This window comes from Staurois parvus, unplaced genomic scaffold (genome assembly GCF_062004578.1).
Source record: "Staurois parvus isolate SC_StPar_1 unplaced genomic scaffold, SC_StPar_1.0 ptg000261l, whole genome shotgun sequence".
NCBI classification, from domain to species: Eukaryota; Metazoa; Chordata; class Amphibia; order Anura; family Ranidae; genus Staurois; species Staurois parvus.
The window spans coordinates 581,871-642,818 of record NW_028318057.1 but is presented as its reverse complement, the minus strand read 5'-3'; the positions used below and the strand labels follow the sequence as shown (position 1 = coordinate 642,818).

Sequence of the window (60,948 nt, the reverse complement as noted above, 5' to 3'; positions counted from 1 at the left end):
TTCAAGTATAATATATCTACAGCCACTCCATTGTTTTTGCTTACTTCCTCATAAAAAGAAATCAGATTTGTTTGAAAGCGTTTGTCTTTCGTGAATCCATGCTGTCTGTTGCTCAAAATATTTTTTTTTTTATAGCAAAAGCTCATCTATGTGGTTTTTTATTAACTGCTTACCACCTGGTCACTGCACATAAACGGCCAAGTGGGAACTTTCCCATTCTGAGTGGACGTTCCTGTACATCCTGTCAGAATACACATCAATCCTGTGATGGCTGTGTCCCTTGGACACAGTACATCACAGATCAGGACATGGGTGCTGTGATTGGCCCTCCCGATCACCTGATGGCTGTGTTCAATCACAGCCATCATTCAGTGTAAACACAGATACGTGTCTCCACTTCCCGCTGAGCTCAGTGAGAGCACAGTGCAGGGGGGAAGAGGCGGTTGCTGCAGCCTGTGACAGTTCTGTCTAGCTGATGATTTTAGAGTTCAGCTATACAGAGATCACACAGATTGCAGTCCAAGTGACCAATCAACGTCTGTACCAGTGTCCCATCAACATCTGTCACAGTATACCAGTTTCACATCAACATCTGTCACATTGTACCAGTGCACAAAAACATCAGCAATTGTGTTCCATTAAATACAATAAAAAATGTAGCGCTACTCCTTTAGGTACATACACAAACATATATAATACATTAATTAGTGATGTGTAAACTCAAAATCACATCAAATCAAATAAAAACAAAACAAAACATTTTTGTGATAGTGATATCAATTAAAATTAATTGGTGCCCATTACTCATTAAATATACAAAGTTAAATCAGGTAACTTAAAGCATGTGAAAAAACATTTTCATATATATATATATATAATTCTGTGAATATAAAACCACACGTGCCTCTCGTGTAGTGAAAAAACCACAATATAACAGCAAATAGAACAGTGCTCTCAAAGTCCAGTGAATGCTGATAGTGACCAAAGAATAAAAAACACACTCGTGCTTCCAATAACTACTGATGGTGACCATAAATTAACAGGAACTCGTGTAGATATTTGGGTGCATGTGAATATGACAATCCGACCACCATCTGGATAAGCCTCTCACCTCATCACTTCGACCCTTGCGGATCAAAGCGCTTTATCACTGGTATATGATTTAATGTTAGCAGCTTCTCCTGGTGTTTTTTATACAGGTGAAACACTTGAGAGCGCAGGAGGTTCACACCACTATTGTTACAATTGTGTTCCATTGCAACATCAACATATGTTGTTGTCCATCGGTGAACGATCAATATCTGTCACAGTGTACAAGTGCACAAAAACATCTGTCAGTGTACCAGTGTCCCACCAAGAAAAAATAGAAAATTTAAAGTGCCCCTGTGCTTGCATGCAAAGGTGAATGCACACGGTTCCATACACATACATAAAGGCTTATAAAGCGTTGCCTATGGCGATTTTTAAATAACGAAGTTTGGCGCCATTTCACAAGTGTGCGCAATTTTGTGACATGTTTGGTATTTATTTACTCGGCGCACTACTGTGCCATAGTTGCAAGTATGCCTATGCCGTGTGTAAGAAATAACTTGTTAATGTGAAATATTTGTGAAAAAAATTAAAATTTTATTTAATTCCTTCATTTTGCAAAGAATTGGGGAAAAAAATTTCAGCTTTAAAAGACTCGCCATGCCTCTTACTAAATACCTTGGACTGTCACTACTTTCCAAGAAGGGGTAATTTCGGAGGTATTTGTACTGTCCTGGCATGTTAGTGTCTCAAGAAATGAGGTAGGTGGTCAGTATATCAGTTGTGAACAATTTTCAATCAATTTTTTGGTACCATAGCTTGTAGATTATAACTTTGACACAGACCAAATATTATACCCTGATTTGGGTTATTTTTACCAAAGAAATGTAGCAGTATATATTGTGATCAAAATTTATTAAGAAAACTTACTTATTTGGAAAATTTTAGAACAGAAATTAAGAAAAACATGCTTTTTTTCAAAATGTGGTCTTTTTTTGTTTATAGCACAAAAAAACTCCCAAAAACCTAGTGGTGATTAAATACCACAAAAATAAAGCTCTATCTGTCTCAAAAAAAATTATAACAATTTCATATGGGTACAGTGTTGCAAGACTACGTAATTATCATTCAAAGCGCAACAGCACTGAAAGCTGAAAATTGGTTTGGGCAGGAAGGGGGTGAAAGTGCCCAGTATTGTGGTGGTTAAACTCTGCAGTATCTTTCCAACTATAGAAGTTAAACTAACCAGTCAGTAGTTATTTGGTAAAGACTTTGATCCCTTTTTAAATACTGACCTGTTAATGTATTTGAAAACTTTTAGTGGGTTTGCCAAACTCTTTTGAAACCTGTCGTTCGTTTTGAATTTTTGCGGCCTTGATTTATTTTTTACATATTGTTGTTATATTCTTTGTAACTTTAAAATGATGATAGTGTTCCTTCATTTTTATATTTTTTAAATGCTCTTTTCTTATTATTTATAGCTTTCTTAACTTTGGCCTTGAGCCACATGGGTTTTTTTGTTAGCCTTTTAAACGTATTGTCCATGTAAATGTATTTTGCAGTGTTTTTATACAGTTAGTTTGAAGCTTTCCCATTTTCATACTGTGTTCTTTGTTGACAATATTCCCTCCCAGTCAAAGTCTTGAAGAGCAACCCCCTGCCTTGGAAAATTTGCTCCCTTAAAGTTGTGTTTTTATCTTTCCAGTATGTGCTTGTTGCTTACAGCTAACATTAACATGATGTTACAGTCACTGCTACCCAGTAGTGGCTCTAGGAGCAATATATGGGGGGGGGACAAAAGATACCACAGTCAAAACTGGAGGGGTGCACTAATAATTTTCAACACTAAATCATACCACTGAATAAAACTAAATAAGTATACATAAATAAGATTACAAAAGATGAGAGCAATGCAGTATGAAGTGATACCGTTTTATCGTACTAATCTAACACTTAAAAGACAAGCTTTTAAGAGTTTTCCTTTCTTCCTGAGGTATTGCTTCAAACTTGAAAAAGAGAGGAAACCTCTCAAGAGTCTGCAGACATACTACAGGATATGGTCAGAGACTGCATACATACTACAAGATATGGTCAGAGACTGCAGACAAACAGTGGGTATAGAAAAGAATCACCCCTCCCTTAAAATATTCACATTTTGCTGAAATGAAGAAAGACACAGTTTTTGTTTTATCCAGGTGTATTTACTCAATGCAACTTATAACATCCAAGTGATATAAACACCAATATGTCAGAAAAACAATATTCAAAAACAGAATTACTGAGTTGGAAAAAGCATCACCCCCTTGTGTCAGTATTTTGTTGACCTTTTGCTTTAATTACAGCCTGTAGTCTGCTGGGATATGTCTCTATTACCTTTTCACATTTAGACTTTGCCATATATGCCCACTCTTCTTTGTAGAACTGCTCAAGTTCAGTTAAATGTGACGGTGACTGTTTGTGGTCTTCAAGTCATTCCACAGATTTTCAATGGGGTTTAAGTCTGGGCTCTGACTAGGCCATACAAGGACATTCATTTTTTGTTCCTTCAACCACAATATGATAATTTTTGCTGTGTGCTTTGGGTCGTTGTCATGTTGCCCCATCCATTTTTCCTTCTATCCTGACAAGTGTTCCACTCCCTGTTGCAGAGAAACACCCCCATAACAGAATATTACCACCTCCATGCTTTACTGTAGGAATGGTGTTATTTGGATGGTGAGCTGTAGTGGATTTCCACCAGACATATTGTATAGTGCTGAGGCCAAATAATTCGATTTTAGTTTCAACTGACCATAACACCTTTTTCCATGTGGCTTCAGAATCTTCACGGTGCGTTTTGGCAAAGCTCAGTCATGACTGCATATGGCCTTTCTTAAGGAGTGCCTTTTTTTCTTGCAACCCTCCCATAAAAGCCACATATGTGGAGAATTTGTGATATTGTTGTCACATGCACACTTTGACCACTCTTTGTCATAAATTCCTGCAACTACTTCAGAGATGCTGTAAGCCTCTAGGTAGCCTCTCTGACTAGTTTCCTCCTGGCTCTTTCATCCAGTTTGGAGCAATGTCCTGATCCAGGGAGGGTCGGTGTTGTACCAAATACCTTCCACTTCTTAATAATAGACTTCACTGTGCTTCTAGGCATTGATAAAGCCTTTGAATTGTTTTTGTATCCATCTCCTGACTTGTGCCTGTCCTCAGCTTTATCCTGAAGATCTTTTGATAGCGCCTTGCCACCCATAGTTTTTTTCTTGAGTTGCACTACCAGGGACTGAAATGCTCCTGGAAAGCTCTTTTCATGTTAAGCTAATCAAACTGGCCACATCTGATCACCCTTAAAAGTCAAATGGCTTTCTGTGCCATTGAGAAGGTGATTAGCTACACCTGATTTAGTTTACAAGTAATTTTTAGGAGGGGGGGGAGGTGCTCCTTTTTCCAACTCAGTGATTCTGTTTTTGAAATTTTTATATTTTTTTGTGACGTGTTTCATGTTGGTGTTATACAGTCATGGCCGAAATTGTTGGCACCCTTGATATTTCTCCAGGAAATCATGTATTTCTCACGAAACGTATTGCATTAACACATGTTTTGCTATACACATGTTTATTCCCTTTGTGTGTATTGGGACAAAACAAAAAAAGGGAGGAAAGAAAGCAAATTCGACATAATGTCACACAAACCTCCAAAAATGGGCTGGACAAAAGTATTGGCACCCTTTCACAACTGCGGATAAATAAGAATGTTACAAGCATGTGATGCTCCTGTAAACTCACCTGGGGCAAGTAACAGGTGTGGGCAATATAGAAATCACACCTGAAAGCAGATAAAAAGGAGAGACGTTCACTTAACCTTTGCATTGTGTGTCTGTCTGTGCCACACTAAGCATGGACAACAGAAAGAGGAGACGAGAACTGTCTGAGGACCTGAGAACCAAAATTGTGGCAAAATATCAACAATCTCAAGGTTACAAGTCCATCTCCAGAGAACTAGATTTGCCTTTGTCCACAGTGCGCAACATTATCAAGAAGTTTGCAACCCATGGCACTGTAGCTAATCTCCCTGGTCGTGGACGGATGAGGAAAATTGATGAAAGATTGCAACGCAGAATAGTCCGGATGGTGGATAAGCAGCCCCAAACATGTTCCAAAGACATTCAAGCTGTCCTGCAGGCTCAGGGAGCATCAGTGTCAGCGCGAACTATCCGTCGACATTTAAATGAAATGAAACGCTATGGCAGGAGACCCAGGAGGACCCCACTGCTGACACAGAGACATAAAAAAGCAAGACTACAGTTTGCCAAAATGTACTTGAGTAAGCCAAAAGCCTTCTGGGAAAACGTCTTGTGGACAGATGAGACCAAGATAGAGCTTTTCGGTAAAGCACATCATTCTACTGTTTACCGAAAACGGAATGAGGCCTACAAAGAACAAAACACAGTACCTACGGTAAAATATGGTGGAGGTTCAATGATGTTTTGGGGTTGTTTTGCTGCCTCTGGCACTGGGTGCCTTGACTGTGTGCAAGGCATCATGAAATCTGAGGATTACCAAAGGATTTTGGGTCGCACTGTAGGGCCCAGTGTCAGAAAGCTGGGTTTGCGTCCAAGATCCTGGGTCTTCCAGCAGGACAATGACCCCAAACATACGTCAAAAAGCACTCAGAAATGGATGGCAAAGAAGCGCTGGAGAGTTCTGAAGTGGCCAGCAATGAGCCCAGATCTAAATCCCATTGAACACCTGTGGAGAGATCTTAAAATTGCTGTTGGGAAAAGGTGTCCTTCCAATAAGAGAGACCTGGAGCTGTTTGCAAAGGAAGAGTGGTCCAAAATTCCGGGTGAGAGGTGTCAGAAGCTTATTGATGGTTATAGGAAGCGACTGATTTCAGTTATGTTTTCCAAAGGGTGTGCAACCAAATATTAAGTTAAGGGTGCCAATACTTTTGTCCAGCCCATTTTTGGGGTTTTGTGTGACATTATGTCATATTTGCTTTTCTGCCTCTGTTTTATATTTGTTCCAATACATACAAAGGGAATAAACATGTGTATAGCAAAACATGTGTTAATGCAATACCTTTTTTGTGTGAAATACTTGATTTTCAGGAAAAATATCAAGGGTGCCAACAATTTCGGCCATGACTGTATCTTTCACTTGGATGTTATAAGTTGCATTGAGTAAATACAGCTGGATAAAACAAAAACTGTGTCTGTCTTTATTTCAGCAACAAAATGTGACTATTTTAAAGGGGGTAATTCTATACCCAGCGTACTACAGGAGATGATCAGAGACTGCAGACATACCACAGGAGATGGTCGGAGACTGCAAAAACACTTCAGGAGAGGATCAGAGACTACAGACATAGTACAGGAGAGGATCAGAGACTACATAGTACAGGAGGGGATCAGAGACTGCAGAAATACTACAGGAGATGGTCAGAGACTGTAGAAATACTACAGGAGGTGGTCATAGACTGCAGACATACTAAAGGAGATGATCAGACACTGCAGACATATTATAGGAGATAATCAGAGACTGCAGACATATTACAGGAGAGGATCAGAGACTGCAGAAACACTACAGGAGATGGTCAGAGACTGCAGACATAGTATAAGTATTGTGGATGGTGTGGTGATGTTGCTGTCGGGAAGCCTGTCCTTCCTCCCTCTAGCGTACACCTGTGTGATCCCCGTCCCCTCTCCACTCCTCTGTGTGCAGCTGCCAGAGCTGGACTCCTCTGCTCACATTTCCCCCCGGGACGCTCACTCACATTAGCATCAGTATCCTGGTCCAGACAGCACACGATTCCCTTTAAACGTCCGGCCAGTCAGCTCAGCAGCAGTGTCCAGGTCCAGATGGCAGATCCCTTTAGACTCCTGGCCTGTTCCGTTGTAAGCAGGAATCCCGGAGCCAGGAAGTACAGCACCTAGAGGTGGAGCAGCTCTGGAGGAGAAAGTTACATCTTCCTCCTCTGAATTCTGGGGTCTCCATGCACCCTTTTGCCTCACGTTATAGACTACCCTGGGTGTCGCCGCTCTGCAAGGTGTCACCCGGGTGCGGTCTGCACCCCCATAGCGACACCACTGGGTGCACAGGTGCCTAGGCATGCAGGAGGGGCCCAGATACTGCCTATGATGTCAATGAGGCTCCATTCCATTTGTCAGGGCTCACTCACTGCGACCCTGGTAGTTCTGCCACTGACCTAATTTAGCAGGGGAGGGTGCACATGGAGGGCAAGGAATAACCTAAGCGGTGCAATTGCAACCCCTTGCCCCCCAGTAGTGACACTACTACTGCTACCTAGATGTTCTTTTATATGAATATTAGTAATAAGCTCTGCATGGTTTGAGATTACAAGGTCCAGCAAAACATAATTTCCTCTTGGGGATTCTATCAACTGTACCATATACAGTAATTGTCTTGTAATAGGTTTAAAATGTCTATCCTTTAGGCAGTGCCATTACTCCAGTCAATTTCAGGGTAACTAAAACCACCCATTATCATCACTATCCCAGCTCTTGCAGCCCCTTTTATCTGCTCAAAGAGCTGAGTCTCCACCTCCTTATTAGTACAAAGCAGTTTTTTCTCTGGAAGGAAAACCTTTGATTGGAATGTGCTGTAGAGCAGATTTTTGTAGTGAGTGTGAGTCCTTCAGGAGAAGGTTGTTAAGATAACCTGTGACGTGGATGCCCTGAGTTCCTAGAAGAGCAAGAAATGATGCTAGGACCTTTGTGAATACTTTGGTAGTAGACAATAGGCCAAAGGGCTGTGTGGAAAACTGGAAGTGATTGTCTCCTACCGCAAAGTGTAAAAAAATGCTGATGAGGTTGATAAATGGGAATATACAGAAAGGCATTTTGGATGTGTATGAATGCGAATTGTTCCCATTTTCTCAGAGAGGCTATAAATGACCTTGCAGATTCCATGCAAAATTTTGGAATTTTAAGGTATTTGTTGAGAAATTTTAGGTCCAGAATATGAAAAACCCCTCTGGGCTTTGGTACCATGAACACGTTTGAACAGAATCTTTCAAACCTTTCTCATGGGGGTATTGGCACAACTACTCCCTGGGACAAGGTTTCCCTCAACTCCCAGGAGTGATGGGGCTCCTTAAGTTGCAAGAGGGTTTTTCAGAAGACTTAGTGGGCTTTGTGGGCCAAATCTTATGCCAAAAGGAGGGGCTGAACCTAGGTTTTGTTTTTAAGTTAAAACCTGTATAGAGCAATGCGGTACTGTGTGTTTTGAAGTAGATAGAGGCTCCTGAGAGAGGGTTTTTTTTTAATTTTCTACTTTGAAAGAAGAATCTTCCTCCCTGTTATATCTTTGGCCTTGCCAAAAAAAGTCCTCCTTCAAAAGGGCATATGCTTGAGGTATCTTTTAGAGGCAGCTTCAGCAGTTGCTTTGAGCCACAAGTTTCTGCACCTGTGAATGGAGATTAGAGCCATTCTGGAAATTTGTGTCTTTACTTGTTCTAGGGCAGATCTTTGAATGAAGGAATATCTTCAATTGGCACAGCGAGTTGTTTGGTTTAAAACTACTAGAACTCCTTTTGAAAAGGGTAGAGTTCGGCAAGGATTTTCAGAGGAGTTAAATTTTTTTCTGGATAAACCCAATTTTCATAAATTGCTCATTCTATTTGCTCATGAAGATGAAATATTGTTTTAGATTTAGCAGGCCTCTGTTTACCCAAAGGGGAATGGCAAGACAGAGGAGATTTAAGTGTGACAATCCTGAGACTTTTCCACACCACAGAAGTGAGCATATCAACATTAGCAAGAATATTGCCTGAAGCTGTAATTTCAGGTGTATAGGAGTTTAAGAGTGAGAAATCTTCCATAGCATTCCTCTAACATCACCTCTAGGTCCTCATGATTTCCGTCTATGACCACCTCTTCCAGGTCGGGCATATTGGAATTGAGACAATGAAGCTGGGGAAGGGGCCTGGTGTTTTGGAGCCCTGGACAGAGATGGCTGTAATAAAGCTATTAGCTGCCCTAGGAATTGTGACATAGTTGCAGAAATATATTTCTTTGTCAGGTAGGCTGCATATTGTGTGTCTGAAACAGAACTAGAGTTGGATACAAAGATGAGTGTTAAATCAAGTCCTGTTCCAGTGAAAGAAAAGCATTCTCACTCTGAGGTTGAGTGTTGTGTGAGCCCTTGTCAGAGCAAAAGTTTATTTATCCAGGTTTATCCAGGCTTCCTTTCATCTGATTTCCACCAAAGCTTCAAGTGAGGGTAAATCCCATAAGGGATGGGGTAGGGTACAGAATATAGGGTAAGCATTCCAGAAGGAATACACAGCAACCCAGGTGCTGATCATCTTGTAGCAAAGTCCTCATGGCAAAAGGGTGGGAGAAAGCACCTGAGTACCTTATAAGGGCTCTAGGCAGAAGGGACAGTAAAGTGTGTGGCCTGTGGTGTAGCACCTGGTCATCCATCTGGAACTAAGCTAGAGTGGTTGAGTTTTAGCACCAAGTTTGAAAGGTTTGCATTGTAAAGTGACCTCGTTTTTACAGCAATGTTCAAAGAAATAGGGTGACCCTGTCTTACCTGTCCATGACCTTGGTTCATATAGGGTCTAGGCTTTGCCCATCACTTTGGGCATACTCCTGAAGAGGTCTTCAGGGTCCGGGTTCCATAGGAATGGACCACGGCCCTGGACCTGTATAGCATTACACGCATTGCACAGAGTGCTGAAGTGAGCAACTGTGCAAAATACAGCAGGATACAGTGCCCGAATAAAGCTACAGGGCATCCCCATAGCACAGGGTCCAGGTACAGTTCCTAAGGTTTTACTGAGATTGCAGCACCCTGGATGTACTGCTTCTATTGTATTAGAAGACAGTGATGAGTTATTTGAAGAATCCTAATATAATATATTAAACTAGTTAAGCTTAAAGTGATTTCTCTCTAAGGAAGAAGAGGCCTGTAAACTTAGGGCATTAACAATAAACTGAGGACTTATGGAGTAGGGCAGGGTTGGAGGGGAGGCACCCAGGAGACATGTCCTCAATAGCTTTGCCAGTGTCCAATCATCTGAAGGTACGAGCCTATAATCCACGGTCTGGGCACAAGTGCTCTTTAAATTTGTTACATATCACCTAATGTATATGTGAACCCTCACCCTGTAAAATAACCCATTCAGTTTAAAATAGAAATGGAAGGTAAAAAATTTGAGTACACGTTATAAATTGTGTACACATTTGTGTAAAAACATTATAAATACCTTTTTTTTTCCCCTTAATTTATAAGTGATCACATAACCTCTGTTCTTAGCTGCATAAGGATCTTAGAGAGCTAGGGAGGAGAAACAGCAGGACACTGATCTTACTAGTGAATGGCTGTGCAGGTGTGTGTGTGTATGTGGGGGGGGGGGGGTGTCAGCACAAGTCTAATCATTGGATAACCGGCTGAATTCTCAGAACAGCTAGAAAACTGACCACATTGTGCTTTCATGCCTAGTGTGGTCAATGTTTAATAGGAAAGCATAGGGACTTGCATGAATCCCAGGGATTTCACACAAAGGAAGCAACACAAAAGGAACAGGATACTTTTTCATACATGTAACACCCTCCTAGATAGCTAGGGGGAGGTAGCTCAGGGGTTTTTCTTAAACTAGGAAGGGGTTATTTTAGGTCAGGGCTGAGTAACTCTGCAGTTCAGTTCCATGATACCTCCCCCTGCTCTAGAGTCTTGGAGAAAGATTCTAGAAGCAGTGGGCAGGGGTGAGGAGGGGCTGGCCTGCACACTTAGGGGACCCTGGCCAATCCCCAAGCAGAAAGCTTGGCATGGGGCCAGAGCAGCCTTTAAATGTGTTTGCGCCTGCACAGCAGCAGGAGAGTTTGGGTGGAAGATGGAGTGAGAAGGCTGAGGTGCGGGAGCCTGGGAGGGGGCCCAGTTGTAAAGGGGCTCACCTCCAGGCTGTGATGCTGGAAAGGAGGAAAGCTCAGACCTCATCAGCCCCCAGAGTGTGGAACACCTGTGCAGCAGAGAAGGAGCCAGCCAAGTGGAAAGCCTGAAAGTAGCTACCAACCCACCATCCCATAGGAACAGGGCTGAGTGAGTAATCCTACATCCCCTGGACCAGTTAAAGGGGAGAGGAGCACTCTGATGGAGAACCTGATTAGCTCCCTATCCGGGACTGTCCATCTTAAAGTGAGAGGTACTGAATCCCCTTGCCCAGGGATTCCTTCAGACAGCTGGAAAGAGGAGGGTTATCTGGGGTCTGGGGTGGTACACCAGGTGAGGCTGGAGAGCTCTCCAAGAAGACGTTTTGTTGTGTAAAGACTTGTACATAGTTCTACATACAAGTACATGGTCCAGCAGGCACATATCAGGAATTTTGAAATTTTGGATTGACATATTGTTTAACCCTGTGTAGTAGTTTCTTGGCGTAATCCACAATGACCACTGTTATGATGTTATTAAATCTTTAAAGGGGACATGTGAGTTTAGAAATATGGGTGTTGCCAGTGCTGACATTTTTTTAAGCTGCAATTTTTGAGTTTCTCATCTGGAAAAAGTATGCTGCTAGTAAAGCCAGACCTCTAGAACTAAATATTTGTACCAATTAAGTAGTAAACAAAGGATAAGGATACTAGTTCCTGATCTTGCACCTTCCAAAGAAGTTTGAAGTAGCAGCTCACATTTTTCTATTCTGAAAGGCTTTAAGGTCTCCAAAGTTGGATAGTTGCTAGGCGAATAGCTTTTTAAGAAAGAGGTCAGTGATGGCAGTCTTTATATTTTTCTGAGTGCATTTTGTAAAGGTTTATAAGCCGATAATAAACCTATGCGACATGTCAAAGTTTTCATAGACCACATCATTCTGATGCTGAGTGTGCATCAGAATTTAGTTTCATCTATTTTTTGTTATATAATTTGAGGTTAGTTGTATCATGTTAGCTGTACTTTTATCATCTAAAATAGACTACATGTAAAAGGAGTGTGTTTCCAGTGGTGTGGAGGTGCGCTGTGCAGAAGTAACAGTGGTAGTCATGGTGCTTCTTCATTATGCCTTAATATGTTGTGTTATGTTTGACGCAAATCACAATGAATGTTGTTGAATAAAGTTTTGATGCCAAGAACTAATATTTACCCACAGCCAACAATGCGATTCAAACCTGCCCTAGAAAATTATATTTAGAATATGAATGGTAGCTCTAGTGAAATGATTACAGTTGCTTTTATTGACAATCAGCTACAAAATAGCTTTTTCATATATTCTTTACCTTGTCTAGGACTCCTTATGACAACATGTGGTGCTTTGTTACCATCTCTAATAGAACCACAGACAGCACTGCTGTTTACAGCTTTATTATAACAACCACACTTGTACATATTTGTTGGGAACAAATTTAAAGATGAATCTTGCTGCCTGCTTCTGCAAGGTTCAAGTTTGTTTGAGCTTCATACAATCCAAATACTTGGAGCATCCACACCTTCCCCTACTTCCCCTACCTTGAAACTGATGTGGAGAACCATGTTGGCTTGCATCTAAGTAGTGTTTCTGCAATGTTTTTTTCCCATTAGTTGATAGAGCAGGCCTATTCTGAGCTGTACTTAATATTTCTGCATTACTCCTATTTTAATCACCAAACTAATAGGGAGATAACCTTTTGCATTTGTAGTCCCAAGGCATTTGGAGTCCAAGAAAACACTGCACAGCAACGGATTCACAGCATTCTGTAGCATATACACCTCTCGTATAATTATATCACTTATAATGACAGTAGCTTTACAAAATGCATGGTGTTTTTGTTAAATGTGTGTCTGCATTGAGAAAGTTGTCTTTCATGCATTTTCAATTTGATTTCTTTGTCGGTGTACAGCAGGGTCGTTGTTCTTTATATGTGTAACTACACATTTATAAGTTCTCGTTAGGTTTGTAGGTTTCCTGGTATCTAAAATGTTATTTGTATTTGCCTTTCTGCTTGTTTCTGTACAGTTCTCTACCCCCATGATGATTTTGCCCCATTATCTGTCTGCCTGACATCCATTCCTGGGCAATTTTTGACTTTCCTTCCAAGGCACTACTCTCCAAGTTTGTTCTCTGGGAAAGTGTCAGAGATAACTCTAATGAAATGTATTACCACAGAGGGGTTGCTGGCACATTGATGCCTGAGATACATTCTTCTTTTTTGTCTTTGTCCCACTGATGTATGATGGGTGGGTAAATAACTCTTCCAGTGAGAGACCATGTTGATGTAGGATCTGTCCTACTACCAGGACGATAGCGTGCAAGTAATCCAATCACAGCCAGAAGTAAGCAGAAGGCTAGTGCAGTGAGAGCTTTTTGCCCTCTGTGCTTATAACCTGTGCCAGTGTCCCTCGTTCTAGCACTAGCACAAGCTGTTCTCACTCTGCCTCCAAGAATGGAAACTCGAAGACACACTCTGCATTCCTCTCCTGGAAGTAGTCTTGTGACATTGTATGAGTTTAAACCTACAGGGAGTCTTGCCCGCTCCACGCTGGCACCAGGTGTTAAGCAACTCCAGCGAAGGCTACATCCGAGTGCATTGAGAGGTGGAATCCAGGAGAGTAATAAATGACGCTCACCCACTTCTCCCACTTGCAGCTGCACTGGGTCATCTCTAGTTGGGGATATCTGGTTGACCATAAGATATACGCTCTTGTAATCTGTTCCCACCAAATTTTGAGCTACGCATGTATATACACCTGCATGCGCTGATGACACTACCTGTATTTCAAGTGTTCCCTCTTCTTGTACTTTGTAGCCACCCCAGTCTGCAGACACTGTAAGCCTTTCCCCAGAGGGTGTGACCCAGTATATTTGTGGTTCTGGTTCAGCAAGGGCTCGGCAATGTAATGTGATGCTCTGACCACTAGATGCACGTACGCGTGGGGAAAAACTTGGTACAGGAATTAGGGGCAGACAATGGTCACTCATCTCACGAAAAGGGACTAATCGTAATTGTGTGCGCCTTAACTCTGGGGGTTCAGCACATAATGTTGATTGAGGCTCCATAAAACGAACATGGGGTGCTGTTGCATTCACCCAACGAATAACGCAATCACATCTCAGTGGATTGCCATGCATAGCAATCTCCTGCAAGTTTGGTAATGATTCAACAGTCTCTCTGTGCAAAGAACTCAGAGCATTATTATTAAGCATTAATGTTTCCATGCGGGGAAGTTTCTGGAAGGCTCGAGGATGAATAAAAGACAGTTTAGGATTGTTGGTGACTTCCAGTTTGGTCAGTTCTGGCAGATTTACTAGAGCCATTTCATCAATAGATACTAATTCTTCCATGCTGTTTAAACCCAGTTCTTTTAGCTGAGCCATATTTTCAAAATCTTTTTGTTTAATTCTGCTCAATGGGTTCTTATTGAGATCCAGAAACTTCAAATTGGGCACCCTTTGCAGGGCTTCCTTGGGCACACCTATAAGTTTGTTGTCATAGAAAGAGAGACTTTCTAACTTTTGCAAACCTTCTAGGGCAAAGTCAGATATGTCCTTAAGACCCATGCCTGCCAAAACAAGGCTTCTTAAGTTGGACAGTGGCTTAAAATTCATATCCAGAATAGAGCTCACCATATTGCCACCAACCATCAATACCTCTAGAGCTGGCAATTCTTTAAACCACTGACTGTCTAAACTTGTCAATAAATTGGAGTTTAAATGCAGGCGCAATAGACGTCGCAGTCCTAAAAAAGCTTGAGGATGTATCACAGACAACTGGTTATGGTTCAGGTACAATTCTTCCAGACTCTCAAGTCCAAAAAAACTATTGTCAGGTAGACTTTCCAGCTGATTTTCTTCGAGGTGAAGGCTTACAAGATTTGGTAGGTCTCTGGCTTTAAAGTCTCTGATGTGGGAGAAGCTGTTTTGAGACAAGTCTAGCTCCGTCAGGTTTTCCAGATAACCCAACTCTTGCAGCTCCAAGTGTGCAATATTGTTGCTCTGCAGAAGAAGTGTATGTGTTCCAGCTGGCAGGGAACTTGGAACAGATGAAACAAAAAGATCATTACAGTCTACAGTATTGGCCTCCCTGTAGGCTGATCTTGGAGTGTACCAAGGACGTATCTGGCACACACACTGTGACGGACACTGCACCTTCCATGGCACAGCTGGTATTCCTCCTTGAGCTGAATATGCCCAAATTAAGATTAATTCCACCACGAGAAGTCTCATTCTGCAGCCAAAAGGATTGTTAAAAATAATCTTCCACATAAATCAAGTGAACAGAGACCTAGATTACTTAAAATGGAGCAATGGGCAAATCCAGAACAGCTGATCAGCAGTGCTCTTTGTCAGCAAATGCCTTCTTACAGTCCAATGGTCTCTTTCTTTCTGTATCTTGAAAAGCATCATTAGTTCCTCCAGCTGTTGAAGTAATCTGTCGAGACAAAGCATTATTGTTAATATAATGTTCTCAGAATTCAAATTTATCTTTATATACCCAAATTTCATTGAGTTTATTTCTTTCCTTGTTTTCTGGTTTTAGCAATTCAATTTTTTGATGATAGGATACATTTATTTCAACAACAATCTTTTCATAAGATTATGGCCTCATGCACATGTGGCTGCATAATGTAAATCTCTGGAGTATTTCCGCGCCGAGGATACATAGCTGCTGTATAATGCTGATCACAGTGATGAATGGCTGTATGTGGCAGTACACTGGGTTGTACCACTATTTGTGTGAACCCAGCCATTCACAAACCCATCTGTCCAGGGTTGTACGGCTGTATGCATGTGCAGATTTATGCAAGTAGTGGTGTAGACCAATGTAGAGCCAAATACAGCTATTCATTACTACAGTATAGTCAGCTGTATGAGGCAGTTGTGTATTTTTGGCATGGAAATATGCCCAAAATGTACTTTATATGGCCTCAGACATGCCTATGCTGAGGTCTATAAGTGAACCTAATGTATTTTATGTGTGTTATTTACCTGTAAAAGCCTCCATTGTGTAGACTTCCAAAAGCCCTGAGACTGCTGCTGGTCGCTGCCATCTTGGATGTAATGTCAGAAGCCCTAGCAGACTCACATTCTAAAGTATTGTCCATCATTCCTTTTCCCCACAGCAATATAAAAGTTTACAACAAAGAAATAAAATGTGGTCAGGTGCATCCAGTGATGCGCCTCTATCTCTGCAAACGCATATCCATAAAGACTTTGGTCGGTCCTTTTTGGGACTTTAGGAGCAACGCTACTACATACATAGTACACATAGATATTTATTTGTAAATAAATACAGATCTCATTACATAAAGGAAAAATATTGAATATTAAAATAGTATAATATAATATGAAGCCGATGCGTAATAATTACGATAATATATTTCATACAGTAATATTACAAATACCAATACATGATTAGTTTAAACAAGTCCCAAAAAGTACTGACCAATGTTTTACAGATACACGTAAAAGTTTATATAAGGAGGTGAGGGGGCAGAGCCAGGGAAAGGAGAGGACTTGGAGCATAGAATGAAGGGGCTTTGTTAGGGAACTGACCCCACCTGGAGTACTTAAATTTTCAAGTTCAAAAGCACATTGCAAGTGAATAGAAATGTTTATGGAAAATAAAAATACGGCAACTAAGCGGTTAAAATACTTTTTTTCTGTACTTATACCCACAAATTGTTAAGTTGGTAATGAGGACTCTTTAAAATCCTTTCTTTTGCTACCTGCACTTTTGCTGTTTAATTATTGCCCTACTTCACTCTCATACCTCTTTCTTTCTATTCTTTTTCCATATTCAGTTTCCCCCTGTTCCAAGTATGTGTGTGTGTGCTTGAATTCTTCTTCATTTGAACTCTCTGCATCGCCCCCACAGGCTAATCCTTTTCTTCTCTGGCCCATTTTTTCCAGAGAGCCTCGCATTTGTCGTCATGGAGATGGACCAGCAAGCAACAGACATGTTCAGCTTGGCCAGAGATGCCGTTCCAATCTCAAAAGGATAGTGCTGAGAGGAAAAAGAGTTTCTGAGATTCTGTAAATGCCTAGCTTAGACATTTTGTATTTGATTGTTTTTTATTTATTTTTTTAATATTCTATTTTGAGTATAGTGAATTCATAGTTTCTAAAGTATAGTATTTATGTGCATCATTTGAATATTAAAGCATATGTAAATGTTAAATGGTTTCATCTGTAATTCATCATGTGTTTGGTTCCAGAAAGTAGGGAAACTCATGGGACTCAATTATTTTAAAGCAGAGTTTCTCAGTATTGCACAGTTAACCCTATTAGGTAATTATTTAATAGTTTATGGATCTATTGACATACTTTTGCACAAACATATGTTTAATTTGAAAGCATTAACAGATACGTTTAATTTGTCAAGGTTCAGTATATGGACAATTAAGGAAAGATAAACATACCCATATGATTGGTACTTGGTAAACTTTGTCTTTAAGACTACAAAAAATATTCACACTGCAATCCCACTACATGTATGTATATACAGTTGTGTTGAAAAGTTTCTATACCATGGCAGAAATCATGAAATTTTGGCATTGATATTGAAAATGTGATTAATCATACCATAAAACTGTCTTTTATTTAAGGATAGAGATCATATGAAGTAATTTATTATCACATAGTTGTTCGCCTCCTTTTTAAATCATAATGATAAAAGAAATCACTCAAATGGCCATGATCAAAAGTTTACATACCCTGGAATGTTTGGCCTTGGTACAGACACACAAAGTGAGACACACGGGTTAAAATGGTGATTGAAGGTTAATTTCCCACATGTGTGGCTTTTTAAATTGCAATTTGTGTCTCTGTATAAATAGTGTGTTAGCTCTCACATGGATACACTGAGCAGGCTTGATACTATGTCATGGGTAGCAGAAAGGAACAGTCAAAATACCCGCATAAGAAGGTAATGGAACATTATAAAGATGGAAAAGGATATAAAAAGATATCCAGAGCCTTGAATATGCCAGAAAGTACTGCTAAATCACTTATTAAGAAGTGCAAATTTCTGGGATCTCTTGATGCCAAGCCAAGGTCAGGTGGACCAAGAAAGACTGCAGCCATAACTGTCTGAAAAATTGTTTGGGATACAAAGAAAAACACACTGGTAACCTCAGGAGAAATACAGGCTGCTCTGGAAAAAAAGATGATGTGGTTGTCTCAAGAAACACAATACGACGATAGCTGCATGATCGAGTTTCCAGAAAAAAAGCCTTTACTGTGTCAATGCCACAAAAAAGCCTGGTTACAATATGTCTGACAACACCTTGAGACTCCTCACAGCACACTCTAATCTGGAGTGACAAGACCAAAATAGAGCTTTATGGTCACAATCATAAGAACTATTTTTGGAGAGGGGTCAACAAGTCCTATAGCAACATGAATACCATCCCCACTGTGAAGCATGGTGAAGGCTCACGGATGTTTTAGGGGTGTGTAAATTCTAAAGGTAATCTTGTGAAAATAGCAAGATGAATGCAGCATATTATCAGAAAATACTGGCAGACAATCTGCATTCTTCTGCAAGAAAGCTGAGCATGGGACACTCTTGGACTTTCCAGCAGGACAATGACCCTAAGCACGAGGCCAAGTTAACCCTCCAGTGGTTATAAAGAAAGCGGTGAAAGTTTTGGAGTAGCTATCACAGTCTTCTGACCTTAATACCATTGAGCCACTCTCAATGGTCATCTTGCATAAACATGTGGTTTATGCAAGATGACCAAAGATTTTGCCTGGAGGCATTTTGCCAAGATGAACGGGCAGTTATACCACCTGCAAGAATTCGGGGCCTCATAGACAACTATTGCAAAAGACTGCACGCTGTCATTGATGCTAAAGGGGGCAATACACAAATTTGTGCAGGGTCATATTCATGTATATGTTATAGACATGTACATGAATCTGAGGCATGCACTGAGGGTGGAGGTGCATTGAGGCCGGAGTGTCTATACAGACACTCCACCCTCAATGCAACTGCACTTTCGCCGCATCACCACACCTGTCATACAGCGCAGCAACTGGAAGTTTTGTACCCGGGTGGACAGAGCCTGATGGGATTTTACATACACTGGTTCTCCATCAGGCCCACTCCCACTGTGATTGGGAGCAGGCAGTGGGTGGATCCTTAGCCAACAGACAGCCTGCTATTGGCTATAGAATCTGCCCACTGCCTGTTGTCAGTTACAAGATGAGAGCAAACCTGATGGGGACCAGCTACCCACTAGGATCTGGCCACTGCAGTGTTATTGGTTGCTAGGAAGCTGTCAGCTGTGAAGCGTCAGCATCTTTAACAACCAGTAACAGGATAGCAGTAGCAAATGTGCTTCTTTGGTACACTGCATACAGGGACAGGCACTCTGCCTTTCTCTGTACACCACGTTAGAGTATGTCTTAATTACCTCCAGTTTAGTCATCTATGAACTGGAGATAGTTATTTTTGAATTTGGTGCATTAAAAACTACCTGAATCTACTGCACGTGTCAGTAAAGTTAGGTAGGTGTTTTTGAAGCGGGCACAGGCCATTTTAAAAGGCCATAGCACCAGAAAACTGGTGATAGTGCTTTATTTAATTCCCCAGCTTGTGTGTCTGTTTTATTGGTGGGGCACAGTCTATCTTTAGGACACACAATAATTTATATTGCTTGCTACATGTGCCTTGATCAATATTCTACTGTCAACATTTTTCAACTGTAAGGCTCCCAAGCTTTTTTTCTGGTAAAGTATATGGCCCTTACCAGCACCCACCCCACTATTTCCAGTAGCAACCTTCATCCATTATTATTATACAGGATTTATATAGCGCCAACAGTTTGCTCAGCGCTTTACAATATAACGGGAGAAAATACAGCAACAATACAGTTCAATACAAGAGGAATAGGAGCCATCAGGCTTCTCTTCCCCAGTGACTAGAATTCTCTTTTCTAGCCACTCCTATGCCCAGTGTCTGAACACAAGTTTAACTAGGCTACTGGAGATGCAACTCCCCAATACCACCTAGTGGAAAGAGACCTTATATTCTATCTCCTTGGAGCTTGCTTATAGACAGGGCATAGGAGGCTGAGAAGCAGGTGGGATTTCAGGAACAAGGGGACTTGATGCTGTTCTCTCATGGCCACCAGCTGCTGACCAATGGACAACATGGGGGTTGGGGTGGGTAGGGTGGAGGAGAAGTACAGCCAAAGCTCTTTTGGATGTACTTCTGTGGATCACAGGAGTGCAGTTCGTTCTGCACTCCTGTGACCCGTTTTCAGTGGACAGCTCAGCCTGTCCAGGCTGGGGAAAGAACCCAACTTCAAAGTCGGTATCCAACCTGAGTCTGGAGATCTGCTGAGAACCTGAGCCAGCCACTCCCTCCCCCTCCCCAGCTTAGAGCTCCAGTGAGCGCTGGGGGGGGGGGGGCAGAGCAGAGAGTGGTGACTGGCAGTCACCACTCTCTGCTCAGAGCGGAAGTGAGAACTCAGTGATCATGTGATCGCTGAGTTCTCACCCTTAGAGCCAAGGGGGGACAGATGCGGTATCAGGGGGCGGAGGGGCTGGATTGAAGGGAGAGGAAGACATACAGACATCATTGAGGACTTTTGAGCCATTGTAAACCCCTAGATATACAGTATGTAGTGGGATATGTAGTCGGAGGAACAGGTTATGATGAATGACACAGCTGGCATTGCCTAAAAGTGGCCAGTATCACTCTGCTCACCATCACTTTATTAGGTGCATCCTGGCAAGCAGTGCCAACATCACTTTCAAAGCTCTCTTAGGCCTGGCCATAGGTTCTAATCAAAGGCAGTGCCTTGAACCTGATGATCAGTGATTATGTGGATTCCATGGCTGACACTGACACCCTGAGGACCGAGGACCCTCTGGACTACCGCGTGTCTAAGATGGCCTGCCTGATGTGTCATCCACATACTGAGGATGTCACTGATTAGCTGGCATATGCTCACTACACTCATAACACCAAGCATATTAATTTGCCTAACTTGCTTTGACTTAGTAACAGACACTTTTCCTCTTGTTGTCACTGCTGCTGCTCAAACCCAAATAATGACTAAAGGTGCTGCTATGCTACCTCTTGTAATCTCTTCTTCTTCCCTTAGCATACATGCATTAGAAAAAAGATAGATGCTCTAATAGCCCTCTTCTACTTATCCAAGTGTAGAACTAAGGCTGCCCATAGATCTGTCTTTTTTTCAGTCAGTCAGCAGGGTGATCACAAAAACACAAATGGATTCCCCCATCCACACAAGAGAGAAGGATGGAGGAAACCTCTCCTGTGATTTTGTATACTGACAGCGGGGACTCCTCTGCTGTCAGAATTCATTGTGCTGCAGATTCTGATCGAATGAAAACTTTCCAAGATTCCTGTTTGACAGAAGTCAATTGTTGGATAGGCTTCTGTCAAGCGGGAACAGCCATAGATGGATCAAAATTCGTCTGGCCCCTGCTAAACTGGTCAAATTTTTATCCATCTATGACCAGCTTAATACAGTGTTCTGCCCACACAGGGGTTGTTTAGCATAAGAAAAAAAAATGTCTCTAAGCTTCCTGGATATTTGCCCCATAGCGCAGCTCATTTTCCCTATTATATCCAGCCTATTTGCACTGAATTATAGTATATGTTGTAAATTGTTCCTTATTTCTGCAGGTGAACCTGTAAAGTTTTCGGACAAAAGTTTGCAATTTTCAAGGACTTGCTGCAAACCCATGATATTGGCGAACCCTAAACTCATCCCTTATCTTGACCTGCTTCATTGCTAGTACTGAAAACCTTACAGTTATATTGTTTTGCGATGAAGGTGGATGTACAGTTGTGTTCAAAATAATAGCAGTCAGACATCACTAACCTGATCAATCACTGTTTTTGGTAGAAATTATATTTCTACATGGCAAATAATTTACTAGCAGGTGTAGTAGAGTAATAGAAATCCAACAGACCCAACAGTCATGACATGCATGCTGCTGATTCTGTGTAATCCCTAATTGAAAGGGGCATGTTCAAAATAATAGCAGTGTGGAGTTCTATTAGTGAGGTCATTCATTCTTTGAAAAACAGGTGGCAATTATTGCCCTTATTTAAGGAAGGAAGGCAGCAAATGTTGTACATGCTGGTTACAGTGCATTTCTCTCTGAAATTCTGAGGAAAATGGGTCGTTCCAGACATTGTTCAGAAGAACAGCGTACCTTGATTAAAAAGTTGATTGGAGAGGGGAAAACATATAAAGAAGTGCAGAAAATGGTAGGCTGATCAGCTAAAATGATCGCAAATGCTTTAAAATGGCAACCAAACCTGAAAGACGTGGAAGAAAGCGAAAAACTACCATTCGAATGGATAGAAGAATAGCCAAAATGGCAAGGACTCAGCCAACAATCAGCTCCAGGAAGATCAAAGAAGGTCTAAAGTTACCTGTGAGTACTGTTACAATTAGAAGACGCCTATGTGAAGCCAAGCTATCTGCAAGAAGCCCCCGCAAAGTCCCACTGTTGAAAAAAAGACGTGCTGCAGAGGTTACAATTTGCCAAAGAGCACATTGACTGGCCTAAAGAGAAATGGCGCAACATTTTGTGGACTGATGAAAGTAAGATTGTTCTTTTTGGGTCTAGTGGCCGGAGACAGTTTGTCAGACGACCCCCAAACACTGAATTCAAGCCACAGTACACTGTGAAGACAGTGAAGCATGGTTGCGCAAGCATTATGATATGGGGATGTTTCTCATACCACGGTGTTGGGCCTATTTATCGCATACCAGGGATCATGGATCAGTTTGAATACATCAGAATACTTGAAGAGGTCATGCTGCCTTATGCTGAAGAGGAAATGCCCTTGAAATGGGTGTTCCAACAAGACAACGACCCCAAACACACCAGTAAACGTGCAACATCTTGGTTCCAGTCCAACAAGATTGATGTTATGGAGTGGCCAGCCCAATCCCCGGATCTTAATCCAATAGAAAACTTGTGGGGTGACATCAAAAATGCAGTTTCTGAGGCAAAACCAAGAAATAGAGAAGAACTGTGGAATGTAGTCCAATCATCCTGGGCTGGAATACCTGTTCACAGGTGCCAGAAGTTGGTTGACTCCATGCAACACAGATGTACAGCAGTTCTCAGAAACAGTGGTTATACAACTAAATATTAATGAAGTGATTCAAAGGAAAGCAAAATCTTCAAACATTTTTCAGTTTATATAGTGAATGTTTGAGTTTGTAAAGAAGAATACAAACACTGCTATTTTTTTGAACAGTCTAATATTCACTTTTCTTCAATTTTTTTAGAGGAACAACACGAATTTGATCTATTTTTCTTCATGTTTTGATTTGGAATAGAATGTGTAGTGTTCCCAATGCATTTGTGTGTATGGAAATAAAAGCTATTAGAAGGATTTGGAGCTTTATTCACTTTTTTCAACACACTGCTATTATTTTGAACACAACTGTATGTGCAAAGTCACCTCTTTTAGTTAACTAAAGCACATAGCAGTGTTTATGCATAACCCTAGAAATAATATAAAATATGTATCACAGCGCAGCAACTCAAAAATCCAGTAAATTAGAGCTAGCCTGCTCACCTATGTGTCCCCCACGTCTCCATACAAACTTATGGCCCCTAAATACAGTAAGAAAGTCGCACGAAAATGTCCATACGGTTGATTATCTGATTGTTAGCATAGTGTTTTGAACAGCCGATTCTGACTTTTTAGACCACAAAAACCGAGGGTGCAAGCTAAAAAATGTTTATCGTACGTGAACTTTCAATTTTCGTGTAATGTGTACAGTAATCGTACAGAAATAATTGAATACAATCGACCGTGCATGATCAGAAACATAGAACAACCCTACAATTCCTCTTCTACTACACCAGTACGTAGATACGTTTGCCTCTGTCGGGCAAGAATTTTCATATAAGTTAATACTATTGTCGGTTACATCATGATGCCTTTGTGGAAAATCAAACAAACGATTTTCTCATAGTGTGTACTAGGCATAATTTTTGATCAATTGCAGAGAACTTATAGTGCCTCGCTCCAAAATTATAATAAATTAGTGTTAATAATAAGCAACGAAGAATGCATAAACTGCAAATGATTGTACTCAAATAAATTATAAATGCATAAACATAAATTACAAATAATTCTGCTCAAATAAAAAAATCAAGGTATACAATGCAAATAAAGTTCTATATACAATGTTGTGTTGTGATTTTTTTACTCCTTTTACACTCTATCACACCAAGAAAAAGTTTGTATTACAAATCACACAAATAAAGTGCTGCAATGTTCATCAATCAAAATTGTATGTGTTTCACGAACTCTTCTCGATCACAACTACCACCTTGTTATCCTCCATCTTCACTAAATATGGGCAAAGCTGGAAGCTTACCTTTTCTGGTAGATCAGTTAATAAAAACAAATAGCCTGATCAGAACAGCATAACTCTCAGTAAGGAAATACACCCCGAATGTAACATGCAAAGCAGGGTGTTGATTGTGACGTCATCCTGTGAGTGGCGCAGGATGAACAACCCGTTGGGAGAACGGGAGTGTTGTACATGTGAATGAACCCACTAAGGATGCTGGCTGCTTGGTATACATGCCTAGTCTGAGAATGTTGATAGCTTGATCAGAACAGCATCATTCTATCATTCTACAGCACTGGAGCCACCGTGTTATTGAATGCAAAAAACCATCTGGTCAAATCTACTCTTCCACTATACTATATTCGATAGTAGCATATAAACACACAAAAAAGGAAGAACTAATGCTCTCTGTTTAAATGCTATTTACTAAACAAATTCAATTACACTTACAGTGTAGCAGCCTACCGTGCTGCAGTTGCGTGCATTGCATGTGGTTGCAGGGCAGGTGCAGCACAGCCCTATTGACTTGCATTAGCCCCTTTCACATCGACATTCCGAATGGGTCCACCTGCCTATTTTTCAGGCGGACCCGATAAAAACCTCTATTCTCCTCTATGGAGTGGCGGGTGTAAACGGACATGTGTCCGTTTACACCCGCGGACATCCAATTTGATTGAATCCACCAAAAAGAGATGGATGGGGATCCATTTGACTTGACAGGGTTGTCCTCTCTCCTTGCTTTTATTTTCTCTAGCAATCAAACTCTTCGCTCGGCAATACAAGGCAACCCAAATACGAGGTGCATCGAAATTGCAGGACAGCACAACAAACTCAGCCTATTTGTTGATGATGTTCTCTTTTTACATCATCCTCACGTTTCCACTCCTAATCTCCTCTGAGCTCATGACCTTTTCGTGCAAATCTCTAGAAAACAAACATAATTCAAATCTATTAACGTCTCCCTCCCACCAGAGGATCCCCGTACCAAAAAATTAGACTGAACTAGGTTATACCGAATTACTGACCCAAATGGTTTTTCTGGTCCTGTAAGAGGAAATCAAACATATGTACTAAAAAGAAAAATCTTTAGATACAAACTTTTTTGCATGTAACCTCTGAACATGAGCGCCTACTGACCTACTGACTGATATTGCTTCGAACACAAATGCTCTAAAGACCCCCATTCTGCAACACTAATCTCAGTTCTCTACTCCACAATAATTACTAAACCTATATCTCATCCACCTATTTACACCATAGCCTGTAATCTACAGCTTCCAGATCAGTAAACTCCGCAACACACCTTTGGGGAACTGTAACCAGACCCTGCCTGGATGAAGACATGAGCCTGGCCTGTTATGTTACTATGAGCACTGGATCCTGCATGGACGCTCACTCTGGCGCATGTGGTGCATCAGCCACAGTATGTGCAGGGTCACAAACTTTAAATCTGCCCTGGGGTGCTGGCACTCCTTTGCTGACCATTTAAAATGTGGTGCCATGTTTTGCCTACAGTCTGCTCCTACTAAGCATGTGCACATTATGTTCCCACTCTGGGCACTTTTTCTTGGCAAGCACTAGCAACTACATGGCTGCCTCCACAGTATAGCAATCCCTGGACATCTACGTGATTGCATGAGCCTAAAGTGCCTGACACAGAAAGCTAATATTCACACTGTAGCGGGCTGTGAACCCTGAGTTTGTTTAGGGATTTGAATGGGCTGCTGTGCCCTTGCTTCCCGCACACAAAAAAAATGCATGAACCTTTTTAAAAATGCAGTCTTTTAGACCATGCGATTTCCTTGCAGTTTCCCACACCTGCAAATGCGCCGCTGGCAGAGATGCGGGGGAAGGGTGCCATTCAGAATGAATGGCAGCCCTGCGTATCTCGTAAGAGCAGTGTGAATCAGTTTGCGCACCTGCAACCAGCCCGCACAGTGTGAACCAATCAGCTTCCAGATTTTATTGCCGAAGCTAAATGAAACAAGCTGAGGTTAGAAGCTGATTGGTTTCTTTGCAGAAGTGAGCCTGATTTTGAACTCTCCAGCTTTAGTAAATAAACGAATTACTGTCTGGAGTTTGGACTAAGCTCATGACCTTTCACCAACAACTAATGCTTTTACCCGTGGACTTTCACTACTGCGTGAATGGCCTGGTGAAGTCCTATGGTGAATGTAACACATAAAGCAGAGCTTTCTGACACACATATGCACACTTGGAAGTAGTGCCTGAATGGGATCCATCAAGCCTGGGTGGTCGTAGTGGCTGGCTGGGTCTACTAAGAGATTGGGATTCAGAACTCATGCAATTGTTAATGTGCACATTGTGAGTGCGTGAGAATTTGCAAGTGCAATTCAGTTGTCATTTTTATTTAAATATTTGCATGGTTTTTCATTATGTGCTGCTTTGTATTCCTTTATAGATTATAGACCTGTTAATTTAACGTCTATAGTTGGGAAGATACTAGGGAGTTTAATAAAAGACCACATAGATGGGTTCTTGCTTAAAAAAAATATTTTAAGCAACAGACAGCATGGATTCATGAAAGACAGAAGTTGTCAAACAAATCTGATTTCTTTTTATGTGGAGGTGAGCAAAACCTTAGACAGAGGGGTGGCAGTGAACGTGGTATACTTGGATTTTGCAAAAGAGTTTCACACAGTTCCCCACACACGGCTAATATGTAAGGAAAAGTCTACAGGCTTGGAAATATCAGTATGTAAATTGATAGAAAACTGGCTAAAAGACAGAATTCAGAGAGTAGTGGTTAATGATTCATACTCTGAATGGTCTAGGGTTTTCAGTGGTGTACCCCAAGGTTCAGTGTTGGGACCCTTACTTTTTAATATATTTCTAAACGATATAGGGTCTGAGATTAAAAATCCCATTTCAGTCTTTGCAGATGACACCAAGCTGTGCAGTGGAATAACGTCCTTACAGGATGTCTCCAATTTACAAGCTGACCTCAATGTTCTGTTTAATTGGGCAACTATGTGGCAAATGAGGTTTAATGTTGATAAATGTAAGATGATGCACTTGGGGGGCTAAGAATATGCATGCATCACACATACTAGGGGGAGTACAACTGGGGGAGTCGATGGTGGAGAAGGATCTGGGAGTTCTGGTAGATCACAAGCTTAATAATGGCATGTAATGCTAAGCTGTGGTTTTTAAAGCGAGCAAAATCCTCTCTTGTATTAAAAGAGGTATAGAGTCCAGAGAGAGATATCATTTTACTCCTGTACAAATCATTAGTAACACCTCATCTGGAATATGCAGTTCAGTAGTTCCGTTTTGGGCAGCAATTCACAAAAAAAATATTGGGGAACTGGAGAAAGTGCAGAGAAGGGCAACCAAACTGATAAGAGGTATGGAGGAGATCAGCTATGAGGAAAGATTAAAGCAACTGAATTTATTCTCTCTTGAGAAGAGGAGATTAAGGGGGGATATGATCAATGTGTATAAATACATCAGTGGTTCATATAGTGAACTCGGTGTAGAATTATTCACCCTGAGGTCATCACAGAGGACAAGGGGGCACTCCTTACATCTGGACGAAAAGAGATTTAATCTCCAAATACTGAAAGGTTTCTTCACAGTAAGAGCTTTGAAAATGTGGAACAGACTCCCTCAAGAGTTGGTTCTGGCCAGCTCAGTAGATTATTTAAAAAAGTCCTGTATTCTTTCCTAGATACACAGAATATAACTGGATACTAACATTTATAGGTATAGTTGATGCAGGGAATATCCGATTGCCTCTCGGGGGATCAGGAAGGAATTTTTTCCCTGCAGGAGCAAATTGGATCATGCTTTGTTGGATTTTTTTGCCTTCCTCTGGATCAAATGTGGGTATAGGATTCTAACTTTTTTTTTGGTTGAACTGGATGGACCTTTGTCTTTTTTCAGTCAGACTAACTATGTAACAGAATGTCTCCAGCAACAAATATGCTCCTGCTGTGGAGAAGCTGCCCATTTCATACAGATCGGTCCTGTGAAACCTTGTAAGCCTTCTCCTGTCTTCATGTGATGCACCCTGTTGGGATGAATGAAGCACACCTCCCCCTTCTGTTTCCCTACAGCTTCCTGAAAAAGACTGTTGTTGTTTCTGCAATCATAGACTATGGAGCCTGCAGCTGTTTTATGGACTCTAAATGTGCTTTACATTATGGACGTCCTCTTTTTGGCAGATGGCTCTTCCCATTCCCTGCCATACATTGTTGGGACACCTGGAGTTTCTAAGCTTAGACGTCACAATGTCCCCCTTGTTCCGTTATCCTTGGCATGCCCTGATTGATGGTACATAATTCTTGCATTGACTGGTCTACTTGCCATTTACCATGAATATCTGAACTTCTTTAACAAGAGAAATGCAGATTCTCTTCCCCCTCATTAAACTTATGATTGTCCCATAGAACTGTTCCTGAGAGCCGAGATTATTTTTTGGTCAGGTATATCCTCTTTCTGAGCCAGAACTGGAAGCCTTACATAAAAGAATCGATAACCTTGAAAATGGATTTATTTGACCTTCCACCTCTCCAGCAGCAACTGGATTTACTACTACTTTTGTCGTGACACTTGTTTAAGATGGTGTATTTCGTGCCCTCTGCTTCTAAGACTGCCTCTGCTTTTATTAAAGATGTTCAGTTCACCTCCAGGTTCTGGAAGGCTTTGTGTGAAGCTTTGGATATTAAGCTTCATTTATCCACTGCTTACCATCCAAAAACAAATGAGCAAACAGTAAAGAAAATCCTAACCCTTTGACAGCCCTCTCGACCTTTTCACAGTATGACTGTGTCTTTCCTTTTAATTAGCAGAGTTCATTTATAATGACTCCATCCATTCTGCCACCAAACATTTGCCCTGCTACGTTAATTTTTTAAATATCAAAAACTGGTTCTTACAAAAAGTCATCACTAAAGCCAGCCATAGACTGTTCAAATCTTGGACAGTTCAGCAGGGACCAGCCAAGATTCAAATCATGTATGGGCAGGCTGAATGTTCCCAAGTTGATCGATAAGCCTGCCGGATTTTACATGTGATTATTACTATTGTAGCTGCTATCAGTAATCACTATTTACTCCATTTCATGCCAGTTTTGGGTGTAATTTGCCACAAGTTACACTCAGAGTCTGTTGAGCCTTCTTGAACTGTTTGTTATGTGGCCCTGTTGGCATTTGTTTGATTTGTGCCCCCATTCCCTAGTTGGACTGCTTTCTGGACGGGGCATGGTAAAAGACTAAAGTCTGTCTTGCACTGTATAACTAAGAAAATACGATTTTTGACTTACCATTGAAATCCATTCCTTGGAGTACAGTACAGGACACAGGTCCCTCCTCTCTGGCTTATGATGTCGCTATCACTTGCTACAAGTCTAGCTGGGAGTGAGAGGGGTGTTCTAGGGGATGTCCCTACAGCTTGTTTTTTTGTCCAGTCACCTGAAGGTAGCTGCCTATAACCCATCGTTAAAAACGAATGTAGTACCCTCCTGGTTTAGCTAGCGGGAGCTAGCGTTTTATTGGTAGTAAGAAAGGCTGAGTAGCAGTCTGGGTGTGATAGCCAGAAGGTCAAATCATGGTCAGGATCTGAAAGGCTCTGCAGGCCAGCCCCTCTGCAATTTCCCTCTGCTCTAGGGCTTTGGAGGAAGGCCCTAGAGGCAGTGGGTGGATCTGAGGAGTGGCTGGCTGCACTCTTGAGGGACCCTTGCCAATCCTCAACAGAAGGCTTGGCAAGGGGCTGGGAGACCCTTAAAAGTGTTGGAACCTGCTCAGTTGCAGGTAGATGATAGAGATAAAGATGTGAGGCTGAAGGAAGCAGGCTGCGAGGAGGCCCAGTGGGATGGGACCTACCTGCAGGCCTGGAGCTGGATAGGGGGAAAGGTCAGAGCTCACTGAGAGAGGACCATCTGTATGGCAGGGAAGGAGCAGCCCAGCTGATAGGCCTGGTAGCAGCCACCAACCCATCAGCGGTACAGGACAGAGTCTGAGTGAGTACACTTGCACCCCCTGGGCAGATAGGGGAAGGGATCTCTTGTGGGAAACCAGATTAGCCACCTGCCAGTCACTGTTTATCAATTAAAGTGACAGGAACCGGATCCCCTGTTTAGGAATATTTCCAGATTGCTGGGTGAAGAGGAGAACTTCATTTAGGGTCTGGGGTGGTACATTCTGGAGAAGCTGGCTAGCTCTCCAACAGAGACTGTGCTGCAGAGAAGGTTTGTAAATAGTTCCAGGAACTTGTCCTCAATTCATCAGTACCCTTAGGCATCCTGTACACTCCTAACCCTATCCCAGTTTAAATCCTCTAAATAAAACAATAAAACCAAAGCTCAAGCACTGAATGTTGTTGCATGTTGCCTGGCTGTGCAGGACTATAGGGGGACCAAAATTTTCTAGCAACTCATAAAGGGGTAGTGCTAACTGTGGGGGCTTGTTCACGATTTTCCTATAGCAACCTACCTGCCGTTACCCCTAGTAACTGACGAGGCAAGAATGAGTTGTTACTGCTGTCACTCTTGGCAACCACGCCTTGTTTACCTAAAGATCTCCCTGCTGCTTTACAGGTGGCTGGTGGAAAGGACTGTTCTTTGATTAACCTGCTTAAATTCAGAACAATGTGCTTTGCTGTTACTACCACTTCCTGGAGCAACCGGGATGGCCCTTCAAGTTGCAAATGTCTTTTCGCTGCTCAACAGGTGGTCTCAACAAAAGTCTATGCTTCAAATGTTCCTGATATACTTAGTAAAGTGCTTGCCATTACTGTCATTTTTCTTGCCATCGTCCTCAGCAACCAGAGCGGCCTATCAGTGTTCTCAAGTCCCTTTGCTGCTGAACAGGTGGCTCCAATAAGAGTCTATGTTCGCTTTGTGATTACCAATGCCAGTAAACTGTTTGTCATTTTCCTGCATGCTGTTGCCCGGAGCAATTTGAGCAGCCCATCAGTTCCCCCAAGTCTTTCTGCCGCTCAGCAGATGGCTACGCTAAAAGACTATGTTCTACCAAGCTCAATATTGCCTGCCACAGTCAGTGAATGCCATGTGTTCGTGCTGGTCTTTTCCTGAAGCAACCGGGATGGCCTGCAATTCAGTGGACTGCAAATGCCCAGCTGCAATACATTGGTTGGGTCCAGAGGCTTTATTTGTTCACATATGTTCAGCGGGGGGCGTGCTTTTTGCCCCGCTGGTACCTGTGGCAACTGCTATGGATCACCGTTACTATAGTTCCTGCAAGTTCAGTCAGTTTGCTCCTGTCTGGAACATCAGGGGTTACTGTTGGCACGGGAAGATTCCTGCCCGGCAGACTGGCTGGAGCCAACAGGTTACGAGAAGGGGCATGGCCATGCCCATCAGCACACCCAAGATCACACATATACGCTTGCCCTAAAAACCGCCCTCTACACCCACCATGTGGAGAGAGAGCATGAGAGGAGCAAGAAGGAGGGCGCATTACAGCTATACCCAAAAGTCTTCATGCCGAAAATCACCCTGGTGGACATGGGACATCGTGGATGCTTCGACCTGGGATTGGTCATAGGGATGGAGAGACTTTGCCTAATCTGCCGTGAATGCAGGAAACCATCCGCCCTGATCGAAGCCTGGGTCAGGTGTAGGCACTGTGGACAGCCACTTAACCAGCTGCCACCCAGCGATTTGGCGCCTCAAGCATACAGTGTGGACCTGTTAATGGGACTGTGCACTGAGAGACCAGAGGGCCGGAATCAGAAAGCCAGAGGAAGTTTCATGCCTGAACTGCAGAGCAGGGTTGAGTCCCGGGACCGCGACTCCCCTGCAACAACGGCGGACCCTTGCCAGTAGGTTTGTCAGCCACTATCCACCATATGCCCGCAGATGTTGCTGGAGGGCCGGGCCCACAAGTACTGACCTTTTGGAACCAACAGATGCCCCGGCACAGCCGGCCTTACCCACCAACCCTGCCCGGCTGCAGCCTAGCTGCGAGGACGTCAGGTGAGCCAGCGGAGAGTGTCAGCTGTGGGGGGATAGATTGGGAGTCACCCAGGCTGTTGGCAGAGTTCGGGCCTTTAGAGACAGAGCAAGAAGGATGGTCGTCAGGCAAGACAGAGGAAGAATGGGACTGGCGGGGGCACCACAGAGGAGCTGGACTCACTGATGGGACCATCAGAAACCCCTTACCCTCTCCTGGGCATTCCTGCAGGTCAGAGCCTGTCAGGATTCCTACCCGAGCCCCACCACCAAAGTTCTCCTCGACATGGCCTAGAACCAAGGCCAAACATACTGATCTGCAGAAGTGGGCTCTTTGTTCTCCTCAGTCCTGTGTGCAGTCAGGATTAGGGGACAAAAAGTTCCTTCCCTGCTTCTCCCATCTACAGAGGGAGATACAGATGTGGGTGGCTCTAAAGTGGGGACTGGATTACCCATAGGTCCCTCAAGAAGTCATGGACACAGTTGAGGAGTCCAGGGTTCAATGGGAGGAGGACTTGATTTGGGATCACATGCATGTCCCCAGACACTTGAGAGGGCCTCATGTGGAGGAAGCCTGGGCCCGCTTTCAAGATATCAAGCAAGAGTGGAGCAAAGGCAGGGGTATTTACAGGGACTGGGTGGTAGTTGTTAAGGCTGGCCAGCCTAACCAAAGTTACTCTGTGGCCACTAAGAGACCTGATGGCACCATGGTGCGACTGCCAAGCCCATGGAAATACTACTAAGACTATGTTCTAATAATGTATTCCAGCCTAATGTAGCATAAGCTTGCTTTTTATTTGCTATTTTTTACATCATAAATAACTTAATGCTTGAATACTTCCACAAAGTGATAGTTACTATTAGATGGATTATATAATAAATTGCTCCTGAGTCCACTAGATAAATAGCAGTGTTGAGATAGCACATGATTTATAAATCTTTGCTAATGGCATTTTACTGTTGGAAGCTTGTGTTTTTTAGCACATGGACTCCTTGCTGAAAGATCAGTATATTTAAGAGCCTCTACTTATCTTACTATTGGTGGAATCACACATCCTGGATCCTTTAAATATTGTCCATGAGTGCATTTTGCCTTTCCTTTTACTTTCCTGTTTTGCGGTGGATCAAGGTTTATTGCTACACAAGGACATTTTGCACAATTGATAATATAATTTATCTATGTTATTTATAATTTTGGTAGATTATTGTAACTGTACGGAGTATAATTTAACGTTTGTTTCTTTATGCAAGTGTATGTTTTTTTAAGGTGGGAGCTTTACAATTTCTCACTTGTATGATTGCTTTGGTCATTGAGAAGAACAGATTTAGCACTATTTCATTAGGATGGCATATCTTATTACCACTGACAATAATGGTTGTTGGAGGAATGGTATTACCACTGAACACCAATAATTCATCCACCAACCACCAGCATCAGGACATTATGGGGTTGATTTACTAAAACCGGAAAGTGCAAAACCTAGAGCAGCTCTGCATACAGACCAATCAGCTTACAGGTTTTTTTTTTTTTGGTTTTTTTTTGTCAAAGCTTAATTGAACAAGCAGAAATTCAGAGCTGCTTGGCTACATGCACAGCTGCACCATATTTTGCACTCTCTAGTTTAAATCAACCCCTATGTTACATTATTCTGTCCTTTATGCTGAGTTGTATGTTACATAGTTCTGACTGCTGCACTCTGTTGTACATTACATACTCCTGAAAGCTGCACTCTATACCATATATTGTATATAACATACTCTGATTGCTGCACTTCATATGCTGTGTTGCGAGTTACAAACTTTGACCAATGAACTCTATATGCTATGTTGTACATTACATAGTTCTTAACAAAATACACTGCTCAAAAAAAATAAAGGAACACTTTGAAAACACACCAGATCTCAATGGGGAAAAATATCATGCTGGATATCTATACTGATGTGGACTGGGTAATGTGTTAGGAATGTAAGGATACCCCATCGTTTGATGGAAATGAAAATAATCAACCTACAGAGGACTGAATTTAAAGACACCCCAAAAATCAAAGTGAAAAAATGATGCAGCAGGCTAGTCCATTTTGTTAAAATTTCATTGCAGCAGCTCAAAATGGTACTCAGTAGTGTGTATGGCCCTCACGTGCCTGTATGCATGCCTGACAACGTCGGGGCATGCTCCTAATGAGACAACGGATGGTGTCCTGGGGTAATTCCTCCCAGATCTGGACCAGGACATCACTGAGCTCCTGGACAGCCTGAGGTGCAACCTGGCGTTGTCGGATGAACAGAAACATGATATCCCAGAGGTGTTCTATTGGATTTAGGTCAGGCGAGCGTGGGGGACATTTAATGGTATCAATTCCTTCATCATCTAGGAACTGCCTACATACTCTCGCTACATGAGGCCGGGCATTGCTATGCACCAGTAGCCACTGCACCAGCGTAGGGTCTGACAATGGGTCCAAGGATTTCATCCCGATACCTAATGGCAGTCAGGTGCCATTGTCTAGACTGTAGAGGTCTGTGCGTCTCTCCATATATATGCCTCCCCAGACCATCACTGAACCACCACCAAAAAGGTCATGCTCAACGATGTTACAGGCAGCATAATGTTCTCTGTGGCTTCTCCAGATCCTTTCCCATCTGTCATGTGTGCTCAAGGTGAACCTGCTCTCATCTGTGAAAAGCACAGGGCGCCAGTGGCGGACCTGCCAATTCTGGTGTTCAATGGCAAATGCAAATTGAGCTCTATGATGCCAGGCAGTGATAACAGGGCCCACTAGAGGATGTCAGGTCCTCAGGCCACCCTCTTGAAGTCTGTTTCTGAATGTTTGGGCAGAGACATTCCCACCAGTGGCCTGCTGGAGGTCATTTTGTAGGGCTCTGACAGTGCTCATCCTGTTTCTCCTTGCACAAAGGAGCAAATATAGTTCCTGCTGATGGGTTAAGGACCATCTACGGCCCTGTCCAGCTTTCCTAGAGTAACTGCCTAGCTCCTGGAATTTCCTCCATGCTCTTGAGACTGTGTTGGGAGACACAGCAAACCTTCTGACAATGGAACGTATTGATGTGCCACCCTGGAGGAGTTGGACTGCCTGTGCAACCTCTGTAGGGTCCAGGTATCGCCTTATGCTACCAGTAGTGACACTAACCCTAGCCAAATGCAAAACAGAAAAGATGTGTAGGGAAAAAAATGTCATTGGCCTCCACCTGTAAAACCATTCCTGTTTTGGGGGTCGTCTCATTGGTGCCCATCTAGTGCACCTGTTGTTAATTTCGATAACACCAAAACAGCTGAAACTGATTAACAACCCCCTCTGCTACTTAACTGACCAGATCAATATCCCAGGAGTTTAACTGACTTGATGCTATACTCTGATTAAAAAGTGTTCCTTTAATTTTTTTGGGCAGTGAATTTTCTTTACTGGTTGGTAAATAGTTCACAACTGTTTAAATGAAGTTCTCCTGTTGGTAGGCTAAGACAAAATCTTAGCTCTTTGTCAGTATTCTGTGTAGGAAAAAGCATGTGTAATGGATGAGTTGATGATACTTTGTGCTGAGATGTATGTGTGTATGTGGGACTGTTAGTTGTTTCACAGAACTAAGGAGTATTTTTTCTGCTATCTTTCCTAATAACTCTCTCAAGTTCAAGGATATCGTTCCATGGGATTAGTTTCAAAAACTGAACCGCATACTCAAGATGAGACCAAACCAATGTCTTGTAAAGAGGTAAATTTAGAATTTTACAACATTTAAGTTTTATCTCTTGAGTAAATACCTTTTTTTAATTTTAGTTATGCTCTCTAAGCCACCCTCAATACTCAATACAATGTAGCCATGCCTTTTTTTTTGCTGCAAATGCAAACCTGGCTAACCACTTATCAAATACATAATCCTAGGATTCATTCAACCTGCTCCTGTAAAGAGCATCATCTGCCAAGGAATGAGGGTTAGGAATCCCAGCACTATAAATATTCACCTGATAGGAAAGAGGAAGGAGTCTAAGAAGGCTTCCCCATAAAACCACAACATAGCCACATAAAGAGGATCAATCTCCCAGAGATCTGGCCCACAAAAGACTCCGAACATACACTATCCCCCTTAGCAGCAATCTGCAGCAAAATAAAGTGTCCAGCCTGCTGACCAACCAAGGGAGTATAGTTCCTCCCAGAGATGCATACTTGTTTGTAAAGAAAAAAAAAGAGCAGCACTAATGTACAGGACCCTCACTCTTGAAAGTCCTCAAATAAAGGAATTTGAAAGGCACCATATTTTTTACTTTCACTGTGTAGCGGAAAACAACTATGCTAATACTTCAGCCTGATAGACTTTACTCACGAAGGAAGAGTGTGGGGACTGGGTCACACCAGAGGCTCTGACATGGCTCTGGACCTAGATAGCATCCTGCAGCTTACTAACACAGTACACAAATGGACCACAATGCATGGCTGTTCTACTCCACGATGATGTATTTTTATGCCTTGTGTTGATCTGCATTAGGTTAGGCATTTTAATGTAGTATCTAGTTTACTATTGTTATCTTAGCAGCTTCTTTTGTCCTTGACTCTTGTATAGTGCTAGTTAGTTAAGTTCAAGCTAGCCTCTACCCATTTCTTCCATGTTCCCAATGTTAGTTTTTCACAGAAACAGGGCTTAGGAAAGTCTTTGTCTTCTTACACATCAAAGGACTGTAAGAACATCCTCTGTACTGCAAGTAGCTGAAATAAATATGGATTGGTCTTATTGAAGAGTTAAGCTGCCTGTGGATGGTTCCAAGTCAGCAGGTGACCCTATTGTCTGGACAGACTGAGGTTTATTTACTAAAGCTGGAGAGTCCAAAATCAGACTCCCTTCTGCATAGAAACCAATCAGCTTCTAACCTCAGCTTGTTCAATGAAGCTTTGGCAATGAAACCTGGAAGCTGATTGGTTTCTATGCAGAAGTGAGTCTGATTTTGCACTCTCCAGCTTTAGTAAATAAACCCCACTGAGTCTAAGGAGGTATGTCAATGCATAAAGCAGCATCTGAAACAGGGCAATAGCCCAGTTCCTGAAGGTCAGATTGCAGGTTAGCCTTGCAATCGTCCAGCCTACTGAGGTCCTGGTACAGCCCCAAGAGCTGTTCCAGAGGATACGCTGATCTGGACATCTGCTGTGTAGCGAATAACTCAAGCAGCTGTTTTTAAGTCTTTTTTGAAGTCACCAAAGAAAAAAAATGGTGTACCGAGGAACTTAACCGCTTTCCCTCCACCCTATAGCAGAAGTATAACTGCTACTACTTTGCATTTCTGAGTAGGGGGCGCATGTGCGCTTCACCCTACCCGCACCGCCATTGGCGGCTACAGAAGTCAATTACCAGGTCCCAGCTGGAGATTCTCCGCATTCGCCGAGTAACACTGACAAGGAAAAGACCTGTGTGCACAGCAGAGAAATACACAGCAGCATGTTTCCCAAGCAAAACACGCACAGCACATTATGTAAAACACAGCACAGCACACAGTTAACCCTTTGATTGGCACAGATGTTACCCCCTTCCTGCCCAGTGTCATTAGTACAGTGTCACTGCTTTTTATTAGCACTGATCACTGTATTAGTGTCATTGGGATGTCAGTGGCAGTTAGTTCTCACCCAGTGTCAGAATGCCCAACACAGTTCCGCTATAAGTCGCTGATCGCCGCCATTACTAGTATAAAGAAAATTCCAATATATATACCGCCATTTGTAGACGCTAAAACTTTCATGTAAACCAATTAATTTACACATATTAGGATTTTTTTTCAGCAAAGACATGTAGCAGAATACAATTTGGCCTAAATCTATGACAAAATTTGATTTTTTTAAAAAATTTTTACTGGATATGCTTTGTAGCAAAAAGTCAAAAATATTGGGTTTTTTTTCTAAATTGTTTATAGCACAAAAAATAAATACTAAATACCAAATACCACCAAAAGAAAGCTCTATTTGTGGGAAAAAAGAAAATGAATTTCATTATGTACAGCATTCCATGACCGCACAATTGTCAGTTAAAGTAACGCAAAAAATGTCCTGGTCAGGAAAGGGAGTAAATCCTCTGGAGAGCAAGTGGTTGAACGAAGAAAAAATTAGGTGAAAAAAATAAAAACAAAAAGGCAAGCAAAAATAATAAGACTTTTTACCAGTGAGTGAGAATCCAGCCTCCCAGAACACTACAAAATGAAGCAGTGAAAAACTAGGCTACAGAGAGTTGGCTAAATGTTTATAGGTTGCCAGTGTCCTAACCTTCTGTAGGCAACAGTATAACCCGGCTGTTTAATCCTGTCACTCCAAGAGCTGTTTGTGCTGTTATTGATAAATATTGTTGTAACAGCTGGGGGTGTAAGTAACCCCCCCCCCCCCCCAGTGCCTTCAACATATGACATGCATCTGTGGTAGTAGAAAGGTTAAGAATTCCTATGTCTATCATTAGGACAGTAAAGAAGTGCATGATTTTAGCCTGAAATTACTTTTTATTAAAACTACAGTTGCAAGAAAAAGTATGTGAACCCCTTGGGATTACGTGGAGTTTTGCATGAATTGGGCATAAAATGTGCTCTGAACGTCATCTAAGTCACAACAATAGAAGAACACAGTCTGCTGAACATAATACTACACAAACATTAGATGTTGCCATGGTTTAATTGCACATAACATGTAAACATTCACAGTGCAGGGAAGAAAAAGTATGTGAGGCCCTAGCTTAATGACTTCTCCCAGAGCTAATTGGAGCCAGGAGTGAGCCAACCTTGACTCCAATCAGTGTGATGATATTGGATATGTTGCTGACAGCTGTCCTGCCCTTAAAAAACACACACCTGTTTTGGGTTTACTGGTTTCAAGAAGCACTGTCTGATGTGAACCATCTCAGAAGACCTACGATCAAGAATTGTTGACTTGCATGAAGCTGGAAAGGGTTACAAAAGTATCTCCAAAAGCCTTGATGTTCATGTGTCCACGGTAAGACAGACTGTCTACAAATGGAGAAAGTTTAGCACTGTTGCTACTCTCCCTAGGTGTGGTCGTCCTGTAAAAATGACTGCAAGAGCACAGCGCAGAATGCTGCATGAGGTAAAGAAGAATCCCAGAGTGTCAGCTAAAGACCTACAGAAATCTCTGGCACATGCTAACATTTTTGTTGACACATCTACAATAAGGAAAACATTAAACAAGAATGGAGTACATGGGAGGACACCACGGAGGAAGCCATTGCAGTCCAAAAAGAATATTGCAGCACGTTTGAAGTTTGCAAAAGAGCACCTGGATGTTCCACAGCACCACTGGCAAAATATACTGTGGACAGATGAAACCAAGACTGAGTTGTTTGGGAAGAACACACAACACTATGTGTGGAGAAAAAAAGGCACAGCACACCAATATCAAAACCTCATCCCCACTGTAAAACATGGCGGAGGGAGCATCATGGTTTGGGGCTGCTTTGCTGCCTCAGGGCCTGGACGGATTGTTGTCATTGATGGGAAAATGAATTCCAGAGTTTATCAAGACATTTTACAGGAAAACGTATGACCATCTGTCTGCCAACTGAAGCTCCGCAGAGGATGGGTGATGCAACAGGACAATGACCCAAAGCATACAAGTAATTCAACAAAACAATGGCTGCAACAGCACTGAATATGCCTTCTGGAGTGGCCCAGTCAGAGTCCTGACATCCCAAGAATATTGCTACACTGAAACAGTTTTGTGAAGAGGAGTGGTCCAAAATTACTCCAGATCGTTGTGCAGGTCTGATCTGCAACTACAGGAAATGTTTCGTTGAGGTTATTGCTGCCAAAGGAGGGTCAACAAGTTATTAAGTCCAAAGGTTCACATACTTTTTCCTCCCTGCACTGTGAATGTTTACATGTTATGTGCAATTAAACCATGGCAACATCTAATGTTTGTGTAGTATTATGTTCAGCAGACTGTGTTCTTCTATTGTTGTGACTTAGATGACGTTCAGAGCACATTTTATGCCCAATTCATGCAAAACTCCACGTAATCCCAAGGGGTTCACATACTTCCTCTTGCAACTGTATATTTTCAGAAAAAAATAGACTAAAATTAATATTAGTTTTTATTTACACCAGTGGCAACCCGTCGATCGCAGGCAGGTAACAGGTAGGTTGCATCCCTTCCTTGCCAACCCCCGGAACCAGAACAGAATCGGCAGCGGGGGTGGCATTTACTGGAACCAATCCCGTTCTCCTCCTCTACCTTTCACTGACTTTCAGCTGCTGCAGGAGGAAAATATAGGGCTTGGCTCCAGTAAATGCTGCCCTCACCACCCCTCCTGTCAATGTTCCTTTTCCATATGCTGCCCAAGCCCCTCTGTGTTCTGCCCTGGCCCCCTGTCCACAGTGTTGCCGGCTTTCCTTCCTCTACTCTCATACCAGCTGCTGAGGGGATAATTTCAGGCTGAAAATCGGGGAAAGGGGCCAGTAAATATTTAATTTACTATTTTCTGAATGCACACAGTGAGTGATTGGTATCATTGTGAGTGATTGGGTTAAGTGCAGGCACTGTTGAGAGCGGCTTAACAAGCTGATGCCCAGCGACCTGGTGCCTCGCACCTACAGTGTGGACCTGCAGACAGAACTATGTACGGAGAAGCCAAAGATTCATAGATGGAGAGCCGGAAAGTGTCTGGAGATTGGAGTGTCAAGCGGGGTTGAGTCCCTTGAGCTTGACTCCCCTGCGCCGACAGCAAAACCTTGCAGCAGAGGATGGCCGCCTGCTGTCACTTATCATCCACCCAGAGATGCTGCTGATGAGTCAGTGCCCACAAGTGCTGCCCAGATGAAACCAGCAGAAGTCCCAGAGTTGCGCCTGAAAGGAGCCAGCCTGCGAAGATAGCCAGTCCTCAGGTGAGCCAGCAGAGGGTGTCAGTGGTGGGGGGATAGATTGGGAGTCACCCAGACAGCTAGCTGAGTTTGGGCCCCTAGAGGTCGAGCAGGAAGAAGGGTCCCAAGAAGACTCAGGAGGAATGGGACTGGGGGGACACTACTGAGGACATAGAGTCACAGACGGGACTGTCAGGAAGTTCTCACACCCCAGAATCAGCTGGACATTCTTACAGGACAGAGTCTGTCAGGATAGCTACTTGGGGCCTCCTCACCTTGGCCTAGGACCAGAGCCAAAAATCCAACTTTAAAGAAATGGATCCTTCGGTCCCTGTGCGCCTGTGTGCAGCTGGGATTGGGAGAAAAGGAGCTGCTTCCAGAGGTAGGTGCAAACGAGACACTTCTGAGAGAGTGGCTCTGGAATGGGGACTGAACTACCTTTATGTCCTCCAGGATGTTATGGACATTGTCGAGGAGTCCCGGTCCAAGTGGGAGGATGACCTCGTCTGGGACTACATGCATGTCCCCAGGCCTCTAAGAGGACCTCATGTGGGAGAGGCTTTGGCTCGATTCCAGCACATCAAGCAGAGTGGAGCAGGGGCAGGGCCATTTACAAGGACTGGGTGGTGGACCTCAAGCCTGGCCAGCCTAACCGCAGCTGCTCAGTGGCCACCCCGAAACCTGATGGCACCATGGTGAGACTGCCTAGCCTCTGAAAATATTATTGAAGGTCAATTCCAGCTCAGCAGTTCTTGCCCATTTCCTTTCAGACTAGACTCTTACCCTTTTTGCTTTCCCAGATGTGCTGGCTAGGGAAAGATGCTAGTAGACCACCTGGTCTCATTGTGTCGCAAAGAGGGGCTTCTCCTTATGTTCTCAGAATATGGACTCTTTTGAAGACTACAAAAGGGACAATATTTTCTTTTGTTCTACTTGAATTGCTGAAATGCCTTGCAATTTCACAAGTGTAGCCAGTTAGCCAGAGTCAGGGCTATGTTGTTTTTTTTTCTTTGCCTATTTTTCTTTACTGTTCTTCAGGTACCCCAAGACGGCTGTCTTTCCTGCTCCAGTATCCAGTACAAAGAAGACCCATTGCTCCTATGGGATGAGCAATGGGATGACCTGCTCCTGGGCTCAGGAGCCATTTTTTTAGTTCTCCCCCAGCCAATGAGGACATGGCTGTTTTCTAGTGGGGAGTGAATATATCACCTCTCTAGTTAGCCAGCAGGAGCTACACTAGGCTTTTAGGCAGAGGCTGAATATTTATTTATTTATTTCAGGTACTTATATAGCACTGTCAATTTACGCAGCACTTTACATATATATATTGTACATTCACATCAGTCCCTAACCCTCAAGGGGTGTACAATCTAAGGTCCCTAACTTACATTCATACATATACATACTAGAGACAATTTTGACATGATCCAATTAACCTACCAGCATGTCTTTGGAGTGTGGGAGGAAACTGGAGTACCCAGAGGAAACTCCTCACGCAGGCAAAGGGAGAACATGCAAACTCCAGGCAGGTGGTGCCGAGGCTGGGATTCAAACCAACGACCCTAGTACTACCAGACAGAAGTGCTAACCATTTAGCCACTGTGCTGCTCAAGCAGCCTGGACATGAGTCAGCTTGGGTACAAGTCAGCCAGGTCCCCTGGAGTCAGGACCATCCTTAGTTATAAATGGGCCTGATCAGCAGGATGTAGGCAGAGTGTGTGTCGGCTGGAAGATGGAGTAGGAGGCTGGAGTATGGTGCCTAGGGAATGGGCCTACCTACATGCAGGTGCTGGAAGAGGGCACCTCTGTTGTGCCACTGTCTACTAAGTGGGACAGCCTGAGCAGCAGGGAAGGAGCCAGCCCAGAGGAAGGCCTGAAGGCAGCCACCAGCCCATAAAGCTATCAGGAAGGAGAGTGTGAGTAACCTTACACCCTCTGGGTGTAAGCGGGAGGGCAGTCAGGTGGAGAACCCAACTAGCTCCTCAGCCGGGACTGTTTGATCTTGGGCAACCTCTGGATCCCCTTGCCCAGGAAATACCCTTAGTACTGCAGAGTGAGAAAGAGGATTCATCTGGGGTCTGAGGAGGTACATTGGAGAGCAGGAGTGCTCCCAAAGAAGAGACAGATTTTTCTTTCTGTCCCTAGACTTGTGCATAGTTTTTCCTCACAGTTCACAGTTCCTTGGACATCTCATGTGTCCCTCAACCCCATACAATATCCTTAAAAAAATCACAACAATAGGCCTAAGAACTGTTTACTGTCTCAGTGTGCAAGCAAGGAGGAAGAAGATGATTGTTGCCTGGCTGTGCAGGACTATAGAGGGACCCAAAACTTCAGCGACTCTTAAGAGGGTAGTGCTACACATTTTAATACAAAGGTGAACATACCCTTTAGAATAGTTAATGTGTCTGTCTCAGAAGTAATATCTACCAGGAATACTGAGTTAAACACAAGCAAGTTGTATGGAGGGAGGATGATACAAGGTTCACTAACATCTCTGCCCAACCAAGTACAAGGGAACCTAAAATAAGCTGCAAGATGGGTAAGGTATATAAATCTACAGAGATGGATGGCATCATGAAATCTGCCTTCCACCTAGATGTCATTCACAGTATCTATTTGCGTGCCAGTTGGGCACACCCATCATTGTCAGTTGTCCCTCATCTACAAAGACAATCCAGTTCTACATTTTGAAAATGTATCTCTGGATATAGTGACACTAGAGCAACATTCACTGTACAGCTTTATGTATGGCTGTAAACGCTGTTGCAAGCACTGTGTGCCAACAGGTGCAAGGTGTCAGTGGTGACAAGGTGACTCTGTACAAATCAATGACAGATGCCACTGCCATTCACATGCAACTGCTCATGCGAGCTGTTACATGTGCATACCCAATCTGCACATTGCGCTATGCTGACTATACTCTACATGCTGTAGATTACATATACAACTCCACTCACCTTTTCACTACGCGATGCAGATACTATCCATGCTATTCTGCTTAGTGTACTGTGCTGTACGTTATATGCTTGACAATGATGAACTTCATAAACGTAATATAGCACTCTATTTTTTTCGTGAACTCTACTTAGTACACTTTGGTATACATTATATATTCCACACTCCTACACTCTGTACACTGTTATCTACATGATCCACTGTGATATACAATATAAACTCCACACATTCCACTCTACACACGCTGCTTTATATTTTATAATGTGCACCTCTCTACTCTACGCTATACTGCATAATGGATTATTCTGTACACCTTGGTATACAATAAGTACTCTGTGCCACTTTCTATTGTATTCACTCTGCATTGCCACCGTCTGCTCTGTCTTAGACTCATTAGAGTGCTTACACACTGAAGTGGTGCAGTTTTCTGGAAGTGCGGGTCCAGTGCAGTGTGCCTGCAATTTTTTTGCAGGGTTATGTGCGGTTTGCCATAGACTTCTATTAGATCAGGTGGTTTTGGTGCATTTTCTTGAAGCGCAACAAAATTCCTGCACGCAGGACTTTTGGTGTACTTTCAGAAAACAGATCAAAACCACCTTGATCTGATAGAAGTCTATGATGAACTGCAGGTAACCCATGCAAACAAATACGGGTACGCTGCACTGCACCACCTCAGTGTGAAAGTGCCTTTATGAGTCTGGGGGGGGGGGCAGAGAGTGGCAATGAAGAGTGCATAAAGCAGACAGTGGAACAGGGGTTTTATTGTGAAAGTGCCCTTTGACAGCAAATTGTAGACCTTGGTAACTTATATTAAAGTATGACAGGCTGTGTATTTAAGGACATTTCCCTATCCTGTTACGTCCCTAGTCCTATTCAGTCTGTTTTCTAGACTCTGCAGGTTTTTTGCAAGCTCGTTGGGTTGATTGCTCCTGCCTGTTACTGCAAAGAGGTTCCAGCAATCAATGGTGGAAGGACAATGGCTGCGTTATGATTATGTATCTGACCCCGGCAGAACATAAAGTCTTTGTTCAAAAGTATGGTTTGGGAGATTATACATTTTTGGATCACCTTACTGGAGTGTTTTCTACCTACTAGACGTTTGCCCTGGAGAGCATGTGTATTTAGAGTGCCTCTTTACTTGGGCCTTGCCACAACCTGGGACATGTGCCAGAGGCTTAAGAACTTAAGCAGTCTTCTGCAGTGAATATCTGGAGAGAGTTTGGCTTGACAAGAATCTTTTTTCTGATGAGTATTGCAGAAGAGCTGGGTAAAATCTACTTCTGGATATTGGGGGAAGGATCCAAAGCCCACCGATCTCTGACTGCCCTAAAATTGTCAAGAGTCAGGATTATTAGAGTAAGATCTACTGCAACTTTAGTAAGAATGTGTTTGCCTGACTGTGCTGCTCTTACAGGGTCATAGATCTGCCTGGCTACCCTCACAGGTTAAACAAACTAGCAAGAGGTTGCTCTGCAATGAGGGGGAGCGCTACATTTATGAGCCAAGTAGCACTTTTAATTTTTTTTATGAACTCGCTTGCTGACCACACACTGTAGTTTTTGCTACATTGTGGGCCAGCTGCGTAGAATCATGTAAATATATACATGATTGTTTATTTCTGGGTAAGGGGTGACCACCCGGCTGCGCTCTCATTGGCTCCCTTAGATGCCAATCAGCTGGTCTCAGCCTATGATTCATGGCTGGGACCCACCAATCATCGGAGCGGAAGACAGCAGAGAGATCTGTGTTTGTAAACAACACAGATCTCTATACTGACAGGGGGGATGTAGCGGTTATTGTCTCCCTGCAATGCAGGGAATAAAAACCGTCAAATCCCTTAGTAAAAACAGCACAAAGTTAACATACTGACACTTGCTAGGCACACAGTTAACCCTTTGATTGCCCTAGATGTTAACCCCTTCCTACCCACTGTCATTAGTACAGTCACAGTGAATATTGTTGGCATTGATCACTGTATTAGTGTCACTTTTGATGTCAGTTAGTCAGTGCCCACAAAGTGTCAGTTAGTGTCAGACTGCCCGCCGCACTATCACAGTTCCGCTATAAGTCCCTGATTGCCTTTGTTACTGGGAAATGACTTTGCCACAGTTGAATTGTGATGGTGGAACTGTTGATGGCAGCATGCTTTAGCCAGATTGTACATGCCCGTAGCAAGGGTTGATAGGTAGGTTTTCATCAGGTAGTGAAGGGTGTCTGGGTGTGTGTATGTTTGAACAACTTTGACCATTTATTTATTGGGGGGGAGGGTGTGCTTTTTGAATAATATTTTAATTTATTTTTGTACTTAAAATGGTTCTAAATGTTGGATGTATTAATCTTAAGAAGGAATTCCCTACATTAAGGTAAATAGCAACCCGCTAACTACTTCCCCTCCCCCCCGCCTTCTCTAAACATTTACCTGACCCTATCAGAGATCCAGCGCTGTGACCAACTACAGTTTTCTTTCTCCCCTCTTCCTCTTCTTCCAGGGGCTCAAGCAGCAACTGGAGCCATTGGCTCAAGCAGCAACTGGAGTAATTAGCTCCTGCTGCTGTCAATCAAATGGTGTGAAGAGGGATTGAGGGTGGGACAACACCATTCTGTCTGTGTAGAGTGAGCCTGCACATTTGCCCCTATAACAAGAGGCTTGCTATGGGGGCACACAGAGAAGAGGAGGAGCCTGGAGTGCTGGTGGGGGACCCCAGAAGAGGAGAATTGCACAGAGAAGGTAAGTATAACATGTTTGTTATTTTAATAAAAAATTCTAGGCTGTACAATTACTTTCATAAAGTAAATATGCTTTCATATTGGGAGTTATTCCCATAGCGGTGCCCATCTGACAGCTGTATGCCTTACAATTTAGTTACAGAAAGTAATTTATCGTTTTATATAGTGTATCATTTAAAGCATATATAAACCCCAGAACATAAATTGATATCACAGCTTGTAGACGGGTTGCCTACTTTGGCTAGTTAGCTTGGCTGCCCTAGTTAGGGGTAAGGGTTTAATGTCTTTTTACTGCCATTCCTGGTCTGAATTTGTGGGATTTTTTGGGTCCGACCCACTGGTCCCGTGCTATTATAAAAGGGAAAGGGGCCGGATTCCAGGGGGCTTGCTTTGCCTGAGAGGGTTGAGAACCTCTGCCATGCCTTCAAGAAGGAGGCGCCAATTCATTGGGACACGATTGTCATAGCTACTGCCATGGACTTAACTCTTCCTATGCAGGTATACTGGGGCAGCCACAGTTACAATTAGTTAAGGAAAGGACCTCTTAAACAGTTATGCGGAGGTCTTTCAGTAAAACCTCTGAAACTCTGTCTTGCCTGGTCTGAAGTTATTGAAAAGGGTGTATGAAAATACTGGCACGCTACACATAGGGGTTGATTTGCTAAAAGTGGAGAGTACAAAATCTGGTGCAGCTCTGCATGGTAGCCAATTATCTTCTAACTTCAGCTTGTTCAATCAAGCTTTTGCAAAAAAACCTGGAAACTGACTGGTTTCTGTGCAGAGCTGCACCAGCTGCACTCTCCAATTTTAGTAAATCAACTGGTTTCTGTACAGAGCTGCACCAGATTTTGCACTCTCCCGTTTTAGTAAATCAACCCCTTATCGTTAAGCTGGCCATACATTATACAATTTTCTTATTCAATTTCCATTACATTTACCTTCAACTATGTAGTTCCAGGGCCTGCCTGATTTGCATACAAATTGAAAGTGTTTGACCTTATATTATATGGTTTCAGTAAAGTTAAGGGAAAATTGTACAAGAAAATTGTATAATGTGTGGCCAGCCTTAAAGTTACAGTCATGGCCGAAATTGTTGGCACCCTTGATATTTTTCCTGAAAATCAAGTATTTCACACAAAAAAGGTATTGCATTAACACATGTTTTGCTATACACATGTTTATTCCCTTTGTATGTATTGGAACAAATATAAAACAGAGGCAGAAAAGCAAATATGACATAATGTCACACAAAACCCCAAAAATGGGCTGGACAAAAGTATTGGCACCCTTAACTTAATATTTGGTTGCACACCCTTTGGAAAACATAACTGAAATCAGTCGCTTCCTATAACCATCAATAAGCTTCTGACACCTCTCACCCGGAATTTTGGACCACTCTTCCTTTGCAAACAGCTCCAGGTCTCTCTTATTGGAAGGACACCTTTTCCCAACAGCAATTTTAAGATCTCTCCACAGGTGTTCAATGGGATTTAGATCTGGGCTCATTGCTGGCCACTTCAGAACTCTCCAGCGCTTCTTTGCCATCCATTTCTGAGTGCTTTTTGACGTATGTTTGGGGTCATTGTCCTGCTGGAAGACCCAGGATCTTGGACGCAAACCCAGCTTTCTGACACTGGGCCCTACAGTGCGACCCAAAATCCTTTGGTAATCCTCAGATTTCATGATGCCTTGCACACAGTCAAGGCACCCAGTGCCAGAGGCAGCAAAACAACCCCAAAACATCATTGAACCTCCACCATATTTTACCGTAGGTACTGTGTTTTGTTCTTTGTAGGCCTCATTCCGTTTTCGGTAAACAGTAGAATGATGTGCTTTACCGAAAAGCTCTATCTTGGTCTCATCTGTCCACAAGACGTTTTCCCAGAAGGCTTTTGGCTTACTCAAGTACATTTTGGCAAACTGTAGTCTTGCTTTTTTATGTCTCTGTGTCAGCAGTGGGGTCCTCCTGGGTCTCCTGCCATAGCGTTTCATTTCATTTAAATGTCGACGGATAGTTCGCGCTGACACTGATGCTCCCTGAGCCTGCAGGACAGCTTGAATGTCTTTGGAACATGTTTGGGGCTGCTTATCCACCATCCGGACTATTCTGCGTTGCAATCTTTCATCAATTTTCCTCATCCGTCCACGACCAGGGAGATTAGCTACAGTGCCATGGGTTGCAAACTTCTTGATAATGTTGCGCACTGTGGACAAAGGCAAATCTAGTTCTCTGGAGATGGACTTGTAACCTTGAGATTGTTGATATTTTGCCACAATTTTGGTTCTCAGGTCCTCAGACAGTTCTCGTCTCCTCTTTCTGTTGTCCATGCTTAGTGTGGCACAGACAGACACACAATGCAAAGGTTAAGTGAACGTCTCTCCTTTTTATCTGCTTTCAGGTGTGATTTCTATATTGCCCACACCTGTTACTTGCCCCAGGTGAGTTTACAGGAGCATCACATGCTTGTAACATTCTTATTTATCCGCAGTTGTGAAAGGGTGCCAATACTTTTGTCCAGCCCATTTTTGGAGGTTTGTGTGACATTATGTCGAATTTGCTTTCTTTCCTCCCTTTTTTTGTTTTGTCCCAATACACACAAAGGGAATAAACATGTGTATAGCAAAACATGTGTTAATGCAATACGTTTCGTGAGAAATACATGATTTCCTGGAGAAATATCAAGGGTGCCAACAATTTCGGCCATGACTGTACATACACTGTAAAGATCACAGTTGTTGTATAGGAAAGCTAGCCATGTGTTTGTCTCTCCCATTCAAGACGTTTATGTTTTGACTCCACCCTGCCATGTTCATGTCCATTTCAAGGACTGGCTGCAATTTATTGCTGAGGGGTTTTTTTCTCTTCTGTTCTCCTTGTGCTGTGTATAGTAAAGTGGATTTGCTTTTCTGTGATTGCCGTATATGTTTTAAACTAATTATACTGAGCAGTGGAGTGAAATATTGTGTGACTGCACAAAGGACTTATACATATTGCTGCTTATGGACTACACCCCCTTTTTAGCACAGCCTTATATATTTTACATGGATCCCAGTTTTCAATTCACCTAACATTACTTTCATCGCAAATACAAATTTTCTAATTACTCACAGCATATCGTTTTTTACATTTGAAAATTTTTTTTTCTCAGTCGCCTCAAATGCTAATGATCAAATGCATATAAAGGAAATAAAAGAAGGCGGTAGACTAACGGATACAGGCATAGTCATGAGAATCTAAGAGAGGGGAGCTCCATCTTGTGCTGAATGTGTCTCGCACAGCAGTGAGAAACCATCAGACCTGTCACAAAAACTGAAGATAGAAAATGTGCCGTTTCCATGGAAACAGCCATCAAATGAGGCCTGTCAGGGCAGAAAGCCAGTACAACAGATATGTATATATGCATATAAAGCCTTTGTCATGACAAAACTACCTGCAAATAAATGTACCGTTTCACACACAAAGAAGGTTTATAGGAATTCAGTACAGCACAAAGACATGGATCTGATGTGTAAAGGAAGAATAACAGCAAGATGTAAAAACATAACGTACACAATGATGTCATGAATTGAGGAATAATAAGAACCAATGGCCAAATAAAATATATAGAAATGCGACAAAAATAATAGAAGACCAAAAAATACTATCTTCATCAAAAATCTATTGCACATTGATGATATTTCTAATATTTTCTTTTTGCATGGCTTGTAGAATTTTAGGAACATGATTGTTGTGTTGCAGGGATGAATTTTCTGCTTTTTTTTTGAATGTGAGGTATGGACATGATGCATCACTGCCTTCTAAGATTAGCCTACAATCATCTGCTGTGAATGTCTGACAATTATGGAGGCCTGCAACATGTGGCATCACATTATGTCACATACATTGCACAGGGACTGATGAATGCATACAAGGCAAGACCTTCTGCGTTCCAGAGGAAATACATCTGAAATATGTAGTACTCATTTCAAATCTATGTGATTCTGTATTTTCCCTGTCTCGGTTAAAGGAGAGATACTCCCACATTATCAATAGGAAAAATGAGAAAAGGCGATTCAACCACACAAAAACATAGGAGTACAGCTTTATATAAATAAGGCAAATCAAATGAATATTTACATTGAAGCTTGGTAAATATTTGCCCTGGATTTGTAAATATTGTATGTACAAAAAAATGTCAGCCACAGCAATGGATGTGTGCATGGATATTCTGATGTTTGTGGATCTCTGTGTATGATTTTCTGATGTTTGTGGATCTCTGTGCATGGATTTTCTGATTTTTGTAGATCTCTGTTCATGAATTTTTGTGGATCTCTGTGCATGGATTTTCTGCTTTTTGTGGATCTCTATGCATGGATTTTCTGATGCTTACAATTCTAACATAGGCTGATAATATAGCGTCTTTATATGCATTCTAAGCTATGTACAGAACTAATCATGGGTAAAATAGCTCTTTTTTATGCTCAGATTGTTGGATTGTCAATCAGAATATGATATTATAATGTTAGGATAATGTCACTCATTACAGCAACAGTAAATATATATTTCTTCCCTTAAAGGCAAAGATTTCCTCTGTTGCATATTCGCATACAGAGATCCAATATTCTGCTGTAGACAAGGCCTGTTTGTCTTCTTGTTCCGTTAAACATCTATTTCACAGACTTTGTTAAACCATTTGCTGTAGACAGTCTATATAACATCCCATTGACAAAGCCATTAAATATATCACAGATAGTATACAGTACCTTCAGGGCTCTTCTTACAGCTGCAATCCTTGTGTTTTCTGCTTGCAACATAGGAAGGATGTGTCATATGTGCAGGTGGATGTGTGAGACCATTATACCTTCAGTCTTTCATATCCTAACGCCAAATCCAGTCCTCATTGACACCCACACTGCCCTCCTTCCTTGGGACTGCAGGCTGTACTCTCCCTCTCCTCTCTCTGGAAGATGTGAGTGGGATGCTGAAGCAGTGACTAGAAGGAGGGAAGAGATGGAGGAGGGGCAGGTTCCATCTCCAAACCTACTGATTTGCAATCATATTCACAAAAGGCAGGGTAAAGGTAGGGGCAGTGCCAGCCAGTGGCTAGCAGACAGTAGTGCATAACTGCTTCTGAAGATGCTGTGCAAGGGAGCTTTGCATGCCAACCTGTAGCAGAGATAGTGGACACATTCATGTCAGGCCTGTATTATGCAAGCTACTGAAATAAATGTATATTTTATCTGTAAGTACTACTTCCCATCCAGAAGATTTACCCCCCTTCCTGACCAGGTCATTTTTTTTTTGCGATACGGCGCTGTGTTACTTTCACTGACATTTGCACGGTCATGCAACGCTGCACCCAAATAGAATTTATGTCCTGGAGCTTTCTTTCGGTGGTATTTGATCGCCTCTGTGTTTTTTACTTTTTGCGCTATAAACAAAAAGAGACCGACAATTTTGAAAAAAAAAACCTGTATTTTTTACTTTTTGCTATAAAACATATCCAATAAAAATTTTTTTTAAAAATTTAATTTCGTCATAAATTTAGGATAAAATATATTCTGCTACACGACTTTGCTAAAAAAAATCCCAATAAGTGTAAATTAATTGGTTTGTGTGAAAGTTATGGCATCTACAAATGGTGGTATGTATACTGGAATTTTTATTTTATTTTTATACTACTAATGGTGGCGATCAGCAACTTATAGCGGGACTGTGGGACTGGAGGCATTCTGACACTGGGGGGGGGAGCTGACTAACTGTCACTGTCATCCCCAGTGACACTAATACAGTGATCAATGCTAATAAAAAGCACTGACACCGTACTAATGACACTGGGCAGGAAAGGGTTAACATCTGGGGCAATCAAAGGGTTAACTGTGTGCTGTGTGAGTTTAACTGTGTAAGCACACTACTTTGTATTGCTCTGCTATGCAAAGCAATACAAAGCAGCCTGCTGGAGCTGACAGGGGAGAGATCTGTATTGTTTACATACAGACCTCTCCCCCGTCAGTGATACTTGGCGAGCGCAGGCGGGGAATCACCTTCCGAGACCTGGTAATCGACAGCTGTAGCTGCGAATGGCAGTGCGCCCCCTACCTGGAAATCTGAAATCACGTATATATATATATATATATATATATATATATATGTGTGTGATTTTGCGCAGCATTGCCACCCTGTAGCATTATTTCTGCTATAGGGAAGCGGTTAATTTAGACTAGTATAACAAATAAAAAAAAAAATTTAAGGTGTGGGCAACTACATGGCAAATGAGGTTTAATGCCGAAAAATGTAAAATAACGCACTTGGGGGCCAAAAATATGAATGCAAGTTACGCACTAGGTGGAGAGCCAATGGAGGATTCCCAGGTGGAAAAAGATCTGGGAGTCTTAGTAGACCACAGGCTCAGCCATGGCATGCAATGCCATGCTGCAGCAAGCAAATCTAGCAGAATATTACATGCATTAAAAAAGGTATTTACTCTAGAGATTAGACTATAACTTTCCCACTTTACAAAACTCTGGTTTGGCCACACATGGAGTATGCCGTCCAGTTCTCAGGAAGGATGTGCTGGAACTGGAGAGAGTCCAGAGAAGGGCGAAAAAGCTATGAAGGGGACTGGAGGACCTCAGTTACGAGGAATGACTACAAACACTAAATTTATTTTCCCTGGAGAAGAGACGCTGGAGAGGAGATATGATAGCAATATACAGTTGTGTTCAAAATAATAGCAGTCAGACATCACTAACCTGATCAATCACTGTTTTTGGTAGAAATGATATTTCTACATGGCAAATAATTTACTAGCAGGTGTAGTAGAGTAATAGAAATCCAACAGACCCAACAGTCATGGCATGCATGCTGCTGATTCTGTGTAATTGAATCACTAATTGAAAGGGGCATGTTCAAAATAATAGCAGTGGGGAGTTCTATTAGTGAGGTCATTCATTCTTTGAAAACAGGTGGCAATTATTGCCCTTATTTAAGGAAGGAAGGCAGCAAATGTTGTACATGCTAGTTACAGTGCATTTCTCTCTGAAATTCTGAGGAAAATGGGTCGTTCCAGACATTGTTCAGAAGAACAGCATACCTTGATTAAAAAGTTGATTGGAGAGGGGAAAACATATAAAGAAGTGCAGAAAATGATAGGCTGCTCAGCTAAAATGACCGCAAATGCTTTAAAATGGCAACCAAAACCTGAAAGACTTGAAAAAAAGTGAAAAACTACCATTCGAATGGATAGAAGAATAGCCAAAATGGCAAGGACTCAGCCAACAATCAGCTCCAGGAGATCAAAGAAGGTCTAAAGTTACCTGTGAGTACTGTTACAATTAGAAGACGCCTATGTGAAGCCAAGCTATCTGCAAGAAGCCCCCGCAAAGTCCCACTGTTGATAAAAAGACACGTGCTGAAGAGGTTACAATTTGCCAAAGAGCACATTGACTGGCCTAAAGAGAAATGGCGCAACATTTTGTGGACTGATGAAAGTAAGATTGTTCTTTTTGGGTCTAGTGGGCGGAGACAGTTTGTCAGACGACCCCCAAACACTGAATTCAAGCCACAGTACACTGTGAAGACAGTGAAGCATGGTTGCGCAAGCATCATGATATGGGGATGTTTTTCATACTATGGTGTTGAGCCTATTTATCGCATACCAGGGATCATGGATCAGTTTGAATACATCAGAATACTTGAAGAGGTCGTGCTGCCTTATGCTGAAGAGGAAATGCCCTTGAAATGGGTGTTCCAACAAGACAACGACCCCAAACACACCAGTAAACATGCAACATCTTGGTTCCAGACCAACAAGATTGACGTTATGGAGTGGCCAGCCCAATCCCCGGATCTTAATCCAATAGAAAACTTGTGGGGTGACATCAAAAATGCAGTTTCTGAGGCAAAATCAAAAATAAAGAACTGTGGAATGTAGTCCAATCATCCTGGGCTGGAATACCTGTTCACAGGTGCCAGAGGTTGTTTGACTCCATGCAACACAGATGTACAGCAGTTCTCAGAAACAGTGCTTATACAACTAAATATTAGTGATTCAAAGGAAAGCAACATCTTCAAACATTTTCAGTTCATATAGTGAATGTTTGAGCTTGTAAAGAAGAATACAAACACTGCTATTTTTTTGAACAGTCTAATATTCACTTTTCTTCAATTGTTTTAGAGGAACAACACAAATTTGATATATTTTTCTTCATGTTTTGATTTGGAATAGAATGTGTAGTGTTCCCAATGCATTTGTGTGTATGGAAATAAAAGCTATTAGAAGGATTTTGAGCTTTATTCACTTTTTTTCAACACACTGCTATTATTTTGAACACAACTGTACAAATACCTTAATGGTAATCCCAGCATAGAAAGAAAACTATTCAGGTTCAGGGAGTTTAAACCGCACCAAAGAAGAAAAAAAATAGACCCTGGTTGGTTTTAATCATAATGTGCTAGCATGCACCACATACTAGCACATTATGACAGACTTACTTGAAACCGAAGCCCCCCAGCAGCACGCTGTCACGGGCTACGACGTTTCCATTTTCACCTTCCATCTTCCTTCAGGGTTCTCAGGCTTCAGCCATATGGTTAAGCCATGATGATGTCATTCCCGCACATGTGTGCGGGAGTCATGGCCATGGCACAGAGCTCTGAAGGAATGGCACTGGTATGCCGTTCCTTCAGAGCGCATGCGCCAGTGGCATAACTTACTGCTGCAAAAGTAAATATCTCCTAAACGGATCGTTGGCTTTCTTTACAACTTACCTTTTCTTGGAGTGGGTCCGGTGTCACCCTGTATATGTTGCATGTCGACGATTCTGCGGGGATCATCGGCATGCAACCTAAACGGGGTGACACTGGACCCGCTTCAAGAAAAGGTAAGTTGTAAAGAAAGCTGATGATCCCCGCAGGATGGATCGGATCTGCGGATTGAGCATAATAGATCAGAGTCCATTATGCTCAATCCGCAGATCCGATCCATTCTGCGGGGATCGTCGGAGGAGGTGTCACCAAGTGTTACAGCACTGGGTGACACTAACCCTAGGGGCGCCTCTGCTTTGATCTAAACCAGGGCTTAAAATTTCGAGTCTAGACCTACTAGCCAGGCACAAACCTTACTCTCCACCAGTTGCTCCACCCAACCCTGCCCAGGTCTGCCTCCAACCTCACCCCCGGCCCGTCCCCCAGCCCTGCCCCCAACCACGCCCCATTAAAGTTCATGAAATTACATTTTTCTTTAGAATAAAGAGTCCAAAATATAAAAAACTGCAATTATAACATAGCTTTATTATGCCAATTTAAACATAACAGCAAGAGCTTAATAGCAATAGGGTGCAATCAAAATATCAGGTTTTACAGCTTTAAACCTGTAGTAAACATTTTGTATTTTTTTGTTTATCTCCTGCATCTTTAACCACTTGACCTCCAGAGGATTTACCCCCCTTAATGACCAGGCCTCTTTTTGTTACTCGGCGCTGCACTAATTCAACTGATAATTGCGCGGTCATGCAATGCTGCACCCAAACAAAATTTACGTACTTTTTTTCACACAAATAGAGCTTTCTTTCGGTGGTATTTGATCACCTGTGCGCTTTTTATTTTTCACACTATAAACAAAAAAAGGCCAAACATTTTGAAGAAAAACAATATTTTTTACTTTCAGCTATAAAAAATATATAGTAAACTCAAAGTTAGTTATAAATTTAGGCCAAAATGTATTCTGCTACATGTTTTTGGTAAAAAAAATCCCAATAAGTGTATATTGATTGCTTTGTGTGACAGTTATAGCATCTACAAACTATAGTATAGATACTGCAATTTATGCCATTTTTTTACTATACAGCGCTGCGCTAGTTTAATGGACAATTGCGCGGTCATGCAATACGGTACATAAATTAAATTTACATCCTTTTTTTTCCCACAAATTGAGCTTTCTTTCGGTGGTATTTGATCGCCTGTGCGGTTTTTATTTTTTGCGCTATAAAAAAAAGGCTGACAATTTTGAGGAAAAAAAACAATATTTTGGACTTTTTGCTATAAAACATGTCCAGTAAAAAAAAATTTAAAAATCAAATTTAGTCATAAATTTCTGCCAAAATGCATTCTGCGACATGTCTTTGCTAAAAAAAAAACCAATACGTGTAAATTAATTGGTTTACGTGAAAGTTATAGCGTTTACAAATGGCAGGAAAGATACTGGGATTTTTTTTTTTATACTAATAATGGCGGCGATTGGCGACTTATGGCACCGATCAGTGACTTATGGCGGCGATCAGCGACTTATGGCGGGACTGCGGCGGACATTCTGACATTGGGGGGTACTGACTTGGGGTCACTGACATCCCCAGTGACACCAATACAGTGATCAGTGCAAAAAAAAAAAAAAACACTGACACTGTACTAATGGCACTGGGGAGGAAGGGGTTAAGTTTATTTTTCAGGGAAAGGGTTAACTGTGTGAGGGGAGTGTTTTACCAGGGGGCGGGGGTGTGTACTGCAGGGAACACCACTGATTGGGAGAGAGAAACTCTTCTGTCCCAATCAGCTTGTCCTGGAGCTGTCAGGAACTGACAGAAAGCACAGCTACTGCAGCTGTGCTCTCTGTCAGCGATTGCCGCCAATCGCCGGGACACAGCCTGTAACGACCGGCTGTGACCCGGCGACTGACATCCGCGGCTGTGATCGGCAGGACAGGTAGGGCGGGCCTCATGTCCCCCGCGGCGGGGGAGAGCAGACCTCTCCTCGAGTCCCCCGCGCCGGTGGAGAGCGGGTGTCTCCACTCAGCGGAGGAGAGCGGACCTCTCCTGCACCTTTCCCCTCAGTGGCGCTACCAGTGTAATGGCGGTGCTGAAGAAGCCGGAAGTCAGAAACCGGAACTCGGCTTCACAATGAGGCTTGGAGCGCAGGTGGAGCTGCTTAATCTGTGCTCGCCACACAAGGATTTTCCCTCGCATTTGGCTTTTTCAAGCCCTGATCTAAACCATTCCATTGTAGCTCTGGCTGTATGTTTAGGGTCGTTGTCCTGCTGGAAGGTGAACCTCCACCCCAGTCTCAAGCCTTTTGCAGACTCTAACAGGTTTTCTTCTAAGATTGCCCTGTATTTGGCTCCATCCATCTTCCCATCAACTCTGACCGGCTTCCCTGTCCCTGCTGAAGAAAAGCATCCCCACATGATTCTGCCACCACCATGTTTCACGGTGGGGATGGTGTGTTCAAGGTGATGTGCAGTGTTAGTTTCCCACCACAGTGTTTTGCTTTTAGGCCAAAAAGTTAAATTTTGGGCTCATCTGACCAGAGCACTTTCTTCCACATGTTTGGTGTGTCCCCCACATGGCTTCTCACAAACTGTAAATGGGACTTCTTATAGCTTTCTTTCAACAATGGTTTGCTTCTTGCCACTCTTCTATAAAGGCCAGATATGTGGAGTGTACGACTAATAGTTGTCCTGTGGACAGATTCTCCCACCTGAGCTGTGGATCTCTGAAGCTCCTCCAAAGTTACCATGGGCCTCTTGGCTGGTTCTCTGATTAATGCTCTCCTTGCCCGGCCTGTCATTTTAGGTTGATGACCATATCTTGGTAGGTTTGCAGTTGTGCCATACTCTTTCCATTTTCAGATGATGGTTCGAACAGTGCTTCGTCAGATGTTCAAAGCTTGGGATATTTTTTTTATAACCTATCCCTGCTTTAAACTTATCCAAAACTTTATCCCTGACCTGTCTGGTGTGTCCCTTGGCCTTGATGATGTTGTTTGTTCACTAATGTTCTCTGACAAACCTCTGAGGGCTTCACAGAACAGCTGTATTTATACTGAGATTAAATTAGACACAGGTGGACTCTATTTACTAATTAGGTGACTTCTGAAGGCAATTGGTTCCACTAGATTTTAGTTAGGGGTATCAGAGTAAAGGGTGTTGAATACAAATACACGCCACACTTTGCAGATATTTATTTGTAAAAAATGTTTTCAATCATTTTCCAATTATGGCACAATTATGTGCCACTTTGCCACATAAAATCCCAATAAAATACATTTATGTTTTTGGTTGTACCATGACAAAATGTGGAAAATTTCAGGGGTTATGAATACTTTTTCAAGGCACTGTAAAAGAAGGGCATGCAGCTGCTCAGGGCTGTATCCATATCATGGCTGCAATGCTTTGTGGCAAACATTTAACCCATTTAGGTGTATGAGGCCATGCCACAATTGCCCTGCAATGGTGTGCTATGCACATGTGAAATGCACATGGTTGTGGTGCTGTGGTTCGGCATTGCTAGGGTTAGTCTTCATGCACATTGGACATTTTGAAAACGCTGGTAACGTTAGCTGTGTAAAATCACATTAAAAACGTGAATTTTTCAGGTTTTTTTTAGCATTTTTGCATTAGTGTTTAGCGGCGTTTTGCCACGTTTAGCGGAGTTTTCCTACATTTAGCAGAGTTTTCCCACATTTGCAGTTTTTAGCGTTTTTTTACCCCCCCCCCAATTTTTTGGGGGGTCAAAATAGTCCAAAAACACCAGTTTGCTGCATTTTTCACTCCTCTAGAGATCCACTAGTTTTTTCTCCAGCCAAAAAACGCCTCAGCCAAAAAATGTTGATTACACTCTATGTGTGCATGGACACATAGGATAACATGCTGGGGGGTTTACTAGCTGTAGAAAAAAATGTCAAAAGCCAAAAATAGCAGCTGTAAAAACGTCAAGTGTGCATGAGGGCTTAAATTAGGCGGAGAGGAGGCGACATTGCAGATCAATTTTCAAAAGGGCGGGATGGGTTGCCGCACATGACAAAAGAATCCTAATATAACATACATAATGTCTACTACCTACAAGATGCTGTTTTTGTATATCCTTTGTACAGTTAATTATAGGGATGCTATATATGTAAGCCATCCTAAGACAAATACATTATTCCAGAGATACAGACTGCTGCTGTATTAATTTGTGCATGTAAGTGGACCTGTCTGTTGGCATTTTTTTTTTTTAGAGGGTTTATTACAGTGCCTCAATAACCCATCCCTTCATCATCCAGGAGCTTGTGGTTCCCTTACATCCTTCCATGTTTCTTTTCAGGATGGTTGCTAGGAAACCCAGTGACAATTTGGGTTTGAGATGATAAAAGATCTGAAGAACACATTCAGATGACAGGCAGCATACTAGCCAAACCCTTGTTTAGCCTGCTGTTATGTCATGCATAACTCTCTATGTCAGAAGTAAACATTACTTGAATTGTGCATGCTAGATCGATGATGTTCTGTTTATAGCTGGAGAATGCCAATCAGGTGCACAGTCAACTGATGACTGAAGGGCACGGCCTAATCACATTTAGTTGAAGCAGGGAGTAAAGAGTGAGGTCCATCTGTGGGTTATGGGCAAGGGATAATATTGATGTCAGCAAGCAAGCATAATTATTGAACAGGATGCTGACAGCCCATTATTGGATATAGTAATTCCACTATTTAAAAAAAAAAGAATAGAAAAAATGTGTCCGTTGGCTCAATGGGATGAATGTTAGAATCAGTGACTTTACAAGTAAGGAAGCTCATGTCAGTGCAGTGGTGATTAGTGGGGTAGTCAGCGTCAGTGTCATGTCAGCAAGCAGTGCACATAAGTGATAGGGGGGCAAGTACAGATGTGCGTATTAGTTTAATGGCAGCAAGTGCGAGGAAGTGGTCACAAGTTAAACCATTTGTAAAGTCTATTTTATTGTATTAGAATGATAAACATGTTATACCTACCTGCTTTGTGCAATAGTATTGCACAGAGCCACCTCTTACCTCCTCTTCAGGGGCCCTTTGCCAGCGATCTCGGCTGCACCTCTTCATAGTCAATTGCTATAGGGGCAGATGCGCTGGCTTGCTCCCAAGCCGGGCTGTGTGTGTCCACAAACACACACAGTGCTACTCGGCCCCGCCACCAGCTCTCTGCTCACTGGATTTGACTCACAGCAGCAGGAGGCAATGGCTCCCTCTGTGCTCAACAAAGCTTGTGAGACCAGGAATGGGGAGAAGACCTGCAGCTAAGCACAGCGCTGGATCAATACAGGAGTAAGTTAAATGTTAGGGGGGGAGGGGGGACACGCAGTGGAAGGTTTTTTTACCTTAAAGTGTTTGTAAACCTCTGATATAAAATATGAACAAAGCCTATCCCTCTATAGTGTGTATTTGTCTCAA

General features: G+C 42.4%; 1 protein-coding gene across 1 annotated transcript; it reads right to left on the bottom strand.

The window, feature by feature from the left end:
* Window positions 1-12,322: 12,322 nt before the first annotated feature.
* Window positions 12,323-51,762, bottom strand: LRRN2 (leucine rich repeat neuronal 2). The gene is made up of 2 exons (XM_089681144.1): window positions 51,536-51,762; window positions 12,323-15,382 (listed from the first exon to the last, which is right to left on the bottom strand). The coding sequence occupies exon 2, from the start codon at window positions 15,214-15,216 to the stop codon at window positions 13,111-13,113; it is 2,106 nt and encodes a 701-aa protein (XP_089537270.1). The 5' UTR covers window positions 15,217-15,382; window positions 51,536-51,762; the 3' UTR covers window positions 12,323-13,110.
* Window positions 51,763-60,948: the final 9,186 nt, after the last annotated feature.

Bases quoted from the DNA above. Each gene is read 5' to 3' on its own strand.
- LRRN2 (XM_089681144.1), bottom strand. From the start codon at position 15,216: ATGTGGAAGATTATTTTTAACAATCCTTTTGGCTGCAGAATGAGACTT.